The 72,089-nt window shown below is 39.1% G+C and overlaps 1 pseudogene; it reads right to left on the bottom strand.

Annotated features, from left to right (window-relative positions):
- Nucleotides 1–57,759: 57,759 nt before the first annotated feature.
- On the bottom strand, nt 57,760–57,859 carry LOC122127699 (annotated as a pseudogene).
- Nucleotides 57,860–72,089: the final 14,230 nt, after the last annotated feature.

Here is a 72,089-nt window from a genome sequence, read left to right as displayed (position 1 = left end):
AACACTCAGGACTCTCCCAGAAAAGGAAAACATGTGTCATACTCGGCTTCTTACTGCAAGATTATATTTTTGGCAGTGCTTGGATCTGAAGTCAGGGCCTATCAGTCCCAATTCATGAATGGATGTGTGTGAGCACAGCAGCCTCTAGCCAATGAAGCTGTCAGGTTGTTCCCAAGTGCTGAGATCCAGCCCCAGTTTTGGCCAAAACAGTGATACATGGATAGGCAGATGGTGGTATACAAATAAATACATATTGGAAAGGAGCACCAGATCTGTTTGTCTATGATTGAATGAAACCTACTATATTCCTAACAACTTTTAGGCATTTATTATACCGCCACTGAAGGAATATTATTCTTTTCATGTTCAATAAACTATTAATTAAGATCAATCCGTATGATAGGATTATTGCATCCAATTTTAGACTACACTGAAGCATGAAGTACTCTTTCAATAGGTATTCCTATGCACAGGAATTAGTCTCTTGTGATCTCCTTCCATTGGTAGGTGTCAGGATCGGGATTTGAACCCAGGGCCTATGGTTGACAGGTAGGCCTATGGTTTCCCTGATAGCCCACCAGCCTTCAGCAATGGCTGGTCAGGTCCAATTGCAGCTGTGTCATTCAGAACCAGGATGGTCACCGTGTAAAAATAAAAAATGTAAACCCCAGCCCTCTGCAGCTCTCCACTTTTTGTGGTATCCTACTTTATTTTTCTTCGTGCAAGCCCTCTGGGCCTAGGATCCCAAGATCAGCTATGGGTCCAGAGATTGTACTCCAGCCTAGGGCGATCGAAGCTGAGTCAGAGTTGCACGACCTGAGTTCAACCCCTGTGTTGGCAAAATAAAGATTAATTTAAAAATTAATTAATCATTTAACTAAATAAAAAATAAAGCTCCCTGGTTTGGAATTTCTGCCAGTTTTCTTTCCTAGCCTGGAATTTGAACTCAGGGTCTTGGTAAATGTGTTGCAATGTGAAGGAAAGTTCAGAGTTGCCACTACTTGAGATCAAAACCAGTGCAAAGCCAAAAATAAAAAAAATAAGTCACTGAGATCGGCAGGGGGAGTAGATGTGGAGATGGGAGGGAAGGGATGTTTTGGGGAAAACAAAGGAAGAGGCAACAATGTTCAATAGGAAATGTGCCTTGCTCATTTAATTGTAACCCATCTGTATAATATTTTTACAATAAAAAAATGAAAAAAGTCATGCTCAGAGAAGCCTTTTGGGGGTAAGGGAAAAATGTCTGAATAGATATACAAAATTCTACACTGCTTTTTCTTAATGTTCAGTATGGAACTGAATAAGCATAACTGCTTGATTTTTAAACATTTAGTCACTGTCTTGGAACTGGGGACAGTATTTCCATCATTGCTGGGATTTGATCTCACATTCCAGGTAACTCTTTTGCACCATGGGTGAACGAAAAACTCACTGTCCTGGAGGAAAAGAAATTCAGGCTAGAGTTCTGAATGAAGGACCTGCAAGAGAAAAAATATTTCTATATATGTGTAATATATTATATATTTACATGTGTATGTTTATTACATATTATGATTTTAATTGATTTTGTATTTATTTTATTTTATACATTTTATAGTTTATTGTATTTAGTATTATTATACACATAATATTTATTATGTTTTTCACATCTATTAGAAAATTATACAAAATAAATTAGGTCATTGACTTGTTTTTCATTAATACTTTATTAAGTGTTGAAACATGATACATAATTAAATGGAGGCATTAGTCACAGTCATCACCTTTAGAGTCTCTCCCAAGTGTGAGCTTTGTCTTAGTTATCTTTTGACAACTTCCTAAGGGATTTCTTTAGATGATTTACACTCAGAAGCCTTTTCTTGAGGATAGGCAAGTTGTGGGATAAAATTTTAAGGGTGGGGCTGGGAATGTGGCTTAGTGTTATAGAGCTTGCTCAGCATGCATGAATGCCAGGGTTTGAATCCTCAGTGCCACATACTCAGAAAAACCTAGAAGCTGTGGAGTGGTTCAAGTGGTAGAGCGCTAGCCTTGAGAAAAAGAAGCTCAGAGACAGTACCCATACCCTAAGATCAAGCCCCAGGAGAGTAGAAACAATAGGCCAGATGCCGGTGGCTCACAACTGTGTACCTAGCTTCTCAGGAGACTGAGATCTGAAGACCACAGTTCAAATACAGCCTAGGCAAGGAAAGCCTGTTAGACTCTTATCTCCAATGAACCACAAAAAGACCACATGTGGCACTATGACTCAAGTGGTAGAGTGTTCACCTTGAACTGAAGGGCTCAGGGACAGTGCCCAGGTTTGAGTTCCAGACAGACAACTGGAAAAAAGTGAGGGTCAATCAAATTACTTTTCCTATTTGCTGATTAGGAGAACATTCTCTGGAAATGAACACTGATGTACACCAGAATTGGAGTCAGAGCTCCAGGTTCAAGTGTAGCACATCCATATGCCCAGTCTCTCAGACTCTAGAATTACAACATTGTGTCCTACAGGGTTCTGAAAGATCCATTGTTGAAAGGCTTAATATGCTCCCCAAACCCTTTATGATGAGCCTTGACTTGTATTGTCAATGTCATTACAGTTCTGAACCTAGCAGAGCACCAGTACCTCACACCTGTAATCCTAGCTGAGGTCTCAGGATCACAGGGTGAAGCCAGCCAGGGCAGGAATGTCTATGACACTCAGGCTTCCACTGCTGAAATGTCAGAAGTTCAAGAGTTTCCTGTGTTTCCGTTGGTGATAAGTACTTGCACTCTAAATGTTCTTAGAGTTCTCCAGGTATAGAAGCAGGAAAGAAACATTATTGACCCATCCTGGGTTCAAATGAAGTTCTCAGGATCTGAGCCCTAGCCTTGTTAGCAGGAAGAACTCCAGGGTAACATTGTATTTGAAGGTAGAAAACAGTTATGAAAGCCCTTCTTTCCTCCTGACATCCAAAACCAGATTCATCTCTCATCTTTCTATGTATCTATCTATGTATCTATGTATCTACTTACCTACCTACGTACCTATATACCTAGCTATCTCTTTGCCAGTTCTTGGGTTGAACACAAGGCCTTGGCACTGTCTGTAGCTCTCTACTACTTGAGCCACAGAACTAATTCTGGCTTTTTCTGTGTATGTGCTACTGAGGAATCGAACCCAGGTCTTCTTGCATGGAAGGAAATGACTCTCAGTAATCCACATTCCCATCCCCTTCATCTTTTTTTAATGGTAGTTTTTATGCTACCATTTTATGTTCCAAAGTTTAATTTTCTGAATATTGATTACTTCTAAGAAACCTCATCTTCTCTTTCCCTGCCTGGTTTGTGCTTGTTCCTGCATTGGCCTCAGCATAAAATGTAAATAAAGGCTGCTGAGGGTGACCTGCTTTACCTGGATGGCTGCACAGATTGTTCTGTATATCTGTTTGTTGCCAGTTCCAGATCTTGAACTAATGATCTGGGCACAGTCGATGAGCTGCTTTTGCTTAAGGCTAGCCTTCAACAACTGGAGCCATATGCCCCAACTTCTGGTTTGTTGGCACTGAAGTAGGAAAAGGGGCTCAAGGACATTTCTGCCTAGGGTGACATTGACTATGATCCTCCTATCACAGCCTTATAAGTATCAAGGAGGAATGCTGAGAGACACTTGTGCCTGCCTTATCACGGGTCTTGCTGATGTTCTTGGGCAGAAAAGTGAGTTCCCTATCCTCAGGTTTAAGTGGTGGGAGCTGGAGCCCTCAGTTCGAATCCTGATCCTGCCACCTTCAAATGGCAGGAGAGCCTAAGAAACTCATTCCTATCCATATGAATACCAATGGAATGTGATGTTTGTCCTGATTGAATGGGCACTCCTTGAATCATTCTAGGATAAAATCATACACAATTATATTATAGGACACTGATCTACTTTAATTACTAAATTATGAAGGATTTAAACAATCAAATTCATTAAATGGAGGCAGGATGAAATACCTAAGAATTGGGCATCACATAGTATAGAGATGCCATTTTTTCTTCCAGGACTTTCTTTAGTTAATCGTTATATACCATTTTCTGAATGTAGTTTAGTATATGAAACTAGGATATATTATATCTGACCAGAAAATCAATTATTTAAACATTTTTTATCAGTAATGCTTAAAGCGAATTGTAGAGGTACATCCAAATTACGTATATTTGAAGGCAATGCTTGGTTAGTCCTCTTCTCACATTCCCCATTCCTTTCAAGAGAATAATACACATTTTAAGGAAATACTTAGAATGTTTTGGAGAAATAGGTTGACTTTAAACCAGTGAGTTGCTCTATTTTGCATATTGTTATTTTATATCCAGAAAAGCTAAATTCTTACTTTATCATTTTCCTTATTCTTTATATTCAGACTTAATCTCTGATGGGTGACAAAGATATAAACATTTTTAAGCAGTGGCTGAATTTAGGCTGAGGTATCTAGGTACAATGATACTCATGCAGATAGGCCTTATCAGTCATGAGACCCTGATATCCAAATGTTAACCAATGCTTTTGGTGTCATGCTTATGAGATTTTGTGTATTATAAACAGTGGCTATTAGAATTATTTTGTAATCAACATCATTTCACGGGTTAGGAACGGAAGTGAGACATTACACTCAGAACAAAATTTAAGGAGGCATCCAAAATTAGTTACCAAGTTATACATCATTTAACACAATGTTTTAAAAATATCAAAGTAAAGGAAATAATTAATGAAAAAATCAACATTTACAATAAATACAGAATCAGTATGACTGATTTATCTTTTTTATTGTGAAAAGTACTATACAGAGGGGTTACAATTACATGAGCAAATAATGAGTGCATTTCTTATCAAACATTGTAGCCTCCTCCTTGTTTCCCCTTCCCATCCCTTCCCATCCTCCTCCCGCACCCCCATCATCCTCCCCCCACCAAATTTGTAAAGTTCATTTTCGACATAACGACTTTTACATCTCATTGTTGAAATGGGTCCACCTGTATCCCTATTTAAACGATTCGTTTTTTCCCTTCCCCTACACAAATTATACAGACATCAAATACTGTGAAAGGAGGGGTTATACAGTGAGGAGGGACATAAAAAGCAACAGAGAAATCATCTTATAAATGTGTTAAAAAACAATCACATGAAAGAAAAAAAAAACATTTGAATATATATCTTAGGGTTCATTTCCCTAACATCAACTTATCTGACCTTTTCTGCTTGACTCAGACATATACTAGTTATCACAAATAAGGGAAACTATAGTACATATGTTTCTTTGGGCCTGACTTACTTCACTTGCTATCATTTTTTCCAAGATTTTCCATTTCCTAACAAATGGGGCAATGTCATTCTTTCTGATGGAGGCATAAAATTCCATTGTGTATATATACCACATTTCCTTGATCCATTCATCTACTGAGGGACATCTGGGTTGGTTCCATATCCTAGCTATGGTAAATAAGAGTGCAATGAACATAGTCGTGCCTGTAGCTTTAGTGTGGTCTTGTGTGTGAACATTTGTGTAAATGCCCAAAAGTGGAATTGCTGGGTTATAGGGGAGCTCTATGTGTAGTCTTTTGAGGACCCTCCATACTGCTTTCCAAAGTGGTTGAACAAGTTTACACTCCCACCAGAATGTAGTAAGTTTCCCTTATGTTCACATCCCGTCCAGCATCTGTTGTTACTAGAGTTCTTGATTATAGCCATTCTAATTGGGGTGAAGTGGTATCTCAATTTTACCCCAGTTGCAATACAGCTTACATGATGACTTTTCTGGTTATATGTTTAGTTAGGTCTTGATATTTAGTTGTAGAAGTTATGTTCTTTCATATATTTATTTGTCAGGTCAAAGAGGAAATGAATTCCTTGCCAGAGTCAACATCCATAGAAATGTTACAGATGTATACTGCAACTTTGCCAAAGTTTCAAATCAGCTCGAGTAACTTGGGTCTTTTTCTGGATCTAACTAAATAGGTGTGCAATTTTTTCAGTACTAGAAAGATTTTGACCACCATTTATTAAACTAGTATTTTCCAGTAACTACTTCTCTCTTTCCATGAGATTTTTATTTCATTTATATCATGTATTGAAGTTTTCCTTTAGATAACCCACATTCAATCTTCTACAAAGTGTAATTTGGAGTAGTTTAAAATTATGTAGACTCATGTACACTGCTCAGATTGTATAGTTGCATATTTTTTTCTTGTTAAATCAGTAGGAATCAGTTTTTAATATGGATATTATTGGACTTATTCATTGCATTTCTGAATTTTTAAAATATGTCATGATTTTGTTATTTTATTCTTTTAATTTTGTGCAGATCTCAATTCTCATACAGTCACATTTGTTTTAAACAATTTTATCCATTCAAGGGATTTGCTATATTAGGTTCATCTAGACGAATTTAATTACAAATTAACACAACTGTATTTTTGAGACACAGTTATCGTTATGGCTCTACTCCAAGTTAACATGTATTTGAGTTATTTGTGCTTTCATGAAAAAATGGACACAACATGTTTTTGCTCCGGAGGGAGTTCTACTTTGTTGGTTGTTTTTTCAGTTGTAGTGACTTCAACATATGTGTGCATTATATATAAATTGTTTTGTGTCTATATTTTGTTTCATATAACAGAAAGTACAAAAAGAATCAGTGATTGAGAACTTTTCCAAATAGAATTCTAAGAGAGACACTTGAAGCTTTGTGACAACTGGAAATTGGCAGGTCATCAAAGAGGTGGGGTTAACAGAATAACGGAGACATTGTTTGACATGATTTTAATTCTTCCTCCTCTTGCCTCACTATTTCTAATAGTGTTACTTCAAAGTCTTTAGTGGAAAGAAAATAATTATGTCTGTATGAACTCAGAATTTTAGGTTCAGTTGGGACACACTACATATTCATATTTCATTTAAACTTGAAAAATTTTTTTCCTTCGTTTAAAATCACAGATGTGAATTTATAATGCTAAAATAGCATCTACTAATTTATATGAAATGGTTCACTTCACACTATATGTAATATAGACTCTAACAATAATAGTGAGTAATATAGTATGTAATAATTGACTTTGGGAGAAATCAATTGCAGTGGATTTTTGTGAGATACTTAGTAATAATAAAACTTATATTTGATTCTATTGAAAAACTCACAGTTACATCTAAAAGTAACTCATAGTTATAAACTAATGCTGACAAAGTAAGATTGTTTCTTGGGAAAAGCCAGAAGTTTCAATAAGCTTGCTTTTTTAAAATTGTCTTGGATCTGCGCTTTGTTGACTCATGCCTGTAATCCTAGCTACACCAAAGTCTGAGATCTGAGGATAGTGGTTCAAAGCCAGCCTGGGTAGAAAAGTCTGTGAGACTCTTATCTCCAACATAACTCTTGAAAACTAGAAATGGTACTGTGGCTCAAGTGGTATAGTGGTATCCTTGAACTGAAGAGGTGAGGGACAGTGCCAAGGCTCAGAGTTCAAGCCCCATGACCGACAAAAAAAAGTGACATGGATTTTTACTTTATAATTTCATGATTTTTATTGTAAAAATACACATAGAGGGTTTACAATTACATGAATAAGGTAATGAGTACATTTCTTATCAATCATTGTTGCCTCCTCCTTTGTTTCCCCTTCCCATCCCTTCCCATCTCCCCCTCTGCACCTCCACACCCCACGCCAGTTATAAAGTTTGCTTTTCGACAGAATATCTCGTAGATGTCATTGTTGCAATGGGTCACCCTGTATCCCTATTTGTTTTTCCCTTCCCCTCTCAAAATAATACCAACATCAAATATACTGAAAACAGGGGTTAAACCGTGGAGTAGGAACATGCAAAGCAACAGAGAAATCATCTTATAAATACACTAGAAAAAAGAAAAGAAAAAAAATTTGAGTCCTTACCAAGGGGTTCATTTCGCCTAACATCAACATATGTGACCATTTCTGCTTGTCTCAGACATAAATTAGTTATTGCAAATAAGGGAAACCATGGGACCTATATTTCTTTGGGTCTGATTTACTTCACTTAATTTTTTCCAAGTCTTTCCATTTCCTAACAAATGGGGAAATGTCATTCTTTCTGATGGAGGCATAGAATTTCATTGTGTATATATACCAAATTTTCTTGATCCATTCATCTACTGAGGGGCAACTGGGTTGGTTCCATATCTTAGCTATGGTAAATAATGCTGCAATGAACATAGCTTTGCTGGTAGTTTTAGTATGTTCTTGTTTGTGATCACTTGGGTAAATGTCAAAAGTGGGATTGCTGGGTCATCAAGGAGCTCTATGTAGAGTCTTTTGAGGAACCTCCATACTACTTTCCAAAGTGGTTGAACAAGTTTACAATCTCACCAACATCCCGTCCAGGATCTGTTATTATTAGAGTTCTTGATTATAGCCATTCTAACTAGAGTGATGTTGTATATCAGTGTTGTTTAGATTTGCATTTCTTTTATGGCTATGGGGGCTGAGCATTTCTTCATGTGTCTATTGGCGATCCTACTTTCCTCTTCGGAGAAGATTCTCTGTAAGTCTTTAGCCCACTTATTTATTGGGCAGTGGTTTCTTTGAGGATTTGTAATTGGGGGATTTAATTTTTTGAGTTCCAGGTATATTATAGATATGCGACCCTTATCCCTTTTATGGCTAGTGAAGCTCTTCTCCTAATCCATGGGCTTTCTATTGATCTTGAGAGCTTTGTCTTTGCCTTCCAGAAGCTCTGCAATTTCATGCAATCCCATTTGTCCAACCTTTCTTTGATTTGTTGTGTTTATGGGTATCTATTAAGAAAATTTAGTCCTGTTCCAAGGATATCTAGAGTATCTCCTATTTTGTACTGTAATGTTTTTAGAATGTCTGCTTTGACTCCGAGGTCTTTGATTCATTTGGAATTGATTCTGGTGCAGGGTGATATATAAGGATGTAGCTTTAGTTTTCTACAAGTGATTAACCAACTTTGCAAACACAATTTACTAAAGAGGCTGTCTTTCTTCCATTCTATTTTTTAGCTCCTTTCTTCAAGATTAGGTGGCTATAGATCTGTGTGTAAATTTTCTGGGTGTTCAACTCTATTCCATTGATCCTGAGATCTGTTTTTGTGCAAGTACCAAGCTGTTTTGATTACTATGGTTTTGTAGTACAGTTTGAAATTTGGTATTGATATTCCTTCAGCACTGTTGTTTCTGTTGAGGATTGTTTTTGCTATTCGGGGTCTTTCATTGTTCCATATGAATATTTGGATTGCTTCTTCTATTTCCTTGAAGAATGAGTTTGGAATATTGATAGGTATCACAATGAATTTGTAGATAGCCTTGGGATGTATTACCATTTTCATGATGTTGATCTTTCTAATCCAGGAGCATGGGAGTTTGTTTTTTTTTTTACCACTTTCTAAGTTCTGATTTGATTTCCTTTTAAAGTTTTCATCATAAAGATCTTTCACTTCTTTGATTAAGTTAATTCCTAGGTATTTTATTTTTTGTGGGGTATTATGAATGGAGTTGCTTTCTTAATTTCAGCCACGCTTTTCTCATTGTTGGCATACAAAAAAGTCATTGATTTCTGAGAGTTAATTTTATACCCTGCTAATTTGCCAAAGTTTTGAATCATCATGAGTAATTTCTGAATGGGTCCATGGGATTTTTTAAATATAAGATCATGTCATCTCAAAGAGGGAGAATTTTACTTCATCTTTCCCTATTTGGATCCCTTTTTTATTTGTATCTTTTCTTATTGATGTAGATAGTCATTCTAATACTAGATTGAAGAGAAGCAGGCAGAGTGGACATCCTTGTCTCCTTCCTAAGAGAAAATGGCTTTAGTTTTCCACCATTAAGTATAATGCTGGCTGTATGTTTGTCATATAAAGCCTTTATTGTATTGAGGAATGTTCCCTGGATTCATAGTTTTCCCAGAGCCTTCATTATAAAGGGGTGTTGGATCTTGTCGAATGCTTTCACTGCATCTATTGAGATAACAATGTGGTTCTCACCCTTGCTCTTGTTGATGTGATGAGTTACATTAATTGATTTGCATATATTGAACCAGCTTTTCATCACTGAAATAAATACTGATTGATCATTGTGTGTGAGTTTTTGGATGAAATGTTGATGTCGATTTGCCAAAATTTTGTTGAGGTGTTTTACATCAATGTTTATCAAAGAAATGGGTTTATAGTTCTCTTTCTTTGATGAGTCCCTGCCTCGCTTTGGGATGAGGATTATGATGGCTTAATAGAAAGATTTCTGTAGCGAACTTTCTCTGTCAATTTCATTGAAGAGTTTTTGGTGTATTTGTGTGAGCTCTGGTTTGAAGGCCTTGTAATATTCCTTTTTAAATCCATCTGGTCCTGGGCTTTTCTTAGATGGGAGGTTTCTTACTGCTCTTTCTATTTCCATGCTTCTTATGGTCATGTTGCTTGATTTATCTCATCTTTGTTGAGTTTCTGCAAGTCGATATTAGCTAGGAAAATGTCCATTTCTGCCAGGTTCTCAAACTTATTAGCATAATGGTTTGAGAAGTATTCCCTTACAGTGTTCTGAATCTTGGTTGTTTCTGTGGTGATGTTTCCATTCTCATCTTTGAGCTTATTTGGGTGTCTTGTCTTCTTTGGTAAGAATTGCTAAGCGTCTATCAATTTTGTTAAATTTTTTGAAGAACCAATTCTTTGTTTTGTTGATTCTTTATATGGTGTTTTTGGATTCTAATTAATTTAATTCTGATTTAATTTTAACTATTTCTTTCCATTTCTTGGATTGGGGTTTATCTTTGCTGCTCTTTTTTAAGGAGGTTCAGATGTCTGATAAAATTGTTGGTTTCAGATCTCTCTAATTTATTGATGTAGGAAATCACAGCTATAAACTTGCCTCTCTGTACTGCCTTTGCTGTGTCCCAGAGGAGCTGGTAATTTGTGTGTTTATTTTTGTTGAATATCATGAACATTTGTATTTCCTTTCTAATTTCTTCCATGACCCTTTTGTGATTCAACAGTGTGTTGTTCAACCTCCATGTGTTACAGGACTTCATTTGTGGCTTTTGGTGTTGAGTTCTAATTTTATTCCCTTGAATGCAGTTTCTCACCCTTTACTGTGGTCTTGTTCATTTTCTATGCATAGGACACCTTTAAGTATCTTTTGTACAGCTGGTTTGGTGGAGATTTATTGTTTCAATTTTTCTTTGAAATGGACTCTTTTTATTTGACCTTCGGTTATGAAGAGGGTTTAGCTGGGAACAGTATTCTTGGCTGATACTTACTATCCTTAGGGCATGGCATACATCATGCCAAGCTCTTGCTTTATTCATCTCTGCTGAGAAATCTGAGGTTATTCTAATTGTTTTCCTTTTAGAGGCGACTGATCTGTTCTCCTTGACAGCTTTAAGGATCCTTTCCTTGGTCTGAATTGATCCTGTGCAGATTACAATATGACGGTGGGATGTTCTGTTTTGGTCTGGTCTACATGGGGTTCTAAAAGCTTCTTGTATCTGAATAGGCCAATATTTTTGCCTGTTTGGGAAGTTCTCTGCTAGGATTCTGTTAAATAAATTTCCTAGACCATTAACTTCTGTCTCTAGGTGCTCCTCTACACCCAGTATCCTCACATTCGCCTTCTGATGGTGTCTTCCAAGTGTTGAATAGATCATATTTCTAGGATTTGTCTTGGATAATTGTATGTTCTTTCTCTATAATATCCAGGCTGTCTTCAATCCCTGAGATTCGATATTCTGCATGGTCTAACTTACTGTCAAGTCTTTCTACTTTGTTTTTTATTTCTTTTCCTTCTAATTGGTTTGCTTTGATGGCTTCAAATTCTTTGTTGGAGATTTGTTTTACATATTGTTTGAACTTTACTTGCTTAATTTGATGTTCAGTGTTTATTCTCAAATCACTTAGTTGATTGGTTATTGTTTCCTTGGACTCCCATTCCTTCTGTTGGGCTCCATTCATCATTCCTTTTGTGGTCTCTCTGAATTGTTTCAGCTGTCTGTTTATGAATTCCATGAATGCCTGTATTGATCTTCGTCTAATCTCATCCCACTCTCTCAATTCCTGTATTACACTTTGATAAGTTTCCTCACATTCACACAATTCCTGTAATTCTCTATGACTGTTTTCAGCCTTCTCATGTTATCCCTGTATTTCTCTTTAACTGTTCTCAACCGGCTTATGCAATTCCTGTTTTAATATTTAAGTAGCTCCCTAATGCTCACAAGATTCCTGTATTAATTTTTGTTTGCCTCCTCTCGCTCTCTATCATACTCACACTGAGTCCTTTGCAAGTTTTCAATTATTTCATTCACTATGTTTACCAGCAGTGTTTGTAGAGCTTTTGATAACTCTCCTCTGTCACCTGATTATCATGAGTGGGAGTTCAGACACCTGGATTTGCCATTTTTCTTGTGTTCTTCCAGCTTATTGTGCCAATTTGGTATGAAAGTAACACCAATTTTGTGCTAGAATATTATTTTAAGGTAAGCATCAACCAGAGTCCTGTAGTCGCACAATCAAAATGGCTTCAAATACAATATAGTTCAACAGATATAATCTATTCAACATCAAACAACCATGGATTAATGGGTTACAAACAGCAAAGAAGGATTTGGCAAACCAGAAATTATTAGCTTTAGGTAAAATGTGTGGAAAAATAGGACTAGAGGGATGTGGACAAATTAAAGGAGAGTAAATTGAACCAAGTCCTAATCTCTGAGAGGGAAATGGATTGGGCAGAATTATAGGAGAGATATTTTAAAGAAAAAATGGGAAAACAAAAATTCAAGTTTAAGAAGTGAAACACAATTTATGTAAGTTTAAAGAAATGATATTGAGAGAAGAAAAGACTAGGACGAGAAGAGGGGAGGAGAGAAAGGAGACATGAAAAATTAAAAAATATTTTTTTATATTGGTTACTAGAAAATTATGTAGGTATAAAGAGATAAGACTGCTCGTAAAGAATTTAAGCCTAAGAGGTTGTGAATTGAGTAATAAATTTCTGTATTAATTATGTTCAAAATGGGGGATAAGGTGTAATAATTGACAACAGGTATATATCTGGGGATGAGCGGAACAGCAATTAAGTCATGCAAAAAAGAAAGAGAAAATATGAAAACAATAAAATGGACCAAAAGGTCAAAAGATATTAAACACACACACATACACCAAAAAAAAAAATTATGAGAAAAATATTTACAGAAAATACTTTAAAAATAAAAATTTAAAAAAAATCATAAAAGAGGTCTTTGGTTTTTTGAGTTTTTTTAGGGGGGCAGGGAATGGGAAGAACCTGTATCTCCCCTGTGTCCATAACCAGTCTCTTCATCGAGTCTCTGGTCTGTTTGTGGTGTTTGGTTTTCCTATAGCTTGATTGGTTTCTTAAGTCAGTTTGTTTGGGCAGAAAATGCTCTGTGTTAGGCAGGATTTTGTGTTCCTCCTCCCAGGCTAGTTCAATGGGAGGGAGATCTGCTTTGAGTATCCGAAAAGAGGGAAATGGCAATTTCCTCTAGTTTGGAGAAGCTGTGAAGAGGCTAGGTTCTGTGTAGATTTGAGGCCTTTCAACAAACAGTAGCTTTTCCCTGAGGGGCTAGCTCCTGAGACACAGAGTCCAGCTTTGAGTCATTCTCAGGATTTATGTTTACTGAATTTCAATTGTTTGTCTAGGCTTCTGTAGGGAGGGACAGACTCTGCCTCTGTTTACACGGTGAAGAAAGTCACTTCTCTGATGGCCGAGCTCTCTCTGCCTGGGCGGGGTGACTTTCCCCTGGGTGGAACTGAGCCTGGCAGGTCCCTTCTAGTTCCTGTGATTTGCAAAATGACTCTTTTGTTTTCTTCAAAGGGCTGAGTTGTAGCTACCTGCTCAGCCAGGCCTTTGTCAGTATCAAAGATGGAGATTTCCAGTGGTGGAAGGGGAGAGGGCTGGCATTCCCACCTCTGCTCCCTGAGAAGGAGTGAGGATTTCAGGGTTCTACTCCTGTCAGTATCTTAGTTCCTGGGCACTCTCTGGTCTGCAATCTGAAGGATGAAGGTATCTGCTCCTTCTCAGTTCTTGCTGGTGTTGAGTAGAATCCCCTGTCCGCTGTGTCTGGCACCTTTGTCCTGGGATTTCTCTGTTGTAGGGATGATGGCTATGGCCGCTGCTGCTGCTGCTGCAGCCACAGCAGCCACGGCTACTAGCAAGTGCTCAGATCTGTCTCCATGACTGGATTTTCCCTTTCTGGACACACTCTCTGTACTGTGATGGCACATTTGGTGTGATTCTCTACCCTAGGACTGTTCACTGGAACACTAAAACTGCTATCTATGAGAAAGCTTGTTTAGTTTCCAGCTTCTCCTCCACCATCTTCCTCAGAACTCCCTTAACACTTTATTATGACATGATATTGTGACATCATATTGACATTGTGATATTACTCTACCATTCTGTTTTCACACACCTATTATGACATCACATGTTAGAAAACTCATGGGTTGTAGGACTTCTATCTCCTTCATTGAACTCTTTTCCTCATGGTAAACTAGTAGCAATTGAAATCAGACATGTGATTGTAATATTACAAACTCATAATGACATCACTATTCCATGGGTGACCTCATTACCCCAGTGATATCACAAACTTATTGCATCATCACATTGCCATTGTGACATCACCATCACATTGTGACGTTTTAATCAGTTATGACCTCTTAGCATCTTTGAAACAGCATATGGCCTTTGTGACAAAAAAATTCAGTAGTTTACCTATGTATTCATTTTGGTCTAACAATTGAGATCAGTTATACCATTGTTATATTACAAACCCTTCGAAGCAGAATCACCAGTGTGACATCATTAACCAGTCCTCTCCTCATAACTTTGACATGATGCCCTTGTGATACATAAACCCTTTTTGATCTGATAATCTGTCTTTTACTTATTTCAGGTATGACATGTGATATTAGAAATGCACTCTGATATCATGAAAATTATGTCATCACTTTGTCAGATATCATGCACATTGTAATCCATTGTGACATTACATACTTGTTGGGAGTTCATAACGTTTGGGCTAATGCATAACTTTGTAGATCTCACAATCCCATTCTGGATTTATATTCACATTTGTTAAAGGAAAATTGAAGTCTAACATGTCATTGTGACATCATCAATCCATTGTGACATCATAAACCTATTGTGACCTCACCACCATTATGGCATCACCAACTAATTATGACATCAAAATATTATTATGACTTGATATTGTGACATCATATTGCCATTGTGATATCATTGTCCCATTGGGTATTGCAAACCTATTATGACCTCATAACATTTTACAAAATTCGTGGACTTTGACACTATTAACTTGTAAACTCGTATACTTATGTTGCACAAAACACAAGACAATCTAATAAGCCACATTGAGGATAACTTTATTTATGCTAGTAATGGGCCTGCATTTACCTTGTCCTGGGCTGTACACACATTGACAAGCCAGCCCCAAACACCAAATCTCAGACCTCCAATGGGCAGCCCTGCACATAGTTAGTGTGCAAACCACCAACCCCTCAAATTATCATCTCGAAACTCCACACTTCAATAGGTAAGGCTTTTTCCTTTTCTCTTACTCCCTCCTTCTTTATAGACATGTCCTTCATTTCCCTTTTTCCTTTCCATCACTTCCTTCTTCTCTTTAGGCCTCTCCACTATCCACAGGCCTATACTTCTCTGGCCTGGTGGCCAATTGGCATCCTTCTCCTCCTGCACTCCCTCAAATTCCTCTTCTCCCAAGTCTTTCCCCTCCTGCTATCTCACCACTTCCTTCCTTCAAGGTCTTCACTTGATTTTCTCCAATTCCATTGTGCTGACCATGCAGCCTATATATAGGTTGAACCCCTCCCAGACCCAGTGGGTCTCTTGCCTAACAGTTTTCAACCATCACTTCATGAACTGCACATTCCTCAGTAACTTCTTCACAGCTCATTTGAGGATGACATCCTACCCCCTCCAGCAGCATGCCCTGTCCCCGTTTGTGGCATGACCCATGCACTCCTGTGGGCCAGGACATGGGGCCACATTGATTAGTGGGTCATGCTGATTATTAGGGCTTTGCTGCTTTATACATCCCCTACTGGTTTTCATGTCAAATCAAATCCTTGATTCCTTCTTACCAAATCCTAAAAATTCCCATCTCTCCACCCACTGAACAGGCTTAAAATGTAAATTTAATTGTAAAGAAGTAAATTATAAAAACACACTAGTTATTACTAATTAACACTTAGTAAGTCTTATCCTTAAGGGACCCTCGGAGTGTCTGCACAATCCATCTTGTAGCCTTCTCTTTATATGGGTCCACTGCCTATTTCACTAGAGACTGATGGATCTAATGCTGTTTTTCGTGCTAATATAATAGGCAACAGTGAAGTTAGCACGACCAAGTAAGGTCCTTGCTACTTCGGTTCCAATTCAGGAGTATGATGCAGTTTTACACACACCAGCTGTCCAGGCAAGGAAGAGTGGGTGGAGTTTCTTTTTTTTTCTTTTTTCAACTCAATTTCTTAGTTTATTTCATTTACTTGAGGTCTAGCTTTTGAATTTAATGCTGAAGTGAGACTTGCTATAGAATACACTACATTACTCTCCCCAAAGAAATTTTCCTTCCAACTGGATTTAATTTCTTATTTTATATTTGAACTTATTTTATTGTCAACCTAATGTTTATTTATTTTTACACAGTTTTTATTATTATTATCTATAAGTAGTTTTACAAAGAATTTCCCATCCTACAAAACAGTACATGAATACAAGGTGTCTGACAACATTATCACTCATCCCTCATAACCCTTCCCTTCTCACACGTTTTGAAAAAATCGAGATAGGTGATTACATATATTTCACATATTTCACAGTATTGTGGAATTGTGATACTTAGTAAAGTCACAAACACTTTTTAACCTTGACAAGGCAAATTATTGTTATCATGGTCTAAAGTTTGTTAATTATATGAGCTTTGACAATCCAAATTATTTTTCCCACCTCAGATGATGTTTGCATTTTTTCCTTTTGCTTAGTGTAGGCTATTCCCTCTTTCCCTCTTTCCCACTCATTCCTCCCTTCCCATCACTGTGTTTGGGTTGCTTAGTTATTTTTCTTCTATGTCCAGTGCAGCTGATGGGCCACTTTGTTGTATGTTGTTCCATTTTCCACTTATTGTGTTCCTCCTCCTGGCTTCCCTCCATTGCGTGCATATTTCAACCGTCTACATGGTCAAGAACATGGGGTCATTAATGGTGATACAACAAAATGAGTGGCTGTCCTTTGTTTCTCGTGTCCTGTTTACTTTGTCATACCTTCTTGCATTTTGGCTTTAGCCTCCACATATCAGGTAGACCCTGTGCCATTTGTCTTGTTGTTCTTGGCTTACCTCACTCAAATAATTTGGTCTAGTTCCATTCATTTCCCTGCAAATGCCATCATTTTGTCCTTTTTAAAGGCTGCATAGTGTTCCATTGTATATAGGTACCACAATTTTTGGATCCACTTATCAGTAGTGGCTCATCTGGATTGTTTCCAAATCTTGGCTATTGTGAACAGTGCTGCAATAATCAATGAGGTGTGTGTCTTTGTATACTGGTTCCTGTTGTTCATAGTAGATGCCTAGGAGTGGTATGACCAGTTCATAGGAGAGGTCTATATTTAGCTTTCTGAGGTACCTCTAGACTGCTTTCCAATGTGGTTGTATTAATATACATTACCACCAGAAATGCAGTAATGTTTCTCTTTCTTTGCATCCCTTCCAGCATTTGTCATTGGCTAAATTTAGGATGTGGGCCATTCTGAATGGAGTAAGGTGGTATCTCAGATTTGTTTTTATTTGCATTTCTTTTAAAACCAGGGATTATGAACATTTCCTCATGTGTTTCTTTGCTGTTTTTTTTCTCTTCTTCTGAGGACTACCTGTTTAGCTCCCTTGACCATCTTAAGATTGGTTTGTTAGATTTATGAAGAGTTAGTTTCTTAAGTTCATCATATATAATGGTTATTAGACCCTTGTCTAATATATTGCTGGCAAATATTTATTTTATTTTATTTTTATTGTGAAAAAACTGTACAGAGGGGTTACAATTACATGGGCAAGTTAATTGCTGGTAAATATTTTCCCCAATTATTTGGCTTTCTTTCTAGTTTGGTTGTAGAAACTATTTATCTGTGCAGAAACTATTTATTTCAAGGTAGTACCATCAAGTCATTCTCAAATTTGTAGTACCCTGGAAATCTGTTCTGGAAGTTCCTGCCTATGCCTATAAGTTCAAGTGTCTCTCATACTCAGTCCTGCAGTAGTTTCAGAGTTTCAGGCTTGATGTTAAGATTTTTAATTCATTTTGAGTTGATGTTAGTGCATTGTGATAGGCTAGGAACCACTTTTAGTTTTCTGCATGTGGCTAGTTTTCCCAACACCAGTAGTTGAAGAGGTTGTGTTTCTTCCACTGTATGTCTTTGGCGCCTTTGTCAAATATCAACTGACTGTTCAAATGTGGCTATATTTCTGGTTCCTCTAACCTGTCTCATTTATTTTTGGGTCTCTTTTTGTGCCAGTACCAAGCTGTCTTTGTTAATATGGCTCTATTGTATAGCTTGAAGTCCTGTATCATGATCTCTCCTGCATTCTTTGTTTTGCCTAAAATTGTTTTGGCTTTGCTAGGTCTTTTGTTGTTCCATATGAATTTTTGGACTATTTTCTCTATTTCAGAAAAGTAGGTCACTGGAATTTTATTGGAAATAGCATTGAATGTGTTTATTAATTTTGGCAGTATGGCCATTTTCACCATATTAATTCTGCCTATCCAGGAATACGGGAAATCTTTTGATTACTGGTAGCCTCTATTGTCAAGGTCTAGTGTGTTGGGATCCCTGGGTAAGGGTCACGAAATCACCAGGACACAGGGGATGCAGAGTGCAAACAGCAATTGCCACTGCATGCTGTGCTTTATTGTTAGTGGTTATTTAAAGACAAGCAAGCATGATCTTTGCCAAGATTTGGTCAGAAAATCTTCACACAAAAATTTCAACAGATACATTTTTACTTGACATATGAGACAATGTCATCGTATATTATTATCTAAACTATTTTAGAGCAAGCTCAAAACACTTCTCCAATCTCAGGAAAATGCTTGACCAGCTGTTCATCTATGCTTAAGCAAGCAGAAAAGCTACTTCCTCAGCTTTCAGGAGTCTGTGACATGTGTTTTGAGATAGGGAGAGAGAAAATTTTCCCTCTCTAGCCCAGCGTGCCAAGAGCTTTCCTAATCCCAAACACAGTCCTCAGATAATCCTGAGGCTGGAGCCTGTATCATTCTGCCCCCTCAATATAGACCCTGAGTCTTCACAATTTCCTTCTTTTTTCTTTTGTTTTAAAAGTAAAGCTTTCCACAGGGATATCATAGAAGCTTGCATTGGGTTCATAAAAATCAAATATAACAGCACAAGTGCAAACAGAATAATCACAATTATAATTCCCATACCATTAGCAGTATGTGACATGGTTTGTAGTATTCTTTTAAGATCCAGTCCTTCCAACTGTTTAATAAATGTATCAGCAATATTAGAAGCATCATCATTGGCAAATTGTTTACAAAAAATATCATGTACATTAAATTGTAACTGAGCAATCAATTGAGCAGCAGTAGAATTTCCAGATAAATACTGCTGTAATCCATTTCAATCATGTATAGATTTATTATATTTTACATTAGTAATGCAAAAGGTAGTGGAATTCCAATCACATAACTGTTTGGAGAAACAATAACTGTTTCTCCAAAACCAATAACTTTTTCCTAACCATCCCACTGTCTGTTTAATAATATTAATCTGTGTTTGTAATTGAGCATCAATTTTTGCATGTGGCAATTTATGTGAATTTATGTGAATCCCGGTGCCATTCTTTCACAAAGTGTTTAGTTTATAAGGAAGTGTGTAGGTCAATTCCAGACACCACAGCAACAGTGGTAATAGCAATTTAGATTAAAATCGCAGCTATAATGGCTCCAATCATACATTTTGTACGTTTTAGTAGTTTGGTAAAAAATTCAATAACAACACTATCCAAAGGATTTTGGGACCATTCTCTTCCTAATTTAACAGGTAGCCAAATATGAGTTCTTTGTGGAAAATCATAATACTATCACTGTCATTAAAATTAAGAGAGGAATTAATGCAAGAATACAGGGGACAATTAAAACAAAAAATAGTAGGATAAAATGTAAAATTTCTCACTATAAATACATAAGGCAGAGGCACACAAGCAGTTACATTATAAGATTTGTACAAAGTAAAATTATAAGTGGATGCAGAGTTCGCCATCCCCGAAAACAATCCATTTGGTAGCATCATGGGTTTCAGCGCCGCTGTGATCTTCCAAAGATGAGTTTGATCAGCAGTGGGTACAGACATGAAAGCCCATCGAGCATCTTTAATGCCCCCATCTCCCCAGGTCATCAATCGAGCTCCAGTAAGCGATCCATTAATGGTATCCGGCATCCTAGTAACATTTGATAAATCACATCTGGTAATATTTCATTCTGAACATGTGTTAATAAATTGTCCAAAAGTTCCCCAATTAATACAATTATTGAACATTTTTCCAAATGTTCCTCTACACTCTTGCCACACAAAAGGCTGATATTTTAAATCAATATAAGTAAAATCAGGGCACATTGGTAAGGATAACTGGCCATCAAAGGTGACTCTTTCCCAGCTACTATTAATGGACTAAGTAATTAATCGCTGCAGCTGTGTTTTAGAATTGGAAGTGTGTTTCCCAGGTAAAACCCAATGTTGCCAATTCATAAGTAAACATGGAGGAGGCTCCAGAAAAACAGGCAAGGAATGAGTATAGTAAGTAAAATTTAAAAAGCTATCATTATCCTTATTGTAAAATGTCAAATTATTCCAAGGAGGAGATAAAACAGCAGGAACAGTATAGACGATTATATCCATGTCTCTCCAAACAGCAGGTTCCAATAAAGGAGGGTTAGGAACAAAGGCCCAATAACTTACATTAGCATTAGCATGGACAGGATTCACAGTAAGCAGGGCAGGCATGGCCAGAACAAGTTCTCACCTGTGACAGGTTTACCAGTGTGTTGTAACATCTTTTGTCCTTCTCCAGTCAACTTTTAAACCTGCCCCCAGGTGGGCAATGGCGATTTATTCTTCCTCAACTGGTGGCCGATTTCTTGCAGGATATGGGGCTGTCCTCACTGGGCCGCGTCTATATCCATCGTACAGGAAGCCAGTATTGTTTGCCATCCTGTGTAGGCACAAAACTCTATCATCGCCCCTTATGTAATAATGTTCCTAGTTGCCATTCTGCTTTCAATGTAATCTTAATCCATGTGGGAGCATTTAAATAGTGTTTTTGTGATATTTGTTCAAAATGGCGCTCAGCTCTAGTTAAAATATCTCCTTGTGGTAAGTTTAAAAAGTTAAGAACAAAAAGAGCTTGATGTAAAATTATTTTAGGTTTTTGCATGGAAAACCACAAATTATTCATACCTTCATCCAACCTTTTCCTCCTTTTTAATTTTTTAATTTGTTGTTTTAGTGTGCCATGAACTCGTTTAATACTAGTTTGTCCTTGGGGGTTATATTCTATTCCTGTAATATGTACCACATCATAAAGTTCTCAAAATCTTTTAAATTTGATATTTTTAGGCTGGTCCATTATCAATCTTTATTTTGGCAAGCACTCCCATAATGTCAAAAGCTTCCAAGAAGTATTCTATTACATGGTTAACAGTTTCTCCTATAAGGGCAGAAGCCCAAACAAATTTTGAATAAGTATCTATTGTAACATGTACAAACGAAAAATGGTCAAAGGCTTGTACATGGGTTATATCCATTTGTCAGAGCTTGTTAGGTGGTAATCCTCGAGTATTTACTCTAGCAGGTACAACTCTCAAATGTATTGGTCTGCAGATAGGACACCTTTTAATAATTTGTTTAGCTTGAGAATAAGGTATTTTATAATGCATATGTGAATGGCCAGCATTTGTATGTAAATGAGCATGATCCTGTTCAGCAGAAGCAAAACTAACTAATTTATAAACCTGATTATTGCCATATACAAGGTACCCAGGTAATGAAGAATGACCCTTAATATTTGTTCCAAATACTTTGGCTTTACGTTGTTGCAGTAATGCTTGTAATTGTTTAAATAACTGATTTAGCTGGGGTTTAGATGAATATGTAATAGCAGTGACTATATTAGTCACATCTACTACGGCTTAGGCAGAATCAGTAACAATATTAATATCTCCCACAAAATCTTGCAACACCTTAATAATAGCAAAAGTTGATTTTGTTGAACTGATGCTAAAGTAGTTGTTTGTACCCAATATTTATTTGTTGCAAAATAAGCACTTTTTTTTGGAGCCATCTGTAAAACCGGTAATAGCAGTGGGAATAGGGGCCTTGGTAATTATATCATTAATGAAAAATTGTTGTTTATGCAAGCAATCCCACAATCTACCTTTGGGAAAATGATAGGAAAATTGCCCACTAAAATTTACTAATGCTATTTGCTGCATTTCAGACATGTTTAACAAATATTTTACTTGGTCTTTTGGCAAAGGAAAAATAATTTTAAATAAATTATACCCCGATAGGGTAAATACCCGTTGCCTGGCCTGTTGAATAATAACTGTCAACTGTTGTTCATAAGGCATAATATTCTTTGTAAATCTATGCCGTGTATAAATCCATTCTAATCATAGCTCATTTTGTCCTATAATTCGTGTTGGGTATTTCCATGTATCCAAAATATATAAATTTATGGGTTGATTCAGCATTACTCGATGTAAAAACATTTCTTTTTTATTTTTTGCTCTACAAATTGTAATTTATTTTTAGCCTTCTTAGTTAAAATTTTTTGCTATGTAAATCAGGCTCCCCTTGTAACAATTAAAACAAATTATGTAATTGGTAAGTAGGAATTTCTAAGGCTGGTCGCATCCAATTAATATCTCCTAATAGCTTTTAAAAATAATTTAACGTATGTAATTGATCACGTCATAAAGATATTTTTGAGGTGTCACTGTTTGTCTGGAAATAACATATCCTAAATATTTAACCACTGTATCTTTTTGTATTTTTTAGGTGCTATTATAATTGTGATAAAAATTTAACACAGGGTTTATTAGTTTTTTGAATTACTTTAGTCCAAGAGCCAAAATGCTCTTCTACTGTCCGAATCCTTTCCCATGCTATGTCGTGTAACTGCTCATGGATCTCTTTCAGAGAGTTCACTTGCATATGAGCCTCCACATATTGTTCTGTTACACTCAACATGGGAAAGGTTATGACCTGTAGGCTGGGATTACTGCTCTGTGCATTTTGTCTAGACCTTTCTGTACATAACTCAGTAAACCACATTTGCCATTGTAGGTATTTCGGTTTCTTAAGCAAGGCTCTACAAAGCATCTTCCAATCCTCAGGAGCAAAATTATTGTAATGTTGAGCAAGCCCATTAAGCAATTCCTTAACATAATGATACTGAGGTCCATATAATGTCACTGCCTTTTTAAGTTTACCAATATCATAAACAGCAACACCTTCATATCTGGCTGGTTGAGCTATACCATTCATACGGGGTGGTCGAATTACAGCATAAGAAAAAATAGGCATTTCATCATCAAACTCACTGTCGGAGTCCTCTGTTTCGTGAGGGAGTGACGCTGTAAAAATTGTATCAGCCAGCGGAGGAGCCGAAGCCTGCTTTACTTTCACCTTCTCAGGTTCTTCTTTCACTCTGCTAACTTCCAACTCCATATGTTGTAATTTTGATAAAATCAATTCCATTTGCTCAGACATTTTATTTACACTTTCAGTTTGCTCCTTTTCAGCCCATTTTTACCTCTAGTTTTTTCTCTGTTAATTGCAATGCATCCTTATCTATTGCGTCCTTAACCTCAGAGTCCAATTGTAAATCTACAATAGATGTGGTGGCCTCTTTCTTTAAGTCTGCTATTAATGTTTCCTCATTCAAAGCTTTAAAAAGGGTATGTAAAATAGCCCAAAATCTAATAGGAACAAAATCTAATCTCTTCCCCTTCTCGAACAGCTCTTTCTTTATTATTCTTTACTCGTTTACAATTATCAACATCTAATGTTCCTTTATCGGGGAACCAAGGATTCCATTCCCTAACTACATTAATACACATTTCTATGTCAAAATAAGAAATATTTACACCATAGGCAGCAAGAAAATGTTTAAGCATATGTAAGTACGGAGTAGACTTAACTTGTCCCATCACCCTGTAATTAAAAGTACTTACCTGAATATCCCTTCCTGAATTCAACAATGCAGGGTCCTTGTTTGGGCGCCAATTGTCAATGTCTAGTTCATTGGGGTCCCTGGGTAAGGGTCAGGAAATCACCAGGACACAGGGGATGCAGAGTGCAAACAGCAATTGCCACTGCATGCTGTGCTTTATTGTTAGTAGGTATTTAAAGACAAGCAAGCATGATCTTTGCCAAGATTTGGTCAGAAGACATTCACACAAAAATTTCAACAGATACATTTTTACTTGACCTATGAGAAAATGTCTTGGTATATTATTATCTAAACTATTTTAGAGCAAGCTCAAACCACTTCACCAATCTCAGGAAAATGGTTGACCAGCTGTTCATCTATGCTTAAGCAAGCAGAAGAGCTACTTCCTCAGCTGCCAGAAGTCTGTGACATGTGTTTTGAGATAGGGAGAGAGAACATTTTCCCTCTCTAGCCCGGCGTGCTAAGAGCTTTCCTAATCCCAAACGCAGTCCTCAGATAATCCTGAGACTGGAGCCTGTATCATTCTGCCCCCTCAACATAGACACTGAGTCTTCACACTCTATGATTCATTTTTTAAGGCTTTTACACTTTCCATGAAATAGACCCTTTACATCTTTGGTTAGTTTAATTCCTAGATACTTTTCTATTGTGAATAGGGTTGTTTCCTTGATTTCCATTTCTGCTTGTATATTGTTGGTGTGCAGAAAGACGACTGATTTTTGTGGGTTAATTTTGTATCCTGCTACTTTGACAAATTGGTTTATAAGCTCTAAGAGTTTGGGGCTGAGCTTTAGGGATCATTAATTTATAAAATAATGCCATCTGAAAAAAAATAGATAGCTTGTCTTCTTCCTTTCCTGTGTGGATCCCTTTAATGTCTTCTTCTTGCCTTATTGCGCTGACTAAGAATTCCAGAATTATACTGAAGAAGAGTGGAGATATTGGGCATCCTTGGCTTTTTCCTGTTTTTAGGGGAATTGGTTGTAGTTTTTCCTCATTAAGTATAATATTGGCCTTTGATCTGCCGTGTAGGGCTTTTATGGTCTTTTCAAATGTCCCATATATTCCTATTTTTTTCCAGAACTTTTAGCATGAATAAGTGCTGAATTTCATCAAAAACCTTTTCTGCATCAATGTTGATATTCATGTGGTTCTTGACCTTGGATCTGTTGATGTGATGGATTACATTTATTAACTTACATATGTTAAACCATCCCTGCATCTCTGGGATGGAGCCTACTTGGTTATAATGTATGGTATTTTTTGTGAGGTTTCTGGATTCTGTTGTCTGCAATTTTATTGAGGAGCTTTGCATCTGTCTTAATAAAAGAGATTGGTGTATAGTTCTTTTTTTGTTGAGTCTTTGCCTCGTTTGGGTGTGAAGGTGATATTGGCTTCATAGAATGAGTTTAGGATTACTCCCTCTGTTTCTATTTCTCTGAAGAGCTTGAGGAGTGTGGGAATTAGTTCCTCTTTAAAGGCCATATAGAATTCTGTAGTGAATCCATCAGGTCCTGGTCTTTTACAGTTGGAAGACTTCTGATTACTTCTATTATCTCTTTGTAGGTTATTGACATGTTTAATTGATTTATTTCTTCTTGGTTCTGTTTGGGCAATTTTTTTTCAGGCAGGAAAAGAATTTATTTACCGAACTGCTGCCCCCACCATGCATGGTGGAGAAGCATGGCTGAAAAGGAAGGGGTGACCCACCTCTGGACCAGGACTTATCTAGGCCAAGAACAGGAGAAGGTGTGGCCAGGTGGGGGAAAGGTGTGGTCACACTGGATCCAGATGTGACCTCAGGGTCTGGTACCCTCTTAAGATCAGATGGGAGGCATGTGACCACAGGTGGCCCAGGATGTGACCTAAGAGGAGGGGAAAGTGACTGCTTCCAGGTCTGCCAGTTACCTATGTAACAGATACTGGGCTGAAACTTAGCCACGAGGGAGGAAGGTGTCCCTGTTCACACCTTATATTCCAGCCTTTTGATAATTATGAAAAAGGGCGAAGATTCTCTCTGGCTACTTCCTGTTTTCACGGGTGTCAACAGTAGGGGTAAAAGGCTGAGATATGGTCCCCTCTAGGAGAAGGCAGCAGGAAGCAGCTGTCACTTGGGCATTGAGTGCTTAGATGAAGTCTAGAGGAGACAAGTCTCTTGGATGGTCTGGAGAAGACTCAGGCATTGAGGGACTGAAAAAAATAATATAGAGCAAATAAATAACAAGAGGAAGGACTTGGGGCTGAAAATGTTGGTACAAATGTCGCTAGCTATTTCTGACATCTGGTGACTAGGTAGAGAATAAGTCAAGTAACAAAGGCAAGAATATAAATTCCTTTCCAGTTGAAAGTTAGACAGGTATTGACATTAGATGGGCAGTCTTCTTACTTCTGTTGATCTCCCGGCTCTGGTTAATTTTTAAAGTGCAGGCACAAAATGGATGATGTGATAATATCTCCTCTTACTCCTTTCCATTTTTCCTTGTTCCCCAGACTGGCTGAATCTAGGTGCTTGTTACTGGGATGGTTTGTCCCAGTTGGTATTCAAGGAGGTTTGAACTCAGGACCTGGGCACTGTCCCTGAGCACTTCTGCTCAAGACTAGCACTCTACCACTTTGAGTTATAGTACCACTTGCAGTGTTTGCTGGTTAGAGATAAGAGGCTTGAGCAAATGCTTCCTGCCTGGCTGATTGCAGGTTAGTTGGGAAATGGAGTCTGAGGGATTTTTCAGCCCGGCCTGGCTTTGAACTGCAATCTTTGCCACAAAAGCCCTTTGTTATTTCCAACTAAAATAACAAGGAGATCAAATAGAATAAGTAGAGCTTACCTGGTCCTTATCAAGAATTGACCAAATACTCTGCAATGAAAAAACTCATTAGATGAGAGAATCTTAGGACACATATGCCCAATATTTTAGAATCATGTTGTCAGTACTAGAACACAACACAAAACAAAAAAGGCAAAACGCAAAACCTAAATTTTTTAACAACATTTTTTAGACATCTTTGCTAACAAATCACATCAGATGGTTGGGCCTCAGTTACCAGGGTCTGTGAAAAGAGCAACTTGATAGCAAGGCACATTAGAATAGGTGGTTGGAGGAGTAGTAAGCTTGGTGGAGCGGAAAGGGTTGTGTGGGGCCAAACCCTTAATCAACCATGTGGCCAAGATGGTGAACTCCAGATGGCAAATTTCTGAAAAAAATGCAAAGAAAGCCTAAACAAAAAAATCAACCTTAGTTTGGCAAGCCTTTGAGAGGGAACCCAGAGGGGGTCCCTGGAACGCAGCCCATATTCCATTCTTCAGGACACAATCCAAAAAGTTGTAGAAAAGAAAGGGAGAGATATAGAAAGTTGGACATGAATAGCACAGAGCATAGAGAACCTGAAAGTAAACAGACTTCTGACCATGTACCATTGCAGAGGCAATAATCGTCTAAATCTGAGAACAGTATTAAAACATTAGGTGCTCTGGCTATCCAAAGAGCACAGGGGGCATATCAAAGGGGTTTCACGGCTCGGGCATGACTCACAGCACCCCAGTAAATGTGTAGGAGAGTCAGTCTGGTAAATGAAGAAGAGCTGACCAGGCAGAAGCAGCATCCCAACTTTCCACAGAGACCTCTAGAGAGAAATGGCCAAGCCCCACAAACCTAGCATCCTCAGCTTCATAGGTGACCAGCCTTTCGGCTAAAGGCCATACGAGCTATCTGTCATGGTGCCACATCTGCAGAGAGATTGACCAACAGAGAGCCATAGAGAGTAGTTTCACTCACAAGAGTGGACAAGTAATGTGGATGTGGATGTAAAGGCCAGCAATGGTATTGGTTAAAAGTCTCAAGGCAGTTTGGTTCACAGAAAAGTGGTGGTTAGGAAATTCTAACATTTCTGACTCAAAAACCACATCCGAATCATGGCACCATATGTAAGGTATATGAAATAGGTAGGTTTCATTAGGAAGCCAATGAAGAGAACACCACATGCTCTTCAGGCAGAAAAAGATGTTTGATTACCGAACTGCTACCCCCACAATACATGGTAGAGAAGCATGGCTGAAAAGGAAAGGGCAGAATAGAAATTTGAATTTCTGTAGAAATTTATCCCTCTCTGCTAGGTTTTCCTTCCTTTGTGATTAGAGTCTGGAATTACTTCTTTACAATTGTTTGGATATCTTGGATGTCTGTTGTAATTTTCCTGGGATATCTCTGATATTATTGATTTGGGTCTCCTCTCTTATTTTGTTAGTTACTCTTGCCAATGGTCCTTCAGTTTTATTGACTTTTTAAAAAAACTTTTTATTTCATTAATTTTATTTATAATTTTCTTAGTCTCTACCTCATTAATTTCAGCTCTTATTTCAGTTATCTCTTTCTGTCTAGCAAATTTAGGTTCAAATTTTTCTTGTTTCTCTACCAGTTTTAGTTGCATCATAAGATTGTTTACTTGATCTTTGTTTTCTTTTTTTCTTTTTTCTTTTTTTTTTTTGGAGGGTGGGGTCTGGTCATGGTGCCTGAACTCTGGGCCTGGGTGCTGTCCCTCAGCTCTTCAGCTCAAGGCTACCACTCTACCACTTGAACCACAATGCTACTTCTGGCTTTTTTTCTTTTTGCTTATGTGGTGCTGAGGAATCGAACACAGGGCCTCATGCATGCAAGGCAAGTATTCTACCACTGAGCCACTTTCCCAATCCGGTCTTTGTTTTCTTGATGTGTGCACTGAGAGCAATAAATTTGCTCCTCAGGACTGCTTTTGCTGTGTCCCATAGATTTCGCTGTGATGTTTCTTCATTTTCATTGAATTGTAGGAAGTTTTTAATTTCTTCTTTAATTTCTTCTGTGACCCATGTATTGGTCAACTGAGTTCTGTTTAATTTCCATGTGTTTAAGTTTTTTCTACTTTATGCCTTATTATTGAGAACTAGTTTGATTCCACTATGGTCAGATAGAATACAGGGTATTATATCGATTCTCTTGTATTTGCTTAAATTCCTTGTATGAACTAAGAAATGATCTATTTCAGAAAAAAATAGGGGGTTGGCAAGAATAAGACCTTGCTGGTGTGAATGCCTGTAATTCTAAATATTCAGGAGGCTCAGATATGTGTATTCAGGTTCAAAGCCAGTCCAGGCAGGAAAGTTCATGAGACTTTTCTGGGGTTGTTCAGGACCACACCCTGCCTCAAGTCTGGGGTTGTTCACCCCCTTTGCCATCATTGGCCTGGCTGGGCTGCTTATGAAAACCAGTATGGAGAAGCGCTGCACCCCACTATGGGTCCGGAGTTGTTCGCTGCTGCTGTTGATGCCGCTGCTGCTGCCACAGCTGTTGCCACTGCCTTAGCTGCTGCCACTGCTCCAAGATCAGCTGGGCCACTTATGCAAGCCAGGCACCCCACCACCAGTCAGGTGTTAACCACTGCTGCTACCTCAGGCTAGACTGGGCTCCTTATGCGGACCAGTATGGAGAGGCACAAACCGTCATGGATCTGGAGTTGTTCAATGCAGCTGTCCCTGCCCGATCACTGCTGCCGCCCCGGGCTGGTCTGGGCTGTTCCTGTGGGTTAGTGTCAAGAGGCATTGTGCCCAGAGTCTGGGTGGTTTGCCACCACTGCCAGCTGCCGCTGCTTCTCCAGGTTATGCTAGGCTGTTTAAACCACCAGGACAGTTGAGCCACGCTGCCAGTCTTGGGTCATTTGCCACTGCTGACAGCTGCTGCTGCTCCTGACTGGATTGGGCTGCTTGTACCAGCCAGGAAGAGGTGCTATGCCAGCAGGGAGGGTGAGGCGAGTTTTCGTGCTGGCTCTGCCTTCTGAGATTTCTGCTTGTATTCTCTAGGTTGGCACCACCTCTTGGCAGTCTTCTGAGAGCCTTGGGATGCTTGTGAGTGTGTGGTCCACAGACAGTCCAGAGCCTGGCCTCTTAAGGAGCCGGGCATGAAACCCCACCAATTAAGCTGCTTAGTGTGGAGCCCCATCACCAACAACGGGTGGGGGAAGGGTCTTCCCACTTTACTGTCTGTGTAGGTTTTTCCCTTTTCTTTTTTCACTTCCTGTATCTCTCTGAGTAATTGCCTTTTTTGTGGGTCATTTCGAGAAACAGAGCATTGAAATCCAAACTCTGTATTTGGTTGGAGAGAGCTGAGGTGTTTCCCTGCTGTTCCATCACCATCTTGGCCCCTCCCTTTCAGGTGGAGTTTTTCTTAGGTGGCCAGTGGGCCTTGATTACCAAAGGATAGGTACATAACAGAATATGTTTTAATGCCTGCAGTCTGTAGTTAGACATTTCTGTTAATATAACCTTCCCAAGTTTAGGAACCAAAGGGGGTGGTCTACACTAAAGTATTTCAACGGGATTAAATCCTTTAACATAGAAGCTACATCTTGCTCAAAGGAGAGCAAAGTGGAGGAGGCTTACGTAGCCATGGCCAGTATCTGTATTTAATTTAGTTAGTTTTCTTTAAGGTCATATTCATTCTTTCTAGTGCCTTGAACTCTAAGGTCTATAAATGGATTGTAACTTCCAATTTATTCCTAGGGTGTTAGTTAATAATTAAGAACTTGGACCATGAATGCAGGGCCATCTTTGGACCCCAAATCTAAGGGTAAGCCAAATCAAGGAATTAGTACACACCTCAGCTCAGCCTGAAAAATTGTCCACTATTACTAACAGATACCAATAGCCATACTTTCCAGGCTTTACATCTGTGGAGTCCACTTTCCCAAATTCATGATCTGAGGTTCTTCATATATGAATTCTTTCCATAGGTTCCAGCTTTTCAGCATTTACCTGATGGAAATTACCTACACACATTACAAAGAATTGTCAGGCTGAGGCCCCACTGGTTTCAGAAGTTTTAGGCAGTGGCCTCACTCAATTTACCTGGGTGCAAATATCTATATGTAAACTGACAGAAAGCTTGAGCCTGTATGTTATTTTCACAAGTTCAGTATCAACATTTGCACACTTATTACTATTGTGTTCACTTCTTCTTTTAATCTTAACAACTAGTAGCTCTAGAGAACCAACTGGTTTTAGAGTGGTCTCCCAAGCTATGTGATCAGCTCAGATGTTTCCCTGTATCTTAGGGTCTCTAGTTTCTTTACTTCCTGTATTGTACTCTGAATCTTGGAGTCTTCTTCCATTTTATTCTCCTCCTTTTCTCTCAAACTTGCTTTCGTGATCCCACTCTAGTTCTCAATGTGCTCCTTAACCTGCAAGTGTTTTGGCAGGGTCACAGGAGAGTTCTTTGACTAGCCAACTGCTGCTCCTTCTCACAACACCTTTGCTTGCTCTTCAGCTCCTCCCTTAAGTTCACAAAGGTGCTATTGAGAGGTAATTTTTCCCACCTCCACCTGTTCCATTGGGACATGAAGTTTCTGCATTACATTTATGGTGAAGATCTCAGCAGTCTTTTTGGCTTTTTATTCTAGTAGTCTTTCTTTCTAGTTTTCCACTTTAGTGTATTTTTGTGACAGATCTTCCAACTGTTTGTTTAGCTCTTCTGTTTTTGTTCCTAATGCTCTTTTCCTTTCCCCGGCACTCTCTGTCAGAGCATGTGGTCCTTTAACTCTTTCTGAATAGTACCAATCTCTTTCTTGAGCCTGATATTTTCCAGTTCACTTTTCCTGGCCTCCTCTTCTATGACACAGCACTTCCCCGTCTTCTCTGCTAACTACTCTTTCCTTCTTTCTCTGTTGCTTTGAATTTCTGGTGACACTCTTCAAAGCTTATAATCAACATGTACTTCAGCCTAATACATTCTTATATCAGGTCCAGCTCCTTTGTCATGGCGATGGTTTCTTAATGCAGCATTAGGATCTCTTCTTGGCCTCACTTGTGGTTAGCAAGGATGGCAGCATTGCTGTCCTGTGCTTGTTTGCCTCTGACCTGTGGTCCCCTAATTTGCCTCATGCTCACCCAGGCTAATGTACTTGAATTTCATTTGATTTTGAGTGTTTTCTAGGTTCTTTTTGAGGATTTTCTTCTCCTTTTTGACTCGCATAATTTCTTAATTTATATCTTTAAATCTTTTCTTCACGTCAAATAATTTTCTCTGTTTTCTCCAATGTGCTCTTCTATGTGCTTTTAATCTCTTGATGGGTTTTGACTGGTATATATTGGAGACTCAGTCTTTTATAAGACTATGTTTTGAGATAGAATGGTGGAATTTTTTCTATGCCACATTTCTTAACTTCAAAGGGCTGCTTTTTAAATTAAACATAGTTGGAATTCAGAGCCCCAAGCTCCTTTGCATGTTTCTCCAGATATATGAACACATTTTCCAGGTGGTTAATGTGATTAATTAACCTGTCATTTTCTATCTTTCTCCTCCTTGGGCATTCCTTTTCCCAATGTCTATTTTGTTTGCAATAAGCACACTGATGTAGTCCTAGAGGTTCCCTATTGCCATTTGCAAATGAATTGTACTGTCTTTGCCAAGGGTTTCTTGATCCCTATTCTGGTGTTCCTACCAAAACTCAAACCCTTTTCTTAGACTCTTTTTCCCGGGTATCTCTGTTAACAAACACCCTCTGGGCGACTAATTCCAAAGGAGAATAAAGTTTTCCCTAAAAACCTTCTGACTTTTGAAGCTTTATTCTAATATTTGGGGCTGTCTGGGTAACAAATGCCATATTTAGGAGGACTCTTTCATTCTCCAGGGCTTCAAGATCTATAGGCCTATACATCCTATTGGCTTCTGGGAGAAGTTTCAGAAAAGCATTAGGGTACTCACTGGGGAACTGTAAAATCTCACCCACCTTAGATTGATGATTTGGCATTTTAGCCACTGCGGTATCCCTGCTAACAGAACCTGGCAATAATAGGTAAGCACCTCCATACCTCAATTGCTGTTAGTCTCAGCTTGGGTAAGTCTGTGCAAAGACTTGCTGGTTCAATAGTGGGGCTACTCTCTGGTCGAAGGACCACCTTCAAGTCACCAAGCAGGATTCACTCCCTTTTCTACCAGGTGAAAAGTGACTGTAAAATTTGCTGATACTCATCCCAGATGTGCTTGTGTTTAAAAATTACTGTCTCTAACGAAGTAATGAGCCCCTTTTTTCTGAAAAGCATGGATTTTGCTGTTTCCAGTTATACAGGTCACTAGTTGTAAAGGGAACATATATTAGAAATGGGGCTTGCCCACCATCTCCTCCATGTTCCTGTCTCAAAGGTAATAAGGGTAACATAGCACATTGCACCACCTCAGATTGGTACAAGTAACCACTTTTGGTATGGGAGGACTTAACATTAGAGGTGATGATGGCAAAGAATAGGAGAGAGAGTACATCAGTGCATCTTCCTCTGAGGAATTCTCTAAACCTGGAGGAGAATATGTTTTGGATATGACACCTTTAGGCCTTGTTCTCCCATCCTGAGAAAAAGAGTAAACAGAGGTGCATACAGGACACAGAACTATCAGCATACATACACAGACCAATAGCCACAGACAACCCACATCTCCCATGCCTCTCAGTGTTGACCTCTACAGGAGGTCCCAGATGACAGAGAGAATGTCCCAGATTGTCTCTTGAGGAGGCCACAGATGATCTTTGGAGGATGTCACATATGTCATTCCTAGAAGGCCCTAAAAGACCTCTCATGGAGGTTTCAAATGGCTTCCCAAGGAAGTGTTAGATGACCTCCAAGGGATGTCCCAGATGTCCTCTCAGATGGCCACTCACAGAGGCCACATATGAACTTCAGAAGAGGTTCCAGATAACCCTCTTGAGAAAGCCACAGATTACATCCAGAGAAGGTCCTATATGGCTCCTCAAGGAAGTCACAGATGATGTCCGAAGATAGTCATACATTTCTCATCAAGGTAACCCAAGATGACCACCCAAAGAAGCTCCAGATGACCTCAGGAGGTGGTCCTAGATTGCCTCATAACGAAGCCCCAATGACTACTTTTGAAGAGGTCTCAGGTGGCCTCCTGAAGAAGCCCCAGATGACCTCTAGAGAAAGTCCAAGATAGCCCCTGGAGAAGGCCCCAGATGAACTCCAGAGTAGGTCTCAGATGGCTTCTTAAGGAAGTCACAGATGTACTCTTGATGAGGTTCCAGATGGCTTTCTTTGGAAGCCCTACACAGCCTCTCAAAGAGTTCCCAGATGGCTTCCCAAGGAAGCCACACTTGACCTCTAGAGGGGGTCCTCAAAACAGGCTGGCAAGCTTGCCCAGACGTAGCCTTAGAGGTTCCTAAATGACTTTTGTCCCTGTTGGTCCTCTGGAGACAAACACTCGAGGTAAACTCTCAACCCTGAGTGCTGACACTCTCTCCTATGGGGATTTTTCTCTGGGGCCAAGGCCTGTTGCCATCCAAATAGATTATGTCAATGTGGTCTCTAAAAATTAGGACCTTTATAGTTCAAGAGAATCCATCGAGACACAGTTAATATAATAAATGTTCTCCAAACCATCAACCCCCAAAATTATGATATCGAGAGCTCCAAACATCAAAGGGCAAGCCTTTTTCTCCCCTTCCTTTGTCTCTCCTTCACAGTCCTATACTTTCTTCGAGGTCTTTCCCTTTTTCTCTTCTACCAGTTCTTTCTTCTCTTCAGGCCTCTCCACTCTCCACAGGCCTAAACTGCTTTGCCTGGGTCGTCAGTTGCCATTCTTCACCTCCTGCTCTCCCTCAACATCCTCTCCTCCGAGGTCTTTCCCCTTATGCTATCATACCACTTTTTTCCTTCCAGGACTTTTCCCTTTTTCTCTCCACTTCTATTGAAGTCTGTACCCCTTCTCCACTCCAACTGCCTAACATTTTTCAACTGTCACATCCCAAACTGCCCACAGCCCAATAAATTCTTAACAGCTCAACACATGGAGATTAATGCACCAGCACCTCCCACCCTATGCCCCACCTTCTTTGGTGGCATACTTTGTCCTCTCCAGCTTGCCAGGAGATGGGGCCACGCTGATTATTGGACCCTATGTATTATTGGGACCCTGCTGATTATTACAGTATCTTCCTTGTGAACTGGTAGCAACTGAAATTGGAAATTTGATTGTGGTATTACAAACTCGTTGTGACATCACAAACACATTTTGACATCATCACCACCACGACATCAGAAAGCAATTGTGACCACATTGTCATTGTTACATCATGATTCCATTGTGAAATCTCAAATCTATTATGACCTCCTAACTCCTTTGAAAAATGCCCTTTGTGTATCCATATCCTTGTTGTTAAATAATGACAATTGAGATCAGACATGCCACTATAACATCAAAAAGTGTTTGTGACATCCTCAACAGTGTCACATCACTTTTTCATTATGGAAACATCAGCTCATTGTGACATCACCAAACTCAATGACATATTGCATTATGACAACAATTCTCATTATAACATAATAGACATATTGTGAATGCCTATTCTGTGATTCTGTAGTATGAGAATTGATATGAGAAAGGCACTTTTGTGCCTACATAACCATTTTGACATCATAATCACTTTGTGACATCACAGTGCCATTGTGCTATCACTAACACAATGTGACAACACAAACTTCTCCTGTCCTCATAACTTTTGTGACATGCTGACATTGTGATATCTTAGACCTTTTGCCCTCAGAATTTGTTTTCAACCTCATATTTCATGTGTTACATGAGATACCAGAAATCCACTGTGACATCATGACCATTGTGATTATCACACTGACAGATGTCATGATCATCGTGTAATATTATGACCACAAATTTTGATGTCACAGTTAGTTTCTGATGCCATACAGATAAGGAGTAATCGTAGGTCTATGATGTCATAATTGGTTGGTGATATCCAAATGATAAAAAGAATCCCATTTGTCATGAAATCACAGAGAATAAGAGTTCACAAACAGACTGAGGTATCTCCAAAGGCAGGTGTTGTCACAAATGTCCTAAGAGGCTTGTGATGTCACAGTGTGACACAATATTCATGATGTCTGTCAGTATGATGTCATAATGATCATGATGTCACAGTGGATTTATGATGTCACATATCATAACTGAAATATTATAAGGTTTAAAGCAGATTACAAGCTTATAAAGGGCCTAAGATACCACAATTGCAGCACATCTCAAGACTTATGAGGACAGGGCAGATTTGTGATGCCACGGTGTGTTAGTGATATCACCATGGCACTGTGATGTCACAAAGTGATTATGATGCCATATATTTATGAGATCACAATGGTTTTCTGATATCAACCCACATGCCACATTTGAAATAGAATGAAATAAGAGAATAGGCATTTACAATGTGTCTATAACATCACAATGACAATATAATGTCATAATGCTATGAGGTCATTGTAAATTGGTGATGTTGCAAGGAAGTAATGATGTCATAATGAATATGTGGTGATGGGGTCACAAAGGGTTTGTGATGTTACAACGGCATATATGAATTCAATTGTCATGTGTTCACAATGAGGATATGGGTACACGTATGGACTGTGATGTCACAAATGCCATGTGTGTTTTCAGAGGTACTTAGGAGTCATGATAGCTTTATGATACACAGTTGTGATGAGGTCACTATGGGTTTTTGATATCATGATGATTTTGTAATATCTCAAACACATGTCCCAATTCAATTGCTAGTATTTCACAATGTGCATAAAGTTCACAAAAGGGGCTTGAAGTCCTAATGGACATGGATTTTTAAAAATGTTATGAGGTCATATTAGGTTTGTGAATACACAATAGGACAGTGATATCACCATGGCAATATAAACTCACCACATCATTTCAAAATATTCTTTTGGGGTCGCAATTAGTTGATGATGCCACATTCGTGATGAAGTCACAAAAGATCGGTGATGTCACAATGTGTTGGGCATGTCACAATTACATGATGGTTCTCAATTGTCTTTAACTTACAATGAGTATATGAATTCACAAAGGTACTGTGGCTTCTCCAAAATTATGTGTTGTCACACATATATTGAAATCCTAAAAGGTTTGTGATGTCATAATTTGGCACAATGGTTATGACATCTGGCAGTGTGATCTCACCATGGTCATGATGTCACGGGGAATTTGTGATATCAAATGTCATATGTGAAATCTAATGAGGTCGACAACAGATTATGAGGACAAAAAGGCCTAAGGTATCAGAATTGCAGCATGTCACAAAAGATGATGACAGGATAGGTTTGTGATGTCACGGTGGGTTTGTGATATTACAATGGCAACGTGATGTACAAAGGGATTGTGATGTCACAATGGTTATGAGTTCATGATTTGTTTATGATATCAACCTACAGGCCACATTTGAAATAGAATGAAATCAGAAAAGGCATTCATACTGTGTCTATGATGTCACAATGACAATGTGAAGTTCTAATTCTATCATATCATTTTCGTTTTGTGCTTTCACAATGAGCAGATGGTGTCAAAACTTCAATGTGATGTCACAATTGTGATGATCTCACAAAATGTTTTTGATGTTAAAAATGTCATGTATGATTCTCAATTGTTACTATTTCACAGTGGGGATTTGGGTGCACACAGGGACTGTGATGCCACAAAGCTATGTATTTTTTTTCAAAGGTTATAAGAGGTCATAATAGATTTGGGATGTCACAGTGTGATCCTAGTGTCAAAACAACAATGTGATTTCACAATGGGTTTGTAATGTCACAGTGGTGATGAGGTCACAATGGGTTAGTTATGTCACAAGTTGTAATATCACAATTATTTGTCCAATTTCAATTGCTCCTAGTTCACCATGAGGACATTGTAATAACCAGCAGTGCCCCTATAATCCACGGGAACAGATAGTTATCATGGCCTCCTTGTCTAGACCACCGGAGAGGGGAGTGCCTGCCACTGGAGGGGGAAGGACATGCTGCTGAAGGAGATCGGATGTCAAGCCCCACATGGTGAACTGCCAAGAAGTGATTTGGCATGGACATTTGGGAAGTTATGTTTGAAAACTCTTATGCAGGAAATATATTCCATTGGGGGAAGGGTACAGCCTATATATAAGATGCATGTTCAGAGCAACAGAAGGGGAGAGAAAAAGGAGAAAGTCCTGGAAGGAAAGAAGTGATGAGACTACAGGAGGGTAAAGAACTGGGAGGAGAGGAAATTGAGGGAGAGCAGGTGGTGAAGGATGGCAACTGGCCACTTGGGTAGGGCAGGGCAGGTCTGTCAAGAATAGAGCAGCCTGAAGAGAAGAAGGGAATGGTTGAAGGAAAAACTGAAAAGACCTGAAAGATAGGACAGGTCTGGATAGAAGTAGGATGAAGAGAAAGGAAAAAGCCTTGTCCTTTGAAGTGTAGAGCTTTGGAGTTCATTATGTTGGGGGCTGGTTGTTTGCAGACCAGTTAACAATGGCTGGGTTGATCTTGAGAGGTCTGAGGATTCGTGGTTGAGGCTGCATTTAGCTCTGGGCATCCAGCTCAGGTCAAGGTAGTCGCTTATTACAAAATTTGTAAGGTCAAGACAGGTTTGTGATGTTACATTGCATTAATAATATCACAATGTCAACATGAGTTCACAAAGGGGTTTAACGTCACAATGGTGATGTGGTCACAATAGGTTTCTGAAATCAACCTATATGCCACATTTGAGATAGAATGAAATCACAGAATAGGCAATCACATTGTCTCTATGACCTCACAATGAAAATGTGATGTCATAATGCTATGAGGTCATTGTCATTTTGATATGTCACAATGGGCAGTTGGTATCATAACAACGTGATCTCACTCGAGATGATGTCACAAAGCATTTGTAATGGTACAATGGGATGCCTGATGTCAGTTGTCCTTTGTTCACAATGAAGACATGGTTACCCAAAGGGACTGTGATGTCACAAACACCTTGTGCTTTTTCAAAGGTGCTAAGAGGTCACAACAGGTTTGGGATGTCACAAGGTGATCATGATATCACTGCGGTAAGGTGATGTCACAAAGGGTTTGTGATATCACTTTGGTGATAAGGTCACACATGGATAGTGATGTCACAATGAATTTGTGATATCACCATTATATGTCCAATTTCATTCTACTAGATCACAAGATACGAGTTCACATAAGGAGCTAGAAACCAGAAAGGCCATGAATTTTGTAAAATACTAGGAAATAATAGATTGGTGAAAATGCAATGGTGAAAATCCCATTGACAATGTGATGTTACCATTACATGAGATAGTATTTTTTTGAAGTCACAAACAGTTGGTGATGCCATACAGTTGAGGAGGTCACATAGATTTGCGATTTCACAATGGGATGGTGATCTCACAGTCTCATGCCAGATCTCTAATTGACAATGAATATATAAGTTCACAAGTGTTAATGGTCTCTCCAAAGGAATATATTGGCACAAGTTTAATGAGTTTTAACAGGATTGTGTCATAATGCCACTCAGTGGTCATGACATCTGGCAGTGCGATGTCACAATGGTCATGATGTCACAGTGGATTTATGATATCACTTGTCATACCTGAAGTATTATGAGTTAAACAATTTATGAACTCAGAGAAGCCAAAGATAACACACTGGAATCATGTCAAAAAATTATGAGGATAGGGCAGTTTTATGATGTCACAGTGGGTTAGTGATATCATAATGCCAATATGGTGTCATAAAGGTATTGTGATATCATAATGGTTAGTGGTCACAATGCATTTCTTTTTTTTTTTCTTTTTGAGTCCGGTCGTGGGGCCTGAACTCTGGGCCTGGGCGCTGTCCCTCAGCTCTCAGCTCAAGGCTGGCGCTCTACCACTTAAGCCACAGCGACACTTCTGTTTTTTTCTTTTTGCTTATGTGGTGCTGCGGAATCGAACCCAGGGTCTTGAGCATGCAAGGCAAACGCTCTACCACTGAGCCACCTTCCCAGCCCTCACAATGTATTTCTGATATCAACTCACCTGCCACATTTGATATAGAATGAAATCACAGAATAGGCATTCCAAGGTATCTGTAACATCACAATGACATTGTGATGTCATAATGCTGCGATGTCAATGTTGTTTTATTATGTCACAATGGGCTGATGTTGTCATAATGACAATGTGATGTTACACTGGTAATGATGTCACAAAGGTTTTGAGATCTCAATTGTCATTAGCTCAAAGTGATATGGGTACACAAAGGTCTGTGATGTCACAAAGGGCATGCTTTTTTCAATGCTTTTGAGATCACAGTAAGTTTGAGACATCACAATGTGATCATGGTGGCACAATGGCAATGTGATATCACAATGAGTTTGTGATGTCACCGTGGTGATGAGGTCACAATGGGATAGTGATGTCTCATCAAGTTTGTTATATAACAGTGACATATACAACTTCAATTTCTTCTAATTCACTATGAGGATACTGTAATAACCAGTGGGGACAGAATTATCTGTGGGAGCTGATTATCATTTTAAATTCTTGGCCTGCCCCCCCGGAGAGTGTTGGGAATGCTGCCAAAGGTGGAGGTGTCTAACCTCACATGGTGAGCTGTCAAGAAGTGATTGAACATTGGGCAGTGTGGGAAGTGATGGTTGAAAACTGTTAGGCAGGAGACCCGTTTGAGTGAGGAGGGTTACAACCTATATATAGGTCGCATTTTCAGAGCACTGGAAGGGGAGAGAAAAATGGGAGCTCCTGGATGGAAGAAAGTGGTGGGACAGCAGGAAGGAAAAAATCTGAGAAGAGAGGAAGTTGAAGGAGAGCAGAAGGTTGGCAAGTTGTCACTGGCACAGAGAAGGGCAGGCCTGTGTAGAGTGGAGTGGCCTGAACAGAAGAAGGAAGTGGTGGAAGGGAAAAAGGGAAAGACCAGGAAGAAAGGACAGGTCTGTGGCGAAGGAGGGAGGAATGGAAAAGTAAAATGCCTTGCCCATTGAAGTTTGGAGCTTTGGAGATGATAATTTTTTGGATGTTGGTTTGCAGACCAATTAAGAAAGGGTGCCCATTGGAGGTCTGAGGTTTGGTGGTTACGGTTGCTCTTGGACCTGGGTATCAAGTCCAGGGTAAGGTAATCAGTCCCCTTTCTAGTGTAAATTGGTTTATTATATTAAATGTGACTCAATGGTTTTTCTCCTTGCCTTAGAGGTCATAAGTACAGGAGTTCACAGAAAGAGCTTGAAGTCTCAAAGGCCATGAATTTTCTAAGATGTGATGTGGCCATAATAGGTTTGTAAAAACACAATGGGACAGTGATATCACGCTGGCAATACCACAATGTCATGTCAATGCTTTAAGACCACAATTAGTTGTTGATGCCATTGTCATCATGAGGTTACAATAAGTTTGTGATGTCACAATGGGTTCATGATGTCAGAGTGGCAAGGCAGTTCTCAATTGTCATTAATTGGCAATGAATATATGAGTTCAAAAAGGGACTGTAATTCTCCAAAAGCATGTGTTGTCACAAATGTGATGCCATTCTAACAGTTCTGTGATATCACAATGTGACACAATGGTCATGACCTCTGGCAGTATGATGTCACAGGGGATTTCTGATATCACATGTCATACCAGAAATATGAAATTGAAAACAGATTGTGAGCTCGCAAAGAGCCTAATATATGACAATGGCAACATGTCACTAAACTTATAAGGACAGGACTGGTTTGTGATGGCACAGTAGGTTAATGATATCACAATGCCAATGTGATGTCACAAAGGATTGTGATATCAGAATGGTTATATGGTCAAAATGGGTTTCAGAAATAGAATGAATTCCTAGAATAGGCCTTCACACTGTTACATCTATGATGTAACAATGTCACTGTGATTTATAATGCTATGATGCCATTATCTTTTGGTGATGTCACAATGAGCTGATGGTGTCATAATAACAATTTGATGTCACTGTTGATTTATAATGCTACAATGGTTATTAGGTCACATTATGTTTCTGATATCAACACACATGTCAAATTTGAAATACAATGAAAAAGTTGGGCGCTGGTGGCTCACACCTGTAATCCTAGCTACTCAGGAGGCTGTGATCTGAAGATAACAGTTCAAAGCAAGCTAAAGCAGGAAAGTCCATGAGACTCTTATATCCAATAAAAACCACTAGAAAACCAGAAGTGGCGCTGTGGCTCAAGCGATAGAATGCTCACCTAGAGCTGAAGAGCAGGGAGTGCACCCCAGCTCAGATTTCAAGCTCCACGAACCACGACCCACACACACACACACAAAAAGATTAAAAATAGACATTCACATTCTGTCTATAACATCACAATGAAAATGTGTCCTCTTATCACTGTAGTTTTGTGATGTCAAAAGTAGTTGATGCTGTCATAATGAGAATGTTATATCACATTGGTGATGTCACAAAGGGTTCGTTATGTTACAATGGCATGTATGATATCAATTGTCAGTTCATAATGAGGGTATAGTTACACAAAGGGACTGTGATGTCACAAAGGATATGTGTTTTTTCAAAGGTGCTAAGAGGTTCTAATAGGTTTGGGATGTCACAATGTGATAGTGATGTCAAATGACAATGAAAGCTCACAATAGGTTTGTGATGTCACATTGGTGATGAAATCAAATAGTTTTGTGAAGTCACATCTCATAATCACATGTCCAATTTCAGTTGCAACTATTTCACAATGAGGATATGAGTTCACAGAAGAAGAATAAAATATAATAGGCCATGAATTTTCTAAAATGCTATGAAGAAATACTAGATTTTTGAAAAAACAATGGAACAGTGATATCACAATGGTAATGGATGTTGCAATATGATGACAATATAGTTTTGATATCACAATTGGTGAGGCCACACTGGTGATGAATTTACAAGAGGTGTGTGAGGTCACAATAGGTTGGTGCTATCAAAATGAAACATATGATCTCAATTGTCATTAACTCTCAGTGAGTATATGAGCTCACAAAGGGACTGTGATGTCTCCAAAGGCATGCGTTGTCTCAAAAGTGATGCAGTCCTAACAGGTGTGTGTTGTCAGGATGTGACAAAATACTCATAACATCTATCAGTGTGATGTCACCATGATCTAGATGTCAACTGAATTCAGGTATCACATTTCGTTCCTGGATTGGGTATGAGAGGATTGCAATTTCACAGTGGGTTAGTGATATCACAGTGGAAATGTGGGATCACAAAGGGATTGTGCTACCACAATGGCTATTAGAACACAATGTGTTTCTACTATAATAGGTTTGTGTTGTCACAATTGGTTGGAAATGTCACCATGCCATGCCAGATCTCAAATGTCATTAATTCACAATGAAGATATGAGTTCACAAAGGGACTATGTTGTCTCCAAAGTCATGTATTGGCACAAATGTGATGAAGTCCTAACAGATTTGTGAGTTCACAATATGATACCGATACCATGGTCTTGATATCTATCAATGTGATGTCACAATATTCATGATGTCAGAGTCAATTTCGAATATCATATATCATACCAGAATTATTATGAGTTTGAAAACATTATAAGCTTACTAAAGGCAGCATATCACACAAGTTATGATTAAAAACTCAAGGTCTTTGGAGCTTAAATTTCTTTCTTCGAAACTGTTTCCTCATTGTGAACTAGTAGAAATTGAAATTACACATGTCATTGTGATATTACAAACTCATAGTGACATCACAAATTCATTTGGTCTCATCACCACTGTGACAACACAAACCCATTGTGACATCACCTTGCTGTTGTGCCTTTGCAATCACATTGTGACATCACAAAGCTATTGTGAACTCTTAGCATCTTTATAAAACACATGACTTCTGTGGCATCACAGACCCTTTGTGTACCCATATCCTCATAGTGAACTAATGAAAATTGTGATCACACATAGCATTGTATCATCACAAATACTTTGAGCAATAATTATGACTGTGAAATCACATTGTCATCATGACATCTTTATCTCATTGTGACATCACCAAACCCCAATGACACCATATCATTTTTTCTTTTTATTTTCTTCTATGTTATTTATTGTAAGTATACAGAGGGATTGCAGTTACATTAGCGAGGTAATGAGTACATATCCTATCAAACATTGCTGCCTTGACATTATATTGTCATTTGGATGTCATAGACCCATTGTGAATGCCTATTCTTTGATTTCATTCAATTTCAAATGTGCCATGTGAGTTGATATCAGAAACCATTGTGAACTCATAACCTTTGTGACATCAAATTTCTTTGTCACAGAACATTGCTTTTGTTATATCACTAATCCACTGTGACATCAAATACCTCTCCTGTCCTCATAATTTTTGTGACATGCCATTGTGATATCTTAGGCCCCTTGTGAGTTGAAATACTGTGTTCGACCTCATATTTCAGATATGACATGAGATATCTAAAATCCAGTGTAACATCATGATATCACAGCACTGGACATCATAACCATTGTGTCACTTTGGACATCTCAGACCTGTAAGTTCTTGACCTTTTTGATTACATATACGTTGGTGCCATCAGAATCCCTTCCCAAACTCATGTATGTATGATTAGTTAATGACAATTGAGATCCTACATGACATTGTGACATCACCAACCCCTTGGGACATCTCAAATCTATTGAGACCCCTTATCCTATGGCGTCACCAATTGTGACCTCAAAACATTATTATAACATGATGTTAAGACATTACATTGTCATTGTAAAATCACTGTCCTATTGGGTTTTCACATGCTATGACCTCATTCTATGAAGCTTCTTCTATCACCTGGTATCCTCACATTGAATTATGAGTAATTGGAATTGGATATATCATTCTGATATTATAAATAAACTGACATCACAAGACTTTTGTGACCTCATCACCACTGTGACATCAAAAACCCAATAAGACATCTCATTTCCATTGTGACATCTCATTCCCATTGTGACATTATGGATCACATTTTGCCATACAAACCTATTATGACTTCTTACCACCTTTGAAAACACACGTGACCTCTGTGACATCACAGAACTTTTTTGTATCCATATCCTCATGGGGAACTAATGACAACTGACATCAGACATACCATTGAAACATAACAAATCTTTTCTGACATCATCATAATTGTGAAATCATGTTGCCATTATGACACCATCAGCTAATTTTCACATCTAAAACTACAATGACATCATAGCATTGTAACATCACATTGTCATTCTGATGTCATATACACGTTGTGTTTGCCTATTATGTTATTTGATTCTATTTCTAATGTGGCATGTTGGTTGATATCAGAAACCCATTGTGAGTTCATGACCATTGTGATATCACGGTGCCTTAGTAGCATCACGTTGCCTTTGTTATGTCACATTGCCAAATTGATGTCACAAAGGGATTTTGATGTGACAATGGTTATGACATCACAATGAGTTTCTAATATCAACCCATATGCCACATTTCAAATACAATGAAATCACAGATCAGGCACTCATAATGTGACTATGATATCACAATGACATAATGGCAAATCCTATAATGTCATTGTCATTTTGTGATGTCACCATAAGCTAAAGATGTCATAATAACAATGTGATATGACACTGGTTATGACGTCACACAGGGTTTATAATGTTACAATGGTTATGAGGTCACAATGTGTTTCTGATATCAACTGATATGCCACATTTGAAATATTATGAAATCACAGGATATACATTCACAGTGTGTCTATGGCAGCAAAATGACAATGCTATGATGTCACTGTAGCTTGGTGATGTCACCATGAGCTGATGGTGTCATAACGACAGTCTGATGTCAAATTGGTGATGATGTCACAAAGGGTTTGTGATGTCAAAATGGCATGTCAAATCTCAATTGCCATTAGTTTATAGTGAGGATATAAGAATGAAATCATAATGACATACACAAATGAACTGTGATGACACAAAGGCCATGTGTTTTTGTCAAAAGTGCTAAAATTCCTAACAGATTTCAGTTTTCAAAATGTTAATGGTATAAAAATGGGTTAGTGATGTCAAAACTACTTTGTAATGTCACATCTTATTTCAAATTTAAATTGCTACAAGTTCATAATGAAACACGTTCATAGAAAGAGCTTGATATCCCAAAGGCCATAAATTTTCTAAGATGTGATGAGGGCATAATAGATTTGTGAAAGCATGATGGTACAGTAATACCACAATTGCAATATGATGTCAAATTATGTCATAAGAGTGTTATGTAACAATTAGTTGGTGATGCCATAATAGTGATGAGTTCAAAATACCTTTGTGATGTTGCAATAGATTGCTGATGTGACAATGGCATGCCAGACGTCAATTGTCATTAACTCACAATGAGTATATAATTTTAGAATGTGATTGTGAGGATTCCAAAGGCATTTGTTGGCACAAATGTGATGAAGTCAGAACAGATTTGTGATGTGACAATGTGACACAACAGTCATTGCATCTAGCAATGTGATGTCACAATATTCATGATGTCACAGTATATTTCTAGTATTTCCCTAATTCTAATGACAGCTTGTGGAATAGATCTATGTGCTGAGTCCTTCATTGCATGCTCTGTGCTGAGTCTTGCACAGGGAGCTATGTGCAGAGTCTTTCATAGGGTGCAGTGTGCTGAGTCTTGCATTGGGTGCTGTGTTCTGAATCTTTCACAGGATGCTGTGTGCTGAGTCAAGCTAAGAGTGCCATGTGCTGTGTCCTTCTCAGGATGCATTCTTTCATTGGGTCCTTGTAAGAGCTACATACTGAGACGATTATGCAGACAAGAAGTTTGAGCTCAGATATGTCTCCATGGCAGGGACAAAATTATGTATTACTGAAGACTAGTGAGTTGTCTCCTGAAGACAATTGTTTTGTTCTGCTTTGGCTAAGTCATGACCTTGAACTCAGGGCCTAGGCTCTGATCCTTACCTCTTGGGCACATGGCTACCACTCCACCATATGGAACCACGGATCCCCTTGCAGCAGAGTGCCATGACCTAGGGGTCGATAGCTGCTTTCTCAGGAAGCTGAGATCTGAGGATCTAGGTTCCAAACTATCCCAGACACAAAAGATCCTATGAGACTATTATGTCCAATTGACCCCTAAGAAACCTGAAGTGGAAGCTTGGTACTTTTGGCTCATGCCTGTCATCCTAGCTACTCAGGAGGATGAGATCTGAGGATCATAGTTCAAAGCTAGTCTGGGGCAGGAAAGTCCTTTAGACACTTAGCTCCAATGGGTCACCAGAAAACCTGAAGTGGCTCTGTGGCTCAAGTGATAGAGCACTAGACTTAAGCTGAAGAATTCAGGGACAGCACGCAGGCCCATGCATCATCTCCTACAACCAACAACAACAAAAAAGCAGAAAAAAATCTAACAAACCTGAAGTAGAGGGCTGGGAATGGGCCTTAGGGGTAGAGTGCTTTGCATATATGAAACCCTGGGCTTCATTTCTCAGGACCACCTCACTAGAATAAAGCCTGAATTAGCTCCGTGGTTCAAGTGGGAGAGAGCTATCCTTGTGCAAGAAAAACAAAGTACAGTGCTGAGTTCAAGCTCCAGGACTGGTGTATGCGTGCGCGCGTGCACACACACAGACACAGACACACACACACACACACACACACACACACACACACAGACCAGAAGTGAAACTGAGACACAGAATGGTAAAGCACTGGGCTTCTGCATTGAGCTCATGTTCAGCACCCAGGCCCTGTGTTCAACCCAAACCTAGCCACCCAGGGCCCAACAAGGAGAGGTCAAGTGTTTCAAAACATGATGAGCTTCACCAGCCCTAGATGACAGGAAGCTTTCTGTTATGTGATATGTGCTTGGATTTCCCAAGCTTCCAGAAACCTAGGAAACGCATCATAGGCCCATCATCACCTGCAATTAAACATTTCATTAGGTTCAATATCTTAGTTTTCTGCCAGAAGAACTCCTGAATTTTATTGAGCACTGTATCTGAACACCGGAATATAGTCTCACAAAGGCAGGATAAGTGCAGGGAACTTGGCCTGCCAATAGAGGTTACACAAATGAAGGCATCCTGTCAAAACAGCGAACTGGGGAGAGAGATAGCTTGGGGTACAAAGAGGCCTTTTTCTCTGGGCCTTCAGAGCCTACCCACACTCATCCTCACTAATTGGCCCAGATGGAGTTGTTTCACTGCTGTACAGGAGTAAGGCCTTTTGTTTTCCTGTTCAGACAATGAGTGAGACTTCTTCCCACACCATGGGGTAGGGAGAAACCCTCAGGCTACACGGAACAGTAAGGGGAGTACCTGAACATGCACTGTTTCGAAAGCACTCTCTATGCTATGAAATCATTGTATTATAAACAAATTTCCTAGTTTGGTGCTGTTCATTATAACTACTCTGGAGCTACACCTAAAGGAACATCCATACATACGCAAACACATGGAGGTACAGGACCTTTTTGTGGGGGCAGGTCCTGGGGTTGGATTATGACCGTAGGCATTGTTCCTGAGCTGCTTTTGCTCAGGTATTGCTTTAACTTTCAGTCTCAGCCCCACATCTGGGCTTTTCTCTGAGCTCTTAGAAATAACAGTATCATGGACTTTCCAATACTGGCTGGATTCAAACTAAGGTTCTCTACATCTCAGCCTCCTCAGAGCTGAGATTAGAGTCAGAAGCCACTGGCTCTTCCCTTTCTTTCCTTCTTCATTTTTTACTCTGGACAAGCTGACTTCTTAACAGGGTCATTCCATTGGTTTGAATTTATAAGTAAACTACCCAATGTTCTTTATAGATGCTTTCTCTGAAAACGATTTTCTCTCCTCATCTTCTCCTCTGGTCACAGGCTTGCAACCAAAAGTGAGAAATGAGTGTTCCAGGATTTGGGAGCAAATGTCCACAGGACACATCAGTTCAGTCACTTAGCATTGAGCTGCAGTAAATTTACTGTCTCAGGATGAGTGGAACAAAAGCTGGAATGATCCTCATGCAGTCTGCACTGCTCCTTTTGCCTATAAAATGACCTACTAATTATGAGTGTTTCCAAGCTTAAGTATCTAGAACACACTAGAAACATCTTCCTGTTTCTGTTTTTCTCCAGTACCTCTCGAGATTTAGACTAAAGGTTTGTGTGGAGCGGTTCCTCGGCGAATCCCTGAGGAAAGTTGCTTGAATCTTCCTCACATCCCTGTCCAAAGCCAGCCTGAGTTGTGAGTCTCTTTTCTCCAATAAACCACCAGAAAACCAGAAGTGGAGCAGTGGCCTAGAGGGTAGAGTTCCAGCTTTGAGAGAGAAAGCCAAGCAGGAGATATTGGCCAGAGCAGGCTGGAAAGCCTGGAAGGTGCTTATGTCCAATTTTTATCGACCAGATGGCTGGAAGTGGAGCTGTGGTGGTGGTAGAGCCTCAGCCTTGAGTAACACAACTCAGGATTGTATTGGGCCCTGAGTTTAAGCCCTGGGATGACTACAAAAAAATTCAAAGGGAGAAGGCCAAGTTATGTATCAGTGCCTTACCTACTTATGTGTGTATTACCTCCCTGAGTGCAAACAGACCATATGCAATGCTTCTGCTTTTATTTACTGATTTATTTTTCAGAGATGTCTGTTGCACGAACTGCATCTTAATCTTCATTTCAGGCCCATCGCTTTTCTCTTCCAGGGTTTCAGGCCTGTGTCCTTATATGATGCACACTTAGGCTTTCAGCAGGGTTTATTTACATTTTATTATGAGGCCAACACAGGAACAATCACAAATCAGGCAAGGGAAGACAAGATCAGGTTTCTTAGAAGTAACCGGTATTCAGAAAAATTAATTTGCGGACGAAAAATGGAAGCATATTTATGTAAAAAATACCATTAAGAAAAAGATGAGGGCTGGGAATGTGGATTAGTGAGAGACTGTTTGCCTAGCATGCAAGAAGCCCTGGGTTCGATTCCTCAGTAGGACATACACAGAAAAAGCCAGAATTGGTGCTGTGGCTCAAGTAATAGAGTGCTACATATAGTACCCAGGCCTTGAGTTCAACGGAGAACTGACAAAGAGATAGATAGGTAGGTAGGTAGGTGGGTGGGTAGATAATAGATAGATAGATAGATAGATAGATAGATAGATAGATAGATAGATAGATAGATAGATAGATAGATACAAACATGATAGATGAATCTGCTCTTGGACGTCAAGAGGGAAGAAGGGAACAATTAGCAGTCATGAGGCCTTCTGCAGTGTGCCAGGATACCAGCATCGCATTCACATAACCACAGAGCAGGAAGACTGTCTCTCTCCCACTTCTCAGGCAGCTGAGGGCCCCAGAGCCAAGAGGGAAGAGCCAGGTGCTTGGAGAGAGAAGAGAAATGGCCATGCTTCTCCTTGGACTGGGGATTGGCATTAATGATGTGCAGAAGGAAGGAAGGAGATTGGACTCACCGAGGTAAAAGAAGGGACTTCAAATCTGAGAAATGAAGAGTGAAAAACCCACTCCTTAAAACCAGAGATCAGGGTTTTCAACTCTGTTCCTTCCCCCCCCCCCCCCCACACACACACACACTCGCACACTAAACTGGCTCTCTGTTGGTAACCTAAAGATAGTTTGAGGCTCCCTTCACCTGAGGGAGGAAGGTTAATCAGTCATTGTTTGAAGAGGCTGAGAAAAGCCTGACCCTGGTATAACTCTAACAAATGTTTGAAGTCCCCCCTCCCCCGTTGCTGGTTGTGCATGGAATTAATGAAGTGGTTTTGCAGCTCACTTTCCTGTTGAGTGTGTACATTCTGCCTCCTAATCCTGCAGGCCTTGGTCTCTTCACCTAGCCTGGCTTTTGCAACTATTTTCTGTCCTTCAAATACAGTGATACAATGGAGTTCTTCCTGCTAACAGGGCTTTGACCCTGAGAACTTCATTTGAACCCATGATGAGTCAATAATGTTTCTTTCCTGCTTCTATAGCTTGAGAACTTTAAGAACATTTAGAGTGCAAGTAACTTCTCATCACCAAGGGAAACCCAGGAAGCTCTTGAACATCTGACCTTTCAGAAGTGGAAGTCAGAGTGTCATAGACTTTCCTACTCTGGCTGACTTTACCCTGTGATCCTGAGACCCCAGCATCCTAAGATAGGGTGATGGGCGTGAGCTGCTGATTCTCTGCTAGGTTCAGAACTGTAATGACATTTTCAGTACAAGTCAACTGCTTATCACAAAGGGCTTGGGGAGCATATTAACCCTTTCAACATTGGATCTTTCAGAACCCTGTAGCACACAAGGTTATAATGCTAGAGTCTCAGAGACTGGGCATATGGATCTACTAAACTTGAACCTTGAGCTCTGACTCCAATTCTGGTATACATCAGCATTCATTTTCCAGAGAATGTTCTCTTAATTAGCAAATAGGAAAAGTACTTTGATTAACCCTCACATTTTTCCAGTTGTGTGTCTCGAACTCAAGCCTGGGCACTGTCTCTGAGCCCTTCAGCTCAATGCAAACAGTACCACTTGAGCTACAGTGTCTTTTGGTGGTTCATTGGAGATAAGAGTCTAACAGGCTTTCCTTGCTTAGCCTTTCTTTGAACTGTGGTCTTCAGCTCCCAGTCTCCTGAGAAGCTAGTTTTCCAGATGTCAGCACCAGAATCCGGCCTATTATTTTTGAAAATCCTGGGGCTTGATCTTAGGGCCTGGGCACTCTCTGTGAGCTTGTTTTTCTCAAGACTAGAGCTCTACCACTTGAGCCACTCCACAGCTTCTGGGTTTTTCTGAGTATGTGGCACTGAGGATTCAAACCATGGCATTCATGCATGCTGAGCAAGCTCCTTACCACTAAGTCACATTTCTAGCCCCACCCTTAAATTTTATCCCTCAACTTGCCTATGCTCAAGAAAAGGCCTCTGATTATAAATCATCTAAAGAAATCCCTATAGGAAGGTTTCCAAAAATAAAGAAGACAAAGCTCATCTGTGGGCGAGACTCTAAACATGTGAAGACTGTAACAAATGCTTCCATTTAATTATGTATCATGTTTCAACACTTAATAAAGTATAAATGAAAATGAGTCAATGTCTTAAATTATTGTGAATCATTTTATAATAGATGTAAAACATGTACTAAATATTATGTGTATAATAATACTAAATACAATAAACAATAAATAAATGAATCAAATAAAAATAAAATACAAAATCAATAATAAAATTTATATGTAATAAACATACATATGTAAGTATATATCATATATTACACATGTATAGTAATATTATTTTCCATTGCAGGGCATTCATTTGGGCTTTCATATCTCTAGCTTGAATTTGTTTTCCTCAAAGACAGTAAGCTTCGTCTTCACTCTTGGTGCAAAAGAGTTACCTGGAGGGTGAGATCAAATCACAGCAATTACAGAAAAACTGTAATTACAGTTCCACGACAGTAGCTTAATTTTTTTTTTTTTTACTGAAAGCAGTTATGTTCATTCAGTTTCATACAGAGCATTTAAAAAAAAAAAGCAGTGTAGAATTTTATACAGCTTTTCAGACATCCTTCCATTATCCCCAAAGTGCTTCTCTGAGCACTACATTGTTTCTTTTTTTGTACATTTTTATGGCAAAAATGTTGTACAGAGGGATCACAGTTACATGAGCAAGGTAATGAGTTCATTTCCTATTGAGCATTGTTGCCTCCTCTTTTGTTTGTTTTCCCCCTACCTTCCCTTCCCTCCCTTCTCCACAACTACTCCCCCTGCCGAGCTCAGTGACTTTTTTTTATTTTTGGCTTGGCACGGGGTTTGAACTCAAGTAGTGGCAACGCTGCACCTTCCCTCACATTGCTACAGATTTACCAAGACCCTGAGTACAAATTCCAGGTTAAGGAAGGAAACTGACAGAAATTCCAAACCAGAGATCTTTATTTCTTTTTAATTTAGTTAAATAATTAATTAATTGTTTTATTTATTCTTTATTTTTAACCACGGGGCTTGAACTCAGGTTGTGGCTATGCTGACTCAGCTTCCATCACCCTAGGCTATGGTGCAGTCTCTGGACCCATAGCCCATCCTGGGATCCTAGGCCCTGAGGGTTTGCAGGAAGAAAAAAAAGGAGGATACCACAAAAAGTGGCGAGCTTCAGAGGGCTGGGGTATTATGTCTTTTTCTTTGCACCGTGTGTCTGAATGACAAGGTTACAAAGTGGGCATGACCTGCCGTTGCTCAGACATGCAAGGCAAGCACTCTACCACTGAGCCACCTTCTATTTTCTCATTCCTGGGAGAAGCTGCACATGAAGACAACACTGATCCTCATTTTCAGTCTGTACCTTTGAATACGGAGGAACATCTCTCCTCTGTTCTCCATCAATTCCCTACTTTCCAGTTAGAATGACTTAGAACAATAAAAATGTAAAAAGAGAAAATAAATCATCATGAAAAAAACAGATGCAGAAAATTCACTGTATTTTTCCCACAAGTTCAACCAATATGAACTATTGGGGAAATACATGGACACCTTATTCCCACTGGCACTGAAAGACTCTAGTTAGGCAATTCTGATGAAAATGAGCAACAAAACCAAAAAGGGAGAAATCGTATCAATTGCAAGAAAAACAAGGAAGGAAATAGAAGAAGCAATCCAAAAATTCATATGGAAAATTAAAAGACCCCGAATAGCAAAAACGCTCCTCAACAGAAAGAACACTGCTGGAGGAATATCAATACCAAATTTCAAACTCTACTAGAAAGCCATAGTAATCAAAACAGCTTGGTATTGGCATAAGAACAGACCTCAGGACCAATGGAATAGAATTGAAAACCCAGAAATGAACCTACAGACCTATAGCCATCTAATCTTCGATAAGGGAGCTAAAACAATAGAATGGAAGACAGACAGCCTCTTCAGTAAATGGTGCTGGCAAAACTGGTTAACTACATGTAGAAAACTAAAGCTAGATCCTTATATATCACCCTGCACCAGAATCAACTCCAAATGGATCAAAGACCTTGAACTCAAAGCAGACACTCTGAAAACATTACAGGATGGAATAGGAGAAACCCTAGGTCTCCTTGGCTCAGGCCGAAATTTTCTGAATAGAGACCCGGAAACACAACAAATCAAAGAAAGGTTGGACAAATGGGATTGTAAAGGTTGCAGAGCTTCTGCAGGGCAAATGACATAGCTAGCAAGATCAATAGAAAGCCCACGGATTGGGAGAAGATCTTTACTAGCCATAAAACGGACAAGGGTCTCATATCTAAAATATATTTGGAACTCAAAAAATTAAACCACCCAACAACAAATCCTCAAAGAAACAACTGCCCAATAAGTAAGTGGGCGAAAGACTTAAAGAGAAGCTTCTCTGAAGAAGAAAGAAGGATGGCCAATAGACACATGAAGAAATGTTCAACATCCCTAGCCATAAAAGAAATGCAAATCAAAACAACATTGAGATATCACCTCACTCCAGTTAGAACAGCAAAAATCAAGAACTCTAACAACAACAGATGCTGGAGGAGATGTGGACAGAAAGGAACCTTACTTCATTGTTGGTGGGAATGTAAACTTGTTCAACCACTTTGTAAAGCAGTATGGAGGTTCCTCAAAAGACTCCACATAGAGCTCCCCAATGACCCAGCAATCCCACTTTTGGGCATTTACCCAAATGATCACAAACAAGGCCACACTAAAGCTACCAGCACAACTATGTTTATTGCAGCATTATTTACCATAGCTAAGATATGGAACCAACCCAGATGCCCTTCAGTAGATGAATGGATCAAGAAGATGTGGTATATATACACAATGGAATTCTATGCCTCCATCAGAAAGAATGACATTTCCCCATTTGTTAGGAAATGGAAAGGCTTGGAAAAAATTATATTAAGTGAAGTAAGCCAAGCCCAAAGAAACATAGGTCCCATGGTTTCCCTTATTTGCAATATCTAGTATAGGTATGAGTCAAGCGGAAAAAGTCAGAGAATGTGATGTTAGGAAAACAAACCCTCAAATATGTATTTTAATGTTTTTGTTTCTTTCATGCATGTGTTTCTAACGCATTTATAAGATTATTTCTTTGTTGCTTTGTATGTCCCTCCCCCACAGTGTAACCCCCGCTTTCACTATGTTTGATGTCAGTATAACATGTGGAGAAGATGGGGACAAACAAGTCGTTTAAGGATTCAGGTGGACCTGTTGCAACAATGAGAAGTACAAAATGTCATGTCAAAACCAGCTTTACAATGTCGGTGGGGGGGAAGGGGGGGTATGATTGGGTGCGGGGGAGGGGGGAGGCTGGGAAGGGAGGTGAAGGGTAAACAAAGGAGGAGGCTGCAATGCTTGGTAAGAAATGTATGCATTATCCTGCCCATGTAATTGTAACCCCTCTGTACAGTATGTTCTCAAATAAAATAAAATAAAATTAAAAAAAAGAAAAGAAAAAAGAAAAAGTGAGAAATCGTATCAATTGCAAGAAAAAAAAATGGAGTAGGATCCAAGCAAATTTCTTCTTTGTGCTGCTGAAAATAATCGGCTTACTAGAGTGTGGTGACTACTTTCCATAAAGGCCACTCATGTGAATACTAGGGATGATATTGAATATACCCCTCTTCATCGGGAAGCCTACAGTGGACATGTAGACATTGTCCATGAGTTGGTGGCTCAAGCAGCAGATAGTCATGCAATAATTGTTAATGGCTGGATACCCCTGCGCAGTGCTTACTCGTGGAATAATACCAGTGTGGCGTCTTTCTTACTTCATCATGATGCAGATACCAATGCCCAAACTAAATGCCTCTTGACTCCCTTGCATCTTGCTGATGGGAATATAGATAGCAAAGATACACTAGATCTCCTTCTGTTGAACCATTATATCAAACCAGGTCTGAAGAAAAACTTGGAAGAAACTGCCTTTGATATTACCAAAAGGATAAGTATGTATCACTACTCTTTGAAGTTGTGGAAGGTTGTACAAACTGTTCTATTAAGTTGTAATGGTTCGGTTAAGTTTCTTTTCTTTTATCTTTTTTTTTGTTGAATTTTATTATTTTACTGTGAAAACACCATACAGAGGGGTTAAAATTACATGGGCAAGGTAATGAGTACATTTCTTATCAAGCATTGTTGCCTCCTCCTTTATTTCCCCTTCCCATACCTTCTCATCTCCCCCCCACTCCCACCCCCCCTCACTACCCCTCCCCCCCATCAAAGTTGTAAAGTTCGTTTTTCTACCTGACGTCTTGTATATCTCATTGTTGCAATGGGTCAACCCGTATCCCTATTTAAACAATTTGTTTCTTCCCTTCCCCTCCACAAATCATACCAACATCAAATAAAATTAAAGTAGGGGTTTTACGGTGGTGGAGGGACATACAAAGCAGCAAATATATCATCTTATAAATATGTTAGAAACAATTGCAAGAAAGAAAAAAATAACATATGACTCCTTATCTTGGGGTTCAATTCAACTAATATCAACTTATCTGACCATTTCTGTTTGTCTCAGACATATATTAGTTATTGCAAATAAGGGAAACCATGGGATCTATGTTTCTTTGGGCCTGGTTTACTTCACTTAATATATTGTTTTCCAATTCTTTCCATTTCCTAACAAATGGGGCAATGGCATTCTTTCTGAGGGAGGCATAAAATTCCATTCCATAGAATTCTATTTTCTTAATCCATTCATCTACTTAGGGGCATCAAACAAGACCATACTAAAGCTACCAGAACAACTATGTTTATCGCAGCATTATTTAGCATAGCTAAGATATCAGTTACGTTTCTTAAACATCAAAATGCCAGTCCATTCTTTGTGTCCATACAAAATATTTTCACAATCCAAATAACAGCAATATCTTACTGTAAAAATTCCGTGGAATTTTTCCAATTGAATTGCCTGACTTTGATGTCAAAATGCATTTGAGTTGTTTGTGTACATCTATAATGATTTCTGCAGAGTTTGTGATTTTTTTAATCAGAAATAATTTGATCTTATCTGTTGAAATGAGTGGTACAGAAGCTAATGATATTTCTGGTTCTTGACTGAAAAAAGTATATTTTAAAATATTCTATATTCTGTGTTTGCATAATATCCATAATCTATTTAATTCTTTCCTAGTTATACTTTGAATTCAACATTGTTTTATAATATGTTATTTATTAATAAATGTGTCCTTTCAGATTGCATTTCATATAGAAAATTTAAGATTATTTTTTTCTAGGTTCTTTTTTTTTTCTGGTCCAGTCATGGGCCTGAACTCTGGGCCTCTGAACTCTGAACGCTGACCCTCAGCTCTTCAGCTCAAGGCTAGCGCTTTACCACTTGAGCCACAGAGCTACTTCTGACTTTTTTCTTTTTGCGTATGTGGTGCTGAGATATCGAACCCAGGGCCTCAAGCATGCAAGGCAAGCGTTCTACCACTGAGCCACCTTCCCAGCCCCTTTTTCTAGGTTCTTATAGTAGTTTGTTTCTTTTGGATAAAATGATAATGTTAACTAATTTCAAAAGTTTTGTAAAGTTCTATGTAAAGGCCTTTCTAAGGTGAAGATTTAATACACTGATGTCAAACTAACGTTTAATTCTAACACTTGCATATATTGTTACACTTGTAATTTTGTAATCAACCTTTTAATAACTGTTTTTCATTTCTGCAACTGAACAATGCAAAATATGGAATACTTCACAAATTTTCATATTATCCTTGTGCAAGTGTTATGTTAATCTCTGTATTGTTGTAATTTGGGTATACGTGCTGCTGAAGCATGTAGTATCCTCTAAATTTAAGTAGTTAATGATGCAATATTTATACAGGCTTATATCCTTGGGTGCCTATTTGTAGCAAGGAAACCTTATTGTTCCTAACAATACTATTGATCTTATTTCCCTAAAATAATCTGTATAGTGGAAAAAAATTATATTGTTCGGTCGATTGCTCACATTTGTGTTTTTTTGTCAATGACAATTTTAAGGCTTTTTCATTTTAGATTTGATCATACTTTGAAGCACTTATAGCTAGGTCCTAAGGTGATGGCTTTTTCAAGTTCTTATTTATGTAACTGAGTTAGCTTTGTGGAGCTAATAGATTCAATGTAAGCTTGCTTAAGAGCTACTTCTAAACTTCTTCAGCTTAAATTTTCCAAATGAGGTCTTACTGGCACAAATTTCTACCTGACCCTTTATCCTTCTTCCATGTAGGAACAGACCAACCAGAATATCCTACCCTGACAGCATAGATTGTCTTACTGGAACAAAACTAATCTTAGTTACAAGGGACCATAGAGAGATGAACAGTTCAGCAGAACTGTTCAGACTAGAAGGTATTTTATCAAAATTTAAGTGTCTATTATACCTACCATTTCAAAAGTAACTAACGCCAAGGTGAAAAAAATTCTTCATATGCATGATTTCCTAATGTCTGGACTGTCTACCTTCCAACCAGGCAGGAACTTACACTACTGCATTTCTATCACGAAATATTTCCATAGCTCCAGGAGAAGTCCATGTTTCTCCTCATTATTAAGCCTTAAATTGGTAATGTTTTAATCACAGTGTTTCCTCTTGCCTCCAGGCTGTAAATCTACAAATGCTAAAGATTTAGGTCTAACTCTACCTATCACTGAGGTACAGATAATGCAATAATACTTTAAAACAGAGTTGTCTTTGATACCCTAACCACAACAGAACAATGCAAAACATGTGCCCCTTTTTATTATATTATATATAGTTATATATTTTATATTTATATGTGCTGATTTCATATTTCACACAATGAAACTTAGTAGAATTAATTGATAATTTGACAAATAAATTGATAATTATTTATTCCAATAAAGAGAATTAGAAAACAAATAATTAGGTTTAGAATACAAACTAGAATATAAAAAGTATCAATGTAATGTCTTCACTATAAACTTGTGATACCTTCTAAGTGTTCTTGTTCTTCTGAATTCACATGGTAAAAAAAAAATGTTGATTTCCTCTAAAGTATAAGGAATTTTACTCTGCTGCTCTGTTTATTGTTTCAACTCGCTTGTTCCAAACTGTTTTTTCTCCATATTTCTGAAGCATGCCTATTGATTAGACCCAAATTTTTCTGATATTATGTATACAAGATATTATCTTCTGCAAGATGTATGGGTCCTAGGATCCCATGTCCCAGTTACCCGCATCATCAGATAACAGGGTCAAGACTTCTCAACTAGGCCCAGGCAACATGCCAACAGAAATAATTGAAGAGCCATGTCAATTTCTCATTTCCAATAATATTTCAGGGCCCCAATTCCTTGAGAAGCAGGAATTAGCAGTAAGCAATAGTGAAATGCAAGTCAACTTAAAATGAAGGATGAGACCACAAAATCTATGAGAAAGTACTGCAATTCAAACTTTCGGTTTACAGATGACTAGCCCATAGGAGTGAACAAGATCACAAAGTGTCACAAGACTATTTTTAATACCCCTTCCCTAATGATTAATGAATGATTTCAGTCCAGCATAAGTGGGCCTGAAAAATGGCTCCTGGAACGATAGATCCACAATTGGTCTATAAAGGTCAGGAAAACTTGACTTAGAGGTCAAATGTACTTCAGAAAAAAATTAATTGAGAATATCCTTAGTGCTTGATAACACTGTGATATGTACAAGTTCCCATGTCGAAAACAAACTTTACAACTTGGGTGCGGGGGAGGGGAGGGAAGATTGGGTCGGGGTGCAGGGGGAGGATGCAAAAGGATGAGAAGTGGAAACAAAGGAGGAGGCTACAATGCTTGATAAGAAATGTACTTATTATCTTCCCCACGTAATTGTAACCCCTCTGTACAGTATTTTCACAATAAAAAAAATACACTGGTACTTCAGTAAAACTTGGTTCTGTGGTATAAAAATGTTGTCATTCTCAAAATATTTAATCTCCTGAAAGTGTATTCGTTTTCAAATAATCTTTGAAAAATCAAATTCTCAAACCAGGTACTAGTGGCTCACGCATGTAATCCTAAATACTCAGGAGGCTGAGATTTGAGGATCACGGTTCAAAGCCAGCCCAGGCAGGAAAGTCCGTTAAACTCTTATCTCCAATAAACCACTCGAATATCAGAAGTGGCACTGTGGCTCAAGTGGTAGAGTGCTTGCCTTGAGCTGAAGAACACATGGACAGTGCCCAAGCCCAGAGTTCAAACCCCACGAACTACCAAAAAAAAATCACATTCACCAAAATAACATTTGACTAATAAATGATACTTAGTGGCAATAGAGTTATAATAGAGGTACAATAGAGTTGATTTACTTACCCAGCACTAATGCCAATCAGGTTCAACCATTCATTAAACTGTAGAAATAGTACCACCCACCATTTGTGTTATTCATTAGGTGCCTTTCAAATTTGTTAAATGTATCAGCCTCCCATATTTCAAACTCAAACGTCAGATAATAAAGTAAATTTCATCATTTAATAAGGTACATTTTAAAAAGTCACAAATAGTTGCCTTATCATATGTTATTTTATGTTTTTCCTATCTGTCTAACATAGTAAGTCTTGAATATGGGTACTCGTCAGAGATGTGACAAGCATAAAATCTGTCTTCTATTTCTATCATATTCCTCTATAATAGTAAATTTTAATTTTCTTTTTTTCAAAACTTAAATGTAGTACAAAATATTATCCCATGTAAAATAAAATAATCACACACCCTTGTACAAAGCCATTTATAAAAATTGGTAGTTTGGAATACATTCTAAACCATTTTTAAACTTTCTTGTTGACTAACGATTAATCTTCTAAATGGATGAGAATTAAATCATGTCTAGGTGCTTCATGCCTCCAGTCGTGCAAATTATTATTACAGATGAATGAATTATGGAAATATAAGCTGACATAAGTTCAAGTATATGCAGGATTGAAACTCCATGGAATGTATATAAACCTTTCAAACTATCAACAGACAGTTTAACAGAATGACTATCAGGAAGTTGAAGCCAGAGAGGAATAATTTTAAATGCATAGAATGAATGAAAAACGGAACAAGGGGCAAGCACAGCTAGAATATCAATGTACACATGTGATAAGGAAGTGGTAAATCTGAAATACATCTTGGAGAAGGAGTTGGTTGACTATGATAGAAGGAGTGAAATCTGATCCAGGAGCATTGGACAATTAGATGGACATATTTAATTGTAACACACTTGCACAACCTTTTGAAATTCAGTTAAAAAACACACAAAAATTATAACCAAACAGCAATCTCTAGAGAGTATGAATATGACCTCTCAAAATTTTAAGCAGTTAATGAAGGGCAGTACTAGGAAAAGCAAACAAAACTATTAAAAGAGGGCAGTTTGGGGTAGAGGAGAAATTTGAACAGATTTAAATAGATTGTCTCAGGTTATAAATCACCTATATCTGCTGCAAATGTTATCTTCCTTCTGCGAGTTCTCTCTTAACTGGATACTCCACTCCTGAGCCACACTTGATAGCTTGTGAAGATAGAATGCAAGAGAAAAGATCAAGAACCCATTACTCCGCTGGAAAGAAAACAATTCTCTATGTTTTCTTTCATCTCTCTTCACTACTCTTTCTTCATACTTTTAAGTCAATTGATTTTGAATTGTATATTTCCTTCTTTATTCTGGAAAAGTAATTGGTGAAAGTAATTCACTAAATATTATTTGCAATTTTTTTTATCATGCTGTTTACTTGTTCAAGGGAGTCCATTAAACTTCACCCCTGCATTTGGTTGCCATAAGAACCCAACATTGATGTTAATCATGACAAACTGTAATGTAAAACTTTGTCTCCAAAAAAACCAGTCCAAGAAACTGTGATCACAAATGTTTGGATATCCGTTTTTCTTTTTTTCTTTTGCCTTGAAAGTCTTCTTGTGTCGGGCTGGGAAGGTGGCTCAGTGGTGGAGTGCTTGCCTTGCATGCTTGCTGCCCCGAGTTCGATTTCTCAGCACCATATAAGCAAAAACAAAAAAACCGGAAGTGGCATTGTGGCTCAAGTGGTAGAGCACTAGCTTTGAGCTGAAGAGCTGAGGGACAACGCCCAAGCCCAGAGTGTAAGTCCCACGACCGGACCCAAAAAAAAAAAAAGAAAGAAAGAAAGAAAGTCTTCTTGTGTCTAAAGTGCCCACAAACATAAGTACTCCAACACTTTTTGGTTCAATCACTTCTAACCTCAAAGATATCCTTTGCTAATAAGATGCTTAGAGGAAACCGAATACTCCACTTTTATCTTCTCTCTTAAGACTCTCCTTAGATACCATATCAGAAACAGTGAAGTTATTCTTTGCAAAATTATTTCAATAGATTATTTTTCTCTTAGTCTTGCATTTGGTCAACAAGATATATGGAAGAGAATAAAGTTAAAGCACCCATACCTTGGATGACAGTGTCTGTTACAAAGGACAATGCTTCTATGTCCTATTTCTATGTCCTCCTCTTAGCTCTTGCCTGATTTCCGATTAATCACAGCTTCTTGGCTCCAAGTCTAGTGAAGGTGAAGGACTCTAAGACCTCCCCCACTGCTACATCTTCATGGTTTCTCCTTTAAAACTCTTTTAAGTTGCCTCCATTGGATGTGGGATTTATTTTCATGTCTTCATTCAATCAGTTCTGCATTGTAGTGAGCCAAATCTGCTCTGTAAAATCACTTTAGGTAGCAAAAATATTACAATCTATATCAAAAAGTTTTGGCCTCCCTCCACTGTTGAAGCCAATTTGCTTAGCTAGGGCTTCTAAGAACACTCTTTTCTTACTTTTTCCATGTGCTCAATTCTTTTCTGATCCCAAAACATTTTGGCTTATGTAATAAGAGAAGTATTCACTATCTCATTTTAATAAGGATTTATATTTGTGAGCCACTTAGAAATGTGAAATCACTGGTTTGAAGTATCCAATCAGAATTTTTTCTGTGTTTCAATGATTCACGTGCAAAGAAATTGTGGAAAGTATTACAAACAAAAAGTGTAAACCCAATAGCTTTTTTCATTGTGGAGGGCACTTTCTCCCTAAATATTTTGACCCAAATTATCTTTTTCAGAGAATTACTGTTTGGTAATTAAAGGTCAATTCACAAATTTTGATGTCTTTTTTTTTTTTAAGAAATTTGAATTAAATTGCACTATAACCTTGTTTCACACAGTAAGAGACTATTTCCTGGGTAAGGACAGTTTTCAAGGAAAGCTACAGGATTTACAGCAAGGTTTCTGAGGTTTGTTTGTTTAGTGTGAAAATGAGCCATCTTCACTCACATTGCTCCCTTTCCACTAAGTCTCCATGGATTTCTTTGCATGAAAGCTTATTTTCCCAGGCAATTTTAAATTTTCTTAATAGGCTACGTTGTTTAAAAGTTTGAACAATTAAAATTTATGTGTCATATTTTTAAAACTCTTTTGAAATTCCTTTATCAAAACCGCAAATTCACCAATCCTAATTCCAACTTTACCATCAAAAAGAGTTAACATGTTGTTTTCACGATATAGTGTCCATGCAACTATTATTTTCCAGTGGCTTCGTTATGACCATATAAGCTGATGTTGAACAAAATGAACTCCAAGATATGGAATCAGAGAATTTTATTTGCGGTTGTTGTTTTTTATGTATTATGTGATTTCTATTTTCTTTGTTTTTTCCCCTTTGGTTTATCCCTTGCTGTATTTGATTTTGGTACCCTGTGTATTGTGTATACATTTACCTTAATTAGGGAAGGGAAGAGGAACATCACAATGATGACACAAATGACAAAGTTCAAGCCAATGCATTAGCAATACTCACAAGACAATATGTTGGAAATATACATTACAACTTGTGAGGGGGTATGTAGGTGAAGGAAAACTGTGAGAAAAGTGAGGGAGGGGGTAACAAGTTTGAAAAGTTATGTATTCACTACCTTACAATTACTGTAACCCTACTGTACATCACTTTGACAATAAAATTATATTTAAAAAATAAGCTGCATAAAATAAAATTTCACTGTATTGGTATAGTTAACATTATTCTTTATATAGTAAAATTAAAAAAAATCAATACTATTTGGCATCTAATTTAATTACCCTTTCTTTATCAGAAGTTCGTCAACTTGAATGTTATCCAACTAGACAATATTTTCACAATATATTTGCATATTTTGGAAAAAAATAAATTTAGCACTTCACACACATAAAACCGAAAACAGTTTACTTCTATGGAAACCCATAACTTTTAAAATTAAATAAGTTGTGAGGACAGAATATATGTGTTCTTCAAAATTCCTATGACTAATAACTACTCATTTTCAGATTCTGAACATTCCATACCTGAGAGATTCAAAACAGTACTTGTTTTCATGTTATATAATTCTGCCATGGATGCAGATTCCAATGGGGTGTTACACATTGAGAAGTCAACAGAAAAATAGCCACATTCTTGTAGAGGATAAAACTATGAAGCATCTGTAATAATTCTTCAAGAGTAAGCAATCCCAAGCTTTATGCCATAAAGTCATCCTAGCCCAACAGTTTCCAACTTGTAAGGTGCACCTTAAAATTCCCTTATTTCACATTATGAATAGCTTATCTGTACTGTGAAAAAATGCTGCACCTCTGGTATTGTGATGCCTTCCTTGTTCTGCAAAGAACACCACAATAAACTCAGTTGCATCAATTTTCCCCCAGTGGTATTCTTGAGATCAGAACTCTTGCAAATATTATTTAAATTTATACTTTTTAACTATCATAGATATTCAGGATACTAAGATCAGAAGATTATGGTTCAGAGCCCATCCAGGCAGGAAGGTCCCTTAGAATCTTATCTCCAATAAACTTCTCAGAAAAAGCCAGACACAAGTGGCACTGAGGTTGAAGTGGTAGGGCAGGAGCCTTGAGCTCAGAGACAGTGTCAAGGCCCAGAGTTCAATCCTAGGTCAAACCAATAAAACAAAAACAAAAATTGGGCTGGGAAGGTGGCTCAGTGGTAGAGCAATTGCCTTGCATGCATGAGGCCCTGGGTTCAATTCCTCAGCACCACATAAGCAAAAAGAAATAAAGCCGGAAGGGGCACTGTGGCTTAAGTGGTAGAGTGCTAGCCTTGAGCTGGAGAGCTGAGGGACAGCATCCAGGCCCAGAGTTCAGGCCTCACGACCTGACCCCCCCCCCAAAAAAAACTAAAAATTAACCCAAATCTAGCATTTTTATCATTGTATACAGAGGCACATAATTAAGGAAATTGCTTCCAGTGTAACATATAAGTAGAAGAAAGAAGATGTCACACAATTATTCTCTTCATACCATGTTATACCAAACCCTCAAAAAGTGTTTTTTCTAAATTTATAAATTAATATCATCCATTCGTTGCCAACTCTGTCTAGATTATTCACATTATCATTTTATACATGAACTGTTGGAATGATCTATTAACTAAGTTCTAATTATAACTCTCTTGAAAGAATATTCTAGGCAAATTGAATGCCAGAATCATTTGTGAATTTGTCAGTTAAAACCTCTACTTAAAAAGAATTTTGTAGTATCCAATAGAATATGGGATTACAAAAAGAAACAATTTATTTTGAATCTAAATTCTAATTTTTCAAGGTCCACAAAGTCCTACATTAGACGAACTGTGCTATTTCTCCGGGCTTAAGTTTTGTAAAACTTCATCATTTCTTTGGCATCCAACAGAATGACGCTTACTTACTTTTTCAAATTTTGGATGGGAATCATGAGCTATTTTGCATCTAAGAATATTCTGTAATGAAGAGAGATTTAAAACACAACTGAGGATTATATATTAGTTGCATTTCAATTGGAAACTTCACTTCTCAAAACATAATGACAAAATTAGCCCAAACTTCCAACTGTGTATTTCTTTCTTGTAATTTGGTTTGTTTTATTGAGACAAAATTATACTACCTGGTCCAAGGAAGGTATCACTATGTAATTCCACTCTCTAATCTCTGGTCTTAGTCTGAGTGCTAGAATGCCAGGCTTGTATCACATTGCCCTGCCATAGTTTGTTGGTTTATTTAATCTAGAAACACACTAGCAATTCTGAACTTCTCTGATGATCTTATCCATTGACTGCTCAGATTGTTTATGTACAGTTTTGAAAGATGTTCTAACATTTGACACAGGATATGAACATTTTCAGATGCACCTGCAGGGGTCTCTGATTCATTCCTCCATGGATCTGATCCCTTTAATAATGAATTCTTGACTTTCTTACTATCTCTGGTCCGTACCTATATAATAGTCTCAAACTTTTTTGAAGAAAGTTCACTAGAGGACTTTTTAATATTAAAATTTATCACTTGATTCTAGTATTACTCAGGACATATTTTCTATTGCTTTCTAACTTTTCTACATATTCGGAGAGTTGTTTCATTTGTGTATTCGTGGGTGCACATATAAGTGCCTCTGTGTGTATGCGTATGTGTGTATGTATGTATGCAAAAGCCTCAAGCTCTTATTCAACAATCTTGCTCATGAGTGGTATTCCATCACTTGAACTGTTCTTCCAATACAGCTTTGGCTGTTAATTATAGATAGTGTCTCAAAGATTGTTCTGCCCAGGCTGGATGCAAACTGAACTTCCCAGACTCCTTTACATTCTTAAGTTTTATTTTTCAAAGAGTATCAACTTTTAAGCTACAAACATTTTTGTGAGTGTTAAGTCTAACCTGTAGCCCAGATTTTTAACTCAAGAATTCATATAAAGGTAGATGAACATACACATTACATATGCTGAATGTACACTGTTAGAAATGTGATCTTAAGCTGGGTGGCGGTGAGATCTGAGGATTGAGGTTCAAAGACAGTAGGAAAGTCCCAGAGACTCTTTTCTCTAATTAACTACAAGAAAACTGGAAGTGGCACTGTGGCTCAAGTGGTAGAGCACTAGCCTGGAGCTGAATAGCAGAGGGACAGCGCCCAGGGTTCAAGTGCCATGACCTAAAACAACAACAACAACAACATATATATATATATATATATATATATACATATACATATATATATATATATATATATAAAGGAAATAAAAAGAAATATGTTCTTTGCCTCCAGGTTCATTGCTAGTATAATCCCTGCTCTTTCAAGATGGATGTTTTTTCCAGTTAAGTCCATTCTCTTATATCTGAATTGCATGGAACCAGAATCATACTTCTATTCTACTTTTTACAAATTTGCACGATTGGAAGTGTGATTTAGAAAGGGAGTGGCCTCATATTTCATGTTCCCACTTGGGGAAACTTAAAGTCATATTTGGACTTTTTGTTGGTCATGGGACTGGAACCCAGGGGTTCATGCATGGTAAGCAATCACCGTACCATGAAGCCACATTCCCAGAGCTCTAAATGACTTTCTTAAGATGGTATTATATTTTCATTCCATAACTATGTATCATAATTTTGGCCAGTTGCTAGAAAAGGACATAGAAAACAATATTAAGTTCAATAAGGCAGGATGGACAATGAGTAACTGTCACGGTCTAGCCAGGGCACAGAGGGGCTTACCTCATAGGGCTGGTTCAACAGGCTGAGTAAGACAGTTGCTGACCCACAGCCCACCTCCAGAATGAGAGGGCCACCTTGGGTTCCAGCCACATGGGGACACTGGGCCACCTATTCAGCCCATTCAACCAGTTCCTGAGAGAGAGAGAGAGAGAGACAGAGAGAGAGAGAGAGAGAGAGAGAGAGAGAGAGAGAGAGAGAGAGAGAGAGAGAGAGGAAGAAAGAAAGAAAGAAAAAGAAAGAAAGAAAGAAAGAAAGAAAGAAAGAAAGAAAGAAAGAAAGAAAGAAAGAAAGAAAGAAAGAAAGAAAGAAAATCAAAATTACAGTTAAGCTGGGTGCCAGTGGCTCAGGACTATAATCCTAAGAGGCTGAGATATGATGAACATGGTTCATAGCCAGCCCAGCCGGGAACGTCCATGAGACCCTTAATCTCCAAAGAACCACCAGAAAACTGGAAGTGGCACTGGGGCTCAAGTGGTAGAGTGCTAGTCTTGAGCTGAGAAGCTCGAAGACAGCACCCAGGCCCAGAGTTCAAGCCCCACGATTGACAAGAATTGGACTTCCCACCACAAGAAGTTTGCTGAATACCACACATTTTCCTAGGGACCATGGCAAAGAAGTCATGCTGAGCTTTCTGTCAACTGGAGGGCATGAGTTGGTCACCTGGCTTCTCCATGTCTCATTTTCCCCAGGTACATAACTGAATACAGGGAAGGATCTCCTTCCTCATAGGAATAGGATAAGGATGAAAGAGAACCGTGTTTTGTTTCATAAACCTGTACATGTCACAGGAATAATAACAGGCCTCATCTGAGCCCTTTCCCAGTTATCTTACTATCGTATGCTCACAATATTGCCAAGAACCGTATCTGACAGCCGCTCCTTCTGTGCCTGGCCCTGCTCCAGAGATCCCTCTGTATTGATCCCTTGTTTCCTCACAACTGTCCCAAGATGAGCCTGAGGTACAATGGTGGAGGCCCAACCCAGAGCTTTATGGCTGCTGTAAACTAAGTTTGGGACAATCATCTAAACCGATGACTGAGCATGGCGCTATATGTCTACCATCCCAAACTAAGGAGGACCGGGCCTCGTGGTGCACACCTGTCACAGATAGGAGGACCACGATCCAGCCCAGCCTATGCACATATTGAGTGAGTCTCTATTTCGGAAATGCCCAAGACAGAATGGCTTGGCTGCCGTGGTAGAAGACCTGACTGGCAAGCATAAGGCCTTGAGTTCAAACACTAATACACCAAAAATAACAGAGTCCCGGTGGCAGAGGCTCATGTCTATAATCCTAGCTACTCAGGAAGCTGAGATATGAAGATCACAGCAAAAGATTTAAAATAGGTTTGGCCTCACCCATCAGAAGTCATAATGAGAAAACCCGGAGTCTGACTTATGCTGGTGCACTCCATACCAACAGGGCTCACATCCTTACTAAGTGCTGGCCATGCTTTCTGTCCCCCTGGGAAGCAAACCCCTGTGGGCCCCATACTCAGGTCCGACCAAGCTCCAGCTGCCACCAACCAGGCCCAAAGGAGTAGACAGCTCCAAGGCACACAGGTCCCTTGGTCTTATAATATAATATTGCTGAGTCCCCTTCAAGTGTCTCACACTTCCAGGTCCCTAGACCTCAGTCACAAAGCCCATGCATCCCCCAAATGTAGCAAGCAGAAGTTACCAAAGGACCACACCTCCTCATTACAATCCACTTCTACACACACACACACACACACACACACACACACAAATCCAGACCAGTGACAGAAGACTCGCCCATGCAGCACCTGCAATTTTCCAAATGATCACTCACCTGAGCACAGTCAGGTTATACAAGGAGGAGGATGTTATATCTCTCTCTCTCCTTCTCTCTCTCTCATGCACACACACACACACACACACACACACACACACACGCACACACACAGAGTCTCAGAGAAGTGCCTCTCCAGAGTTGTTGGTTCCTCATCTGGGACAATGTGCAAGCTGGAGCACAGGAGTTCCCTTAGAAGAATCAGGGGTTCCCACCCAAGTGGAGCATCACTCTAATGATGCAGCACCACACACACACACACACACACACACACACACACACACACACACAGAGACTCAGAGCAGTGCCTCTCCAGAGTTTGTTGGTTCCTCATCTGGAACATTGTACGAGCTAGAGCACGGGGGTTCCCTTGGAGTAATCAGGAGCTCCCACCCAAGGGGAGCACCACTCTAATGATGCAGCATACCCTGCCTATCACTTTCTCCAGGGCCAGACCCTTGACTCCCCATTCACCAAAAGCATAGGCCAGGACGCTGGGTGAAGGAGTTCTGAGACAAGTGGCTCCTTAGAGCCAGGAGAGGAAACAAGCAGGGGGTCATGGTGACCCCAGAGGGGTATCTGACATGAGGTGGGGGCGGTATTGGGGATATGGATGGGGTCCTAAAGGATACATACATGGATTTAGTCCCTACATCCAGCCTGCATGCTTCTGGTCCACATGGCAGAGTCTTGGGATGGACAAGGAGACCAGATGGACTGGGAGCACCAGCAGAAACTGGCAGAGCTAGGAAATGTGATCACTCTGTGAGAACAGTTGAGAGTTGGGGGAGGGGACAGGCTGGGTGTATGTGTATGTGTGTTTGGGGGGGGTGTTCCTCCCAATATTTACATTCTGCCTTGACCCCCAGCACTCTCACTTCCCTAATGGGCTCTTCTGGGACCCTCTCTTCAGGTGAAAGGGTGACCGAGCACAGAGGACAAGGGCTCACACCTCAAGAGAGACCTGCATCCAATGCCCCCAACCCCAGAAAAAGAAAAGACCCAAGAAGGCAGGTGTGAAGGTGCTACTCCCCACCTCTGACTAAAGCCACCAGGTTCCCAACAGGAAGATGAAGTGTGCAGATAGGTGGCTGTGTGGCTCCCACTGCTCCAGTCCAGGGGCTCTGTGGTGCCCCCTCCTCACCCATCCCTGCATCTCCCTGTTTCTTGGGACACTGGCAACTAGGGATGGGGGTGGGATACACTGGTCAACACCCACTCCCACCCCTGGGGCACATTTGTGGCACAGCCCTGGCCAGACTGTAGGGCATGGGGGAGCCGGAGGTCCAGTCTGGAGGGAGAGGATCACGTGGTTTGGGGTCATAGGGTATGGGCCCAGGAGGAGGCCATTCACATGTGCTGCTGGGAGAAGCTTTTGGAGGCAGCTCCGGGTGGGTTTGAGCAGCAAAGGCAGTAGCATGGCAAATACTCAGGCCTGGAGCAGAGACAGGGGGGGCTGGACCAGGTTGGGGCCACAAGCCTGCCTGTGGAGTGCCATCACCTGAGGACTCCAAGAGGTGCCATGGGTCCAAGCAAGCAGTGCTCGGTTTGAAATGCAGTGCCGTGTGGAATGCTAAAGGGGACCGGTGAGTGGGCAGGTACATGGCAGTGCTGAGCAAGGCCTTTCCTCCTACGGCTTGAGTCTCTTGATCACCACTCAGCCACCTCTACCTTCCTCAACTGTTGGTAGTGGTGTCAACCAACAGAGGAATTCCAGTGCTATCAAGCAGCATGGAATGTGGGTGTGACCACCATTCTTATATCCCATTGGTCAGAAAGAACCATGAAAGAATGAGAGTGTGGCCAGAATCCTGTGATACAGGCAGAATGGGCAGAGTGAAGATGACAGTGGCTTCCTCAGCCCCTTTCCCAGGGAACTCTGTCTACTAATTCAGTTGGGGACAAGAGAGTGACTGGTTTTAGATTGTTGTGTATGTCTGTTTGTTGCCAGTCCTGGACCTTAAACTCAGGACCTGGGCACAGTCTGTAAGCTGCTTTTGTACAAGACTAGCCCTCTACCATTGGAGCCACACAGCTCTACTTCTGACTTTGTTGGCATTGAAGTTGGACAGGGGTCTCAAGGACTTTCCTGCCTAGGGTGAGTTTGAACATGATCCTCCTATCACAGCCTTGTAAGTATCAAGGAGGACTGCTGAGAGCCACTGGTGCCTGCCAAATCATTGGTCTTGCTGATGTTCTGGCACAGACCTGTGAGTTCCCTATCCTCGGGTTGAAGTGGTGGGAGCTGGAGCCCACAGTAGGAATCCTGGTCTTGCCACCTCCAAATGGCAGGAGAACCTAAGAAACTCATTCTTATCCATAAGATTACCAGTGGAATGTGATCAATGTCAAGATTGAATGAGTAGTTCTTGAATGATTCTAGGATCAAATTATACACAATTATATCCTAGGACACTGATCGATTTTAGTTAATACTTCATTAAGCATTTCAACAATCACATTAATTAAATGGAGGCAGAATGAATTACCTAAGAATTTGACCTCACAAAATATAAAGATGCAATTTTTTTCTGCCAGAATTGGAATTAGAACTCATTGTCTTGGTAACTTTGTTGCACTGTGTGGGAAGGGGAAGCTTGCCTCCTTAAAATCAGGAAATTCAAGTCTGTTCCTTAGGCCTGAATTAGATCCCCAGCACTAAAAAACATCCTATTCATGTACATTTTAAATATATGATTAATA

Source organism: Dipodomys spectabilis, unplaced genomic scaffold (assembly GCF_019054845.1).
Source record: "Dipodomys spectabilis isolate Male_0828 unplaced genomic scaffold, ASM1905484v1 ptg000307l, whole genome shotgun sequence".
Taxonomy (NCBI): Eukaryota; Metazoa; Chordata; class Mammalia; order Rodentia; family Heteromyidae; genus Dipodomys; species Dipodomys spectabilis.
The sequence above is the reverse complement of the archived record's forward strand: the minus strand, read 5'-3'. Positions and strand labels throughout refer to the sequence as shown.